Raw genomic sequence first — 72089 nt, 5'->3', positions numbered from 1 at the left:
CAGACCTCATAGTTGTCTTTGATCCAGAGCTGCCTCTCCAGTAAGGTGTCTCTACTACTACTACATTACTACAGACCTCATAGTTGTCTTTGATCCAGAGCTGCCTCTCCAGTAAGGTGTCTCTCTGCTCCGCCTCCAGACTGTCGAACTGAGACTGAGACATCTTCATGTTCCTCCTGATGATGTAGAGCTTCTCCTCGTCTCCGTACTCCTCTCTGCAGATGGTGAACCTGTAGATCCACTTACAGTACCAGATCACATAGGCACACAGGCAGTAAGGGAACAGGACAATCTGACAGAGCAGGATGTCCAAGATTTCAGGCTTCTGGTAGCCTCCCTTGATGTCGATCTTGTTCTTGATGATGTCACGGATTACCTCTTCTTCCTGTTCCCGGATCTCCTCTTTGGACCGGCGGTTCTTGCCCTTCTCTTTTGTCTTGTTCAGGAGACCCAGCTGCTTGGCTATCTCTGTCGCCTGGATACGAAACTTGGGGACCGTTGATAGGTAGTTGATGGCTTCAGTGTAGCTGGCCCACCAACTGTAGTACTGAAGGAAGAAAAGTGTTAGAATGTTTCCCAAATGGCAACCTATTCAGTGCACTTCTTTTGACCAGAGTCCTATGGACATGAAATAGGTTGCCACATGGGGACTATTTGGTTTTAGTGTGGAAACTATTTCCATTGAAATATATAATTGCATTTAAGCAAAAAAGACTTTTGAGAGTATGCGACGATACGACTGTACCTGAAAGATGGATATAGCAACCACGGTGACCAGAATGACAATCCGTACGTCCACTTTGGGTGCCAGTCGTCTCCTGTAGTAGGTGTAGTAGTGGCTGTAGTACTCTTCAGGGTGGTCCAGCATGTAGTCGTAGTCTCTACGGGAGTCCTCATCCTGAGACACAGGAGGAAATGGCTATTATTTTCACCTTCCTTTAACAAACTATTACGACCACTAGACAATAGGCCTAGTAACAAGAATAAAAGAAGATTTAAAAAAATATATATATATATATTAACTTTATTTAACTAGGCAAGTAAGTTAAGAACAAATTCTTATTTTTAATGACAGCCTAGGAACAGTGGGTTAACTGCCTTGTTCAGAATGACAGTTTTTTTTACCTTGTCAGTTCGGGGATTTGATCCAGCAACCTTTCGTTTACTGGCCCAACGCGCTAACCACTAGGCTACCTGCCCCTTATCAGAATGATTTACAGCTTTATGTATATATGAAGCATCTATGAGTAGGAGTGCTTACTTCGTATCAGTTTTTGCCTTTTAGATTACAACAAACAAGAAAATATAGCCATGGGGGCCCTGGTCCTAGATCAGCACCCCGACTTAAAGAAGCAGGAAGGACATACTGCCTCATTGCCTGCATCCGTAATGGGTCAGCGGTCAAACGACCTCCACTCATCACTGTCAAACGCTCCCTGAAACACTTCAGCGAGCAGGCCTTTCTAAATAGACCTGGCCGAGGTATCCTGGAAGGATATTGACCTCATCCCGTCAGTAGAGGATGCCTGGATATTTAAAAAAAAATGCTTTCCGAACATTTACATTACATTTAAGTCATTTAGCAGACCATCTTAAATAAACATGCCCCATTCAAAACATTTAGAACCAGGAACAGATATAGCCCTTGGTTCTCCCCAGACCTGACTGCCCTTAACCAACACAAAAGCATCCTATGGCGTTCTGCATTATAGCATCGAACAGCCCCCGTAATATGCAGCTGTTCAGGGAAGCTAGAAACCATTATACACAGGCAGTTAGAAAAAAAGGCTAGCTTTTTCAAGCAGAAATGTGCTTCCTGCAACACTAACTCAAAAACGTTCTGGGACACTGTAAAGTCCATGGAGAATAAGAACACCTCCTCCCAGCTGCCCACTGCACTGAAGATAGGAAACACTGTCACCACCGATAAATCCACCATAATTGAGAATTTCAATATGCATTTTTCTACGGCTGGCCATGCTTTCCACCTGGCTACTCCTACCCCGGTCAACAGCACTGCACCCCCATATCAACTCGCCCAAGCCTTCCCCATTTATCCTTCTCCCAAATCCGTTCAGCTGATGTTCTGAAAGAGCTGCAAAATCTGGACCCCTACAAATCAGCCGGGCTAGACAATCTGGACCCTTTCTTTCTAAAATTATCTGCTGAAATTGTTGCCACCCCTATTACTAGCCTGTTCAACCTCTCTTTCGTGTCGTCTGAGATTCCCAAAGATTGGAAAGCTGCCGCAGTCATCCCCCTCTTCAAAGGGGGGGACACTCTTGACCCAAACTGCTACAGACCCATATCTATTCTATCCTGCCTTTCTAAGGTCTTTGAAAGCCAAGTCAACAAACCGATTACCGACCATTTTGAATCTCACCATACCTTCTCTGCTATGCAATCCGGTTTTCAGAGCTGGTAATGGGTGCACCTCAGCCACGCTCAAGGTCCTAAACGATATCTTAACCGCCATCGATAAGAAACATTACTGTGCAGCCGTATTCATTGATCTGGCCAAGGCTTTCGACTCTGTCAATCACCACATCCTCATCGGCAGATTCGACAGCCTTGGTTTCTCAAATGATTGCCCTGCCTGGTTCACCAACTACTTCTCAGACAGAGTTCAGTGTGTCAAATCGGAGGACCGGTTGTCCGGGCCTCTGGCAGTCTCTATGGGGGTGCCACAGGGTTCAATTCTTGGACCGACTCTCTTCTCTGTATACATCAATGAGGTCGCTCTTGCTGCTGGTGAGTCTCTGATCCACCTCTACGCAGACGACACCATTCTGTATACTTCTGGTCCTTCTTTGGACACTGTGTTAACAACCCTCCAGGCAAGCTTCAATGCCATACAACTCTCCTTCCGTGGCCTCCAATTGCTCTTAAATACAAGTAAAACTAAATGCATGCTCTTCAACCGATCGCTACTTGCACCTACCAGCCTGTCAAACATGACTACTCTGGATGGCTCAGACTTAGAATACGTGGACAACTACAAATACTTAGGTGTCTGGTTAGACTGTAAACTCTCCTTCCAGACCTATATCAAACATCTCCAACCCAAAGTTAAATCTAGAATTGGCTTCCTATTTCGCAACAAGCACACTTCACTCATGCTGCCAAACATACCCTCGTAAAACTGACCATCGACTTTGGCGATGTAATTTACAAAATAACCTCAAATACCCTACTCAGCAAATTGGATGCAGTCTATCACAGTGCAATCCGTTTTTTCACCAAAGCCCCATATACTACCCACCATTGCGACCTGTACGCTCTCGTTGGCTGACCCTCGCTTCATACTCGTCACCAAACCCACTGGCTCCATGTCATCTACAAGACCCTGCTAGGTAAAGTCCCCCCTTATCTCAGCTCGCTGGTCACCATAGCATCTCCCACCTGTAGCACGCGCTCCAGCAGGTATATCTCTCTAGTCACCCCCAAAACCAATTCTTTCTTTGGCCGCCTCTCCTTCCAGTTCTCTGCTGCCAATGACTGGAACGAACTACAAAAATCTCTGAAACTGGAAACACTTATCTCCCTCACTAGCTTTAAGCACCAACTGTCAGAGCAGCTCACAGATTACTGCACCTGTACATAGCCCACCTATAATTTAGCCCAAACAACTACCTCTTTCCCTACTGTATTTCATTTATTTATTGATTTTGCTCCTTTGCACCCCATTATTTTTATTTCTACTTTGCACATTCTTCCATTGCAAATCTACCATTCCAGTGTTTTACTTGCTATATTATATTTACTTTGCCACCATGGCCCTTTTTGCCTTTACCTCCCTTCTCACCTCATTTGCTCACATCGTATATAGACTTGTTTATACTGTATTATTGACTGTATGTTTGTTGTACTCAACTAGCCTACCTGGTTAAATAAAGGTGAAATAGAACATAATAGAACATAAATAAATACATGCTCTACCTTTCTCAGGATACTACTACCGTAGCTCCGTGAAAAGGGACTATCCTGGTCACTTCACTGTTGAGTATCTTCACGTCTTTTGAGTAAATAGTAATTGACATTATTGGTACATTAGAAGCCAAAAGGATCAAATTGACTGCGGGCCTTTGATTCAGAGGTTAGAGAAAAGTGCCACATTGGCATATACAACATAAGTTGACGTCAGCGAGAACCGACGGAAACCCCAGTTTGGCCAGAGAGCTGGAGAAATGGAGGTCTATGGTACGAATCATCTGCAGGGTTTCTACACTTACCTTCAGAGTTTCATATGCAGTTGCAATGAGCAAAAAATGTTGATGAGCACTTTCACGTGTCTCGCCTGTGAGACTTGAGAATCTATCGGGGTGATACTTTCTGGCTAATTGTCTGTATGCACGACCTATGTCGGATTTAACCGCATCTCTCGGTACTCCGAGTACATCGTAACAAATCTCCGTGCCACAATAAAGTCCCTCGATAAGCGCCGTGGCAGAGGGTATGAGACCCACCCAAAATAACAAAATGCCTATCCATTGACCAAAGTGTCGCCCATTCTTCATGGGCGCAGCCATTTCACTATCGTCACAAGTTCTTCTTCGTGTTGCTTTCCGGTAGACTAGACGCTTTGTTGCGTATTGCCGCCTTTCACAGTTTGGGATGTATATTGCACATTTATTCACAAAAAAAGGGAGGGGGGGTGGAGTAATGGCTCCGCCATCTAACCTAGGGTGACCACATTTCCCGGATTGTGCTGGGACAGTCCCACACTTTGGCCCTTTGTCCCGCAACCAAACAATAATGTCCCCGCATATTATAAACAAATTCAAAAACACCGCAACAGATAAGTCGATTTCTCTCGTATTTCAGGCAGACATTCCGACCTGTGTCTTGCAGTCACGTTGCGTTTATGAACGTTATATATCATAAAGATGTGGCAGAAATGACTTGTTGGAAAGGTGGCATCCTATGACGGTGCCACGTTGAAAGTCACTGAAGTCTTCAGTCAGGCCATTCTACTGCAAATGTTTGTCTATGGAGATTGCATGGCTGTATGCTCGATTTTATACACCTGTCAGCAACAGATGTGGTCATAAAAAGCCAAATCCACTCATTTGAAGGGGTATCCACATACGTTTGCATATACAGTGCATTTGGAATGTATTCAGACCACAGTTAAGTTACAGCCTTGTTCTAAAATGGATTAAATTGTTTTTCCCCCCTCATAAATCTACACACAATACCCCATAATGACATCACAATACCCCATAATGACATCACAATACCCCATAATGACATCACAATACCCCATAATGACAAAGCAAAAACTGTTTTTTTTTTGGTGTGCAAATATATATATATAAATGATATCACATTTACATAAGTATTCAGACCCTTTCCTCAGTACTTTGTTGAAGCACCGTTGGCAGTGATTACAGTCCGACTCTTCTTGGGTATGACGCTACAAGCTTGGCACACCTGTATTTGGAGAGTTTATTCTCTGTAGATCCTCGCAAGCTTTCAGGTTGGATGGGGAGCGTCGCTGCACAGTTTTTTCCCCAGATATGTTTGATCGGGTTCAAGTCCGTGCTCTGGCTGGGCCACTCAAAGACTTTCAGAGAATTGTCCCGAAGCAACTCCTACATTGTCTTGGCTGTGTACTTTGGGTCGTTGCCCAGTTGGAAGGTGAACCTTCGCCCCAGTCTGAGGTCTGAGCGCTCTGGAGCAGGTTTTCATCAATGATCTCTCTGTACTTTGTTCCATTCATCTTTTCCTCGATCCTGACTAGTCTCCCAGTACCTGAAACTGAAAAACATCCCCACAGCATGATGCTGCCACCACCATGCTTCACCGTATGGATGGTGCCAGGTTTCCTCCAGACATGGCGCTTGGCATTCAGGAAAAAAAAAGAGTTCAATCTTGGTTTCATCAGACCAGAGAATCTTGTTTCTCATGGTCTAAGAGTCTTTAGGTGCCTTTTGGCAAACTCCAAGCGGGCTGTCATGTGCCTTTTACTGAGGAGTGGCTTCTGTCTGGCCGCTATACCATAAAGACCTGATTGGTGGAGTGCTGCAGAGATTGTTGTCCTTCTGGAAGGTTCTCCCATCTCCCTAGAATAACTCTGGAATTCTGTCAGAGTGACCATCAGGTTCTTGGTCACCTCCCCGACCAAGGCCCTTCTCCCCTGATTGCTCAGTTTGGCCAGGAGGCTGGCTCTAGGAAGAGTCTTGGTGGTTCCTAACTTTTTACAATGCAGAATGATGGAGGCCACTGTGCTCTTGAGGACCTTTAATAATGCAGACATTTTTAGGTACCCTACCCCAGATCTGAGCCTCGACACAATCATGTCTCAGAGCTCTACAGACAATTCCTTCGACCTCATGACTTGTTTTTTTTTGCTCTGACATGCACTTGTCAACTGTGAGACCTTATATAGACCGGTGTGTGCTTTTCCAAATCATGTCCAATCAATTGAATTTACCACAGAAGGACTCCAATCAAGTTGTAGAAACATCTCAAGGATGATCAATGGAAACAGAATGCACCGGAGCTAAATTTTGAGTCTCATAGCAAAGGGTCTGAATACTTATGTAAAAAGGTATTTGTTTTTTATTTTTACATTTGCAAAATGTTTTTTTTTTTAAACTGTTTTTACTTTGTCGTTATGGGGTATTGTGTGTAGATCGATGAGGGAAAAAATATATAATTTAAGCCATTTTAGAATAAGGCTGTAATGTAATAATATGTGGAAAAGGTGAAGGGGTCTGAATACTTTCTGAATGCCCTGTAAAGTGTACCTGAGCTGATTCCAACTGGACAGCACATATTCCTATAAGACTTCAAGGGGAACCCATCTTTAGCTTTGGTCAGGTCACACATGTTTACACACACAAACTTACAACATGTTTCTGCATCATAGATTAGGGTCTTCCCCAGGCCGTTGTTATTACATGATCATTAACAGATATTGCCACCGAAGGTAATGGTGGATGTGTAGAAGAGGACTGGTCACCCCTCATAGCCTGGTTCCTCTCTATGTTTCTTCCTAAGTTTTGGCCTTTCTAGGGAGTTTTTCACAGCCACTGTGCTTCTACACCTGCATTGCTTGCTGTTTGGGGTTTTAGGTTGGGGGTTTCTGTACAGCACTTTGAGACATCAGCTGATGTAAGAAGGGCTTTATAAATACATTTTATTTGTGTACTGCACTGAGGAGAAGAGCCCAGCATTTAGCATTACACTACAGCATTTAGCATTACACTACAGCATTTAGCATTACACTACAGCATTTAGCATTACACTACAGCATTTAGCATTTCACCTCAGCATTTAGCATTACACTACAGCATTTAGCATTACACTACAGCATTTAGCATTACACTACAGCATTTAGCATTTCACTACAGCATTTAGCATTACACTACAGCATTTAGCATTTCACTACAGCATTTAGCCTACATCATGTGACCAATAAACTTTGATTTGACCACATCTGATGTTCAGTCAGTACAAACCTCTATTTCCTTCTGTCCATCTCCATTGTATCGTCTGTATCTGTGTCGTGTAGCACCAAGTCAGTATGCTGTGATCTGATCTGTGATCTGATCTGTGATCTGGCGACACCATAAGAACATGTTGGGTTCAAGAAGGATGGAAACCAAGAGATCAACAAGAGGACCATTTTCTACAGGAGATACCCAGATACACACATCTATATTGAGGTTAGAAAGACACACACACAGTTCACCGGGTTGACACAGAAAGGTTACAATACTAATGATTTGAGTCACACGTGTTTGTGTGTGTGTGTGAGATTGTATTATTAGACCTAAATACACCATGGTCAGTTTATTAGGTACACCACCCGTTCACAAAAAATGTCTCTCTCCTACAGACAGCGGAGTCATGTGGCTTTTTATATAAAGCAGGCAGACAGGTATCGAGGCTTTTAGTTACTGTTCGATTAAACATCAGACTGGATAAAACTAGTGCCCCAAGTGACTGAGCCTGGTATGATCAGTGCCTGGTGCATCGGTTCCAGTACCTCAGAAACGGCCTCCTGGGCTTTTCACGCACGACAGTGTCTCGGGTTTACTGAGAATGATGCAACGAACCAAAACATCCAGTCAGCAGCAGTCCTGTGGGTGAAAACAGCTGGTTGATGAGAGGTTGAAGATGACTGGGAAGAATCATCCAGTCAGCAGAAGTCCTGTGGGTGAAAACAGCTGGTTGATGAGAGGTTGAAGATGACTGGGAAGAATCATCCAGTCAGCAGCAGTCCTGTGGGTGAAAACAGCTGGTTGATGAGAGGTTGAAGATGACTGGGAAGAATCATCCAGTCAGCAGCAGTCCTGTGGGTGAAAACAGCTGGTTGATGAGAGGTTGAAGATGACTGGGAAGAATCATCCAGTCAGCAGCAGTCCTGTGGGTGAAAACAGCTGGTTGATGAGAGGTTGACAACACCCTGTCGTTCTCAACTAACATCAAGGCGGTGGCCCGTTCCTGTAGGTTCATGCTCTACAACATCCGCAGAGTACGACCCTGCCTCACACAGGAAGCGGAGCAGGTCCTAATCCAGGCACTTGTCATCTCCCGTCTGGATTACTGCAACTCGCTGTTGGCTGGGCTCCCTGCCTGTGCCATTAAACCCCTACAACTCATCCAGAACGCCGCAGCCCATCTGGTGTTCAACCTTCCCAAGTTCTCTCACGTCACCCCGCTCCTCCGCTCTCTCCACTGGCTTCCAGTTGAAGCTCGCATCCGCTACAAGACCATGGTGCTTGCCTACGGAGCTGTGAGGGGAACGGCACCTCAGTACCTCCAGGCTCTGATCAGGCCCTACACCCAAACAAGGGCACTGCGTTCATCCACCTCTGGCCTGCTCGCCTCCCTACCACTGAGGAAGTACAGCTCCCGCTCAGCCCAGTCAAAACTGTTCGCTGCTCTGGCCCCCCAATGGTGGAACAAACTCCCTCACGACGCCAGGACAGTGGAGTCAATCACCACCTTCCGGAGACACCTGAAACCCCACCTCTTTAAGGAATACCTAGGATAGGATAAGTAATTCCTCTGCAGAGAGACCGCTGCTAAGCGCAGAGAGACCGCTTAGAAAGACCGCTGCAGAGAGACCGCTGCAGAGACCGCTGCTAAGCGCAGAGACCGCTGCAGAGACCACTGCTAAGCGCAGAGAGACCGCTGCAGAGACCGCTGCTAAGCGCAGAGAGACCGCTGCAGAGACCGCTGCAGAGACCGCTGCTAAGCGCAGAGAGACCGCTGCAGAAAGACCGCTGCAGAGAGACCGCTGCTAAGCACAGAGACCGCTGCTAAGCGCAGAGAGACCGCTGCAGAGACCGCTGCTAAGCGCAGAGAGACCACTGCAGAGACCACTGCTAAGCGCAGAGACCGCAGAAATTATACATTTACTCTGACACGTCGCTATACATTTACTCTGACACGTCGCGACCCACCATTAACACCCGTACCTGAAGGCTGCTTTAAAAAGGATGAATAAGCGAAATGACGTTTCCACCAGCAGCACCACAAACACTTCTCTCTCACAGTCACACAGAGACGTTGGGAATAGCTCGTCAGTTGGGGAAACCTCGTTAGTTGGGGATACCTAGTCAGTTGGGGATAGCTCGTCAGTTGGGGATAGCTCGTCAGTTGTGGATAGCTCGTCAGTTGGGGATACCTCGTCAGTTGGGGATACCTCGTCAGTTGGGGATAGCTAGTCAGTTGGCTATAGCTCGTCAGTTGGGGATAGCTCGTCAGTTGGGGATAGCTCGTCAGTTGGGGATAGCTCGTCAGTTGGGGATAGCTCGTCAGTTGGGGATAGCTAGTCAGTTGGGGATAGCTCGTCAGTTGGGGATAGCTCGTCAGTTGGGGATAGCTAGTCAGTTGGGGATAGCTCGTCAGTTAGGGATACCTCGTCAGTTGGGGAAACCTAGTCAGTTGGGGATAGCTAGTCAGTTGGGGATAGCTAGTCAGTTGGGGATACCTAGTCAGTTGGGGATAGCTCATCAGTTGGGGATAGCTAGTCAGTTGGGGATAGCTAGTCAGTTGGGGATAGCTAGTCAGTTGGGGATACCTAGTCAGTTGGGGATAGCTCGTCAGTTGGGGATAGCTCGTCAGTTGGGGATAGCTAGTCAGTTGGGGATAGCTAGTCAGTTGGGGATACCTCGTCAGTTGGGGATAGCTAGTCAGTTGGGGATAGCTAGTCAGTTGGGGATAGCTAGTCAGTTGGGGATAGCTCATCAGTTGGGGATAGCTAGTCAGTTGGGGATAGCTAGTCAGTTGGGGATAGCTCGTCAGTTGGGGATAGCTAGTCAGTTGGGGATAGCTCGTCAGTTGCACAACAATGCGTTGAATTGAAATGTCTTCAGCATTTAACCCAACCCTTCTGAATCTGGGAGGTGTGTGGGGGGCGGCTGCCTTAATCCACGACATCGGTACCCGGGGAGCAGTTGTTGTTGGGAGTTAACTGACTTATTCAAAGGCAGAACGGCAGATTTTTAAAATATTTTTACACCTTGTCTAGTCGAGGATTCGAACCAGCAACCTTTCGGTTATTGGCTCAACGCGCTTAACCACTAGGCTTTCTGCAACGGGTCACTTTACACTCTTACAGGTGTCTGTAATAAATTAAAATAGATGTTTTACAATGGTGAGGGGAGTACCAAGATGGAGGTACGGTGGCTTCGAGACAGCGCCCCCCTATCAGTATATATACGAACGACCCAGCGCCCCCCTATCAGTATATATACGAACGACACAGCGCCCCCTATCAGTATATATACGAACGACACAGCGACACAGCCCCTATCAGTATATATATCAGTATATATACGAACACAGCGCCCCCTATCAGTATATATACGAACGACACAATCAGACACAGCGCCCCCTATCAGTATATATACGAACGACACAGCGCCCCCTATCAGTATATATCAGTATAACGACACAGCGCCCCTATCAGTATATAGCGCACCCCTATCAGTATATATACGAACGACACAGCGCCCCCTATCAGTATATATACGAACGACACAGCGCCCCCTATCAGTATATATACGAACGACACAGCGCCCCCTATCAGTATATATACGAACGACACAGCGCCCTATCCTATCAGCGCCCCCTATCATATATACGAACGACACAGCGCCCCCTATCAGTATAAGAACGACACAGCGCCCCCTATCAGTATACGAACGACACAGCGCCCCCTATCAGTATAACGAACGACACAGCGCCCCTATCAGTATATATACGAACGACACAGCGCCCCCTATCAGTATAAGAACGACACAGCGCCCCTATCAGTATATATACGAACGACACAGCGCCCCTATCAGTATATATACGAACACACAGCGCCCCTATCAGTATAAGAACGACACAGCGCCCCCTATCAGTATATATACGAACGACACAATCGACACAGCGCCCCTATCAGTATATATACGAACGACACAGCGCCCCCTATCAGTATATATACGAACGACACAGCGCCCCCTATCAGTATATATACGAACGACACAGCGCCCCCCTATCAGTATATATACGAACGACCCAGCGCCCCCTATCAGTATATATAGGAATCATTGATTATGATGTTCAATGTGATGTAAAGCTTTTTATTATACTTCGACACGCAAAGGTGTTACGACTGGTTTCATAAAGGTGTTACGACTGGTTTCATAAAGGTGTTACGACTGGTTTCATAAAGGTGTTACGACTGGTTTCATAAAGGTGTTACGACTGGTTTCATAAAGGTGTTACGACTGGTTTCATAAAGGTGTTACGACTGGTTTCATAAAGGTGTTACGACTGGTTTCATAAAGGTGTTACGACTGGTTTCATAAAGGTGTTACGACTGGTTTCATAAAGGTGTTACGACTGGTTTCATAAAGGTGTTACGACTGGTTTCATAAAGGTGTTACGACTGGTTTCATAAAGGTGTTACGACTGGTTTCATAAAGGTGTTACGACTGGTTTCATAAAGGTGTTACGACTGGTTTCATAAAGGTGTTACGACTGGTTTCATAAAGGTGTTACGACTGGTTTCGACTGGTTTCATAAAGGTGTTACGACTGGTTTCATAAAGGTGTTACGACTGGTTTCATAAAGGTGTTACGACTGGTTTCATAAAGGTGTTACGACTGGTTTCATAAAGGTGTTACGACTGGTTTCATAAAGGTTTGAATGCCTTAAAAAAATATACTCAGTTCTGAGTAAAAACAGTTTCTATAAAGTGAATCAATCCAGACCAGTCTTTTACTCATCAACTGACGACAGTAGTAAAATACACAGTATTTTTGTTGTACAAAACAGACCTTCAAAACATACTCTTTCTCCCCCCCCCCCCCAAGCAAACATTCTCTCATCGCCTTACAGCACTGATTAGAGTCTGGATTTAAAACTTCAGAAAATCAAAATCTAGACAGACAATATTACTTTTTGCTTCTGGACCGGTTTAAAAAAAAAACACTAGAAAAATAATGCAACGGCTTGAAACTAAAAAGACCAGGAAACAAAAGGGACTTTTTTACTACAACAGATTCAGTACAACTCAATTATACCCCTTTAAGTCTTACATCTTAATGTGAACCAGGTACAATTATGAACAACATAAAAGACAATGTGGCATGAAAAACATTTAAAAAGTCATTACTGTCTGTCTGGGTCTCAGGAAGAAACAAAACAAACTAACATAAACATCTGCAATAGTTTGACACTCCTAACCACTTTCTCCTGGTATTGCCTTGGTTCAGTTACACTGCATTTATGAGCGGATGACTTGACAACATAACGTTAAAAAAAACAAGAGTACAATAATCACTTAAAAAGACACAGCTTATTTTATAAAAAGGAAACGCGGTAAAATAAACTACTGCAGAGGACTTGCTGTTTTATTTTAGTCCCTGATTATCTCCTGTAGTGCCCCCTCTCCTTCTCCTTCTCCCTGTCCCTGTCTCTCTCCCGGTCGCGTCCACGATCTCGGTCCCGGCGGGCATCTCTGGGCCGTTCTCGCTCCCTTTGCCTGTCTCGTTCCCGTGGACGGCTGCGGCGACTGGTCACCACGGCCTGGGTCCGTCTCAGGAAGTCATCCACACGCATATCATAGTCATGCTGCAGAGGGAGAGAGAGAGATGTGGTGTTTCACTAGTTAAACTCCCCCCTCTGGACATTAACACATTGAAGTGAACATTTGATATGTGAATGGGTAATGCACAGTCCTTCTCTTGGGTAGGCTGGGCACTGGACATCTATCAAGTACGAGCTCAGTGAAGCAAACTACTCATAAACAGCTGTATTGTAACTAAATGAAACATTTCCTGTTTCGTCGTATGGCAAAACAAGTGGTCACTACGTAAGACAAGGGAACACGGACACCATCTCGCTCCAAACAAGGTTCATGAGGAGTAAACTGAAGTGACGAGGATATCCAGCCACTCAGTGGAAGTTGATAAAAGCTCTTCTTTATATTGATAACAAAAACTAAAGTAATTAATTCAGCCCTTAAGTTTGTCATTTGTAATTTTCTGTTGCGTTTTTAAAATCAACTTCCACTGCCCTCCATGTCCTCTTAAAACAAGTAATCACATCAGAGCAGACAGAAAGAAGTGTTTACCACACTGGAGCTATAGGAGCGGACAAGTCTCTTCTCTCTGAAGCGGGCTTCGTGTGGTACAGGTTCTCTGAAGCGGGCTTCGTGTGGTACAGGTTCTCTGAAGCGGGCGTCGTGTGGTACAGGTTCTCTGAAGCGGGCTTCGTGTGGTACAGGTTCTCTGAAGCGGGCGTCGTGTGGTACAGGGTGTTGCCCAGCATAGGGTGGGTGTGACTGGGGAGGAGGAGGATGGTGCTGGTAGAACGGGTGGTGAGGTTGCTGCTCCATCCCAGGGTACGGTGCCTACAGACGAAAAGGAGCATCTTATTAGATTTATACAATTAACGGATGAACAGGTCAGTGGAGAAAAGGCCCTCAATGGCAGGTTGATAAAATGGTCAGTGTGATGCAGATTAAAAAAATAATTTTTAAAAAGTGTAGGAGAAAGATCAGCCTATTATATTACAGAAGGTCGCATACGGCAACCTGTTTCGACCAATCAGGTCTTTCGTTTAGCTGCATTTTTCTCTTTTGATCAATCAAACCAGAGATGTAGATATATGAAACTAGATAGAGATGTATCAACACTAATATATAGATAGAGATGAATCAACACTATATATATATATTAATATATAGATAGAGATGAATCAACACATATATATATATAGATAGAGATGAATATATATATATATAAGTGTTGATTGATACATACATACATACATACATACATACATACATACATACATACATACATACATACATACATACATACATACATACATACATACATACATACATACATACATACATACATACATACATACATACATACATACATACATACATACATACATACATACATACATACATACATACAGCAGTATGTGGACACCACTTCAAAAATGAGTGGATTGGACTACTTCAGCCACGCCCATTGCTGACAGGTTTATACAGTACAGACATTTACATTTACATTACATTTAAGTCATTTAGCAGACGCTCTTATCCAGAGCGACTTACAAATTGGTGCATTCACCTTATGACATCCAGTGGGACAGTCACTTAACAATAGTGCATCTAAAATTTAGGGGGGGGGTGAGAGGGATTACTTATCCTATCCTAGGTATTCCTTAAAGAGGTGGGGTTTCAGGTGTCTCCCAGACACTGATCTGAAACAAGCAGCTGAAACACTGCTATGTCCAAGTCTAAAACCAGATTGTTGAATAGAGGAAGTGAAAAAAAAAGAAAAAAGTTCTTAGGTATCAGTTGGCCAGAGATTCTAAAACTTTGGAAAAGGCAAGATAACTACCGTCCAAATTCCAAATAAACAAAGTCAGAAGGATCTCCTCCTTTATGTAGGGTAAAGACAGATCTTAGGAATATCACCAGAAACAATAATCAAGTTAAAAAAAATATATATATATAGCTCAGTGGTTCTCCAGTAACTGGAGCAGAAAGTGAATCAGCTCCTATGGTTTTATACTGCAGTTAGAAGGAATCAATTGGATCAGCTCCTATGGTTTAATTAAGGTCAATCTGTACTGCAGTTAGAAGGAATCAATTGAATCAGCTCCTATGGTTTTATACTGCATTTAGAAGGAATCAAGTGAATCAACTCTTATGGATTTAATTAACATCAATCTGTACCAAAGCACTTAGACATCAAGTGGTTGAAGTGAAAATAAAATGTGAGTCTGTTAGTGCATCATTCTGTACAATCTGTTCTGAGGTGACTAAAGGGCTCCCTCTAGTGGAATGAGATGAATTTTCAGAGACTATCATTTCAAACAGGTGGCCTGCTGAAGCAAAAATGGTTATTAAAAGCACCACAAAATGTCAATTTGTCTGGTATGGGACCAGAGGCGTTGAAACATTTGACCACTTTCCAGAAGTTCGCTGGATTACCCACACTCTCTGATATACAATTCAAGGAATATGTTGATATTGTTTTTAAAATCAGGGATGAACATCTATTTCTCAAATGTCCGAAAGGCTGCCAATCAGATGTAGAATCAGTCCGTCTAGTCTTAGAATGCATTAGAATGACACATTTCCTGAACCAATTCAGTGATATCTGCTAACCAGACCTCTCATTAAGCGATGGTCAGACGATGGTCTTGTATTGCTAAAGAATCCAGATGGTTAGTCATTCATTAAGGGCTGGGTTTCATCCATAGATCCAAGATATATTTAGTTCCTGTAATTTCTCAGGCAAGTCATGCGTAATCCGAGGCTTAAATCAGTCTTTTACCCATGTCTTTTTGTACGGTGCATGTTTATCTGTAGTTAGACGGGGAAATAAAACAATTAAGGGCCTGATCCGAGTGACAGTCGACACATCCAGCCCAGCTCAGACAAAAAAACGTGGCTCATTAACTTCTTGGTGACAGGGGGTAGTATTTTCACATCCGGATGAAATGCATGCCCAAATTCAACTGCTTGCTCCTCATCCCCAGGAGATAAAATATGCGTATTATTAGTAGATTTGGATAGAAAACACTCTGACGGTTCTAAAACTGTTTGAATCATGTCTGTGAGTATAACAGAACTTATTTGGCAGGCCAAACCCCGATGACAAACCATTCAGATTTTGTTTTTTTTGAGGTCACTCTCTTTTCAATGGGTTTTCATGGGGAATCCAGATTTCTAAGGGACTTGCTTGCAGTTCCTACCGCTTCCACTGGATGTCACCGGTCTTTAGAAATTGGTTGAGGTTATTCCTTTGTGTAATGAAGAAGTACGGCCATCTTGAACGAGGGTAACTTGAAGTGCACTGTTAGATAGAGGAGCGTGACCAGAAAGCTACAGCTTGTTTTCCTCCTGTATTGAACACAGATCATCCAGTCTTCAATTTTATCGATTATTTAGGTTAAAAAATACCTAAAGTCAGTACAAAAGTAGTTTGAAATGTTTTGGCAAAGTTTACAGGTAACCTTTGAGATATTTTGTCATCACTTTGCAGATGGACATTTTTACCAAGTCCCACATTTAGGACTAGACATACAAATTGCTTAGGGACAAAGGGCCGATTCAGGCCCAATGACCGATTCTAGAACATTGAGCATCTACTGTAGATTCTAGAACATGTAACATTCTAAATCATTTTTAACATACCATTCCTTGCCAAGGAGTAGGCTGCCCAACGGTGTGGTGGAACTCTCTCATGTAATCATTGTAGGACTGTGGATCAAATGAACCACATCATGTTACTATCAATAGGACTGGGGATCAAATGAACCACATCATGTTACTATCAATAGGACTGTGGATCAAATGAACCCACATCATGTTACTATCAATAGGACTGGGGATCAAATGAACCACATGTTAATATCAATGACAGTTTAATATATAACTGAAATCAATAGCAGGGTGCCCCTGAACTCACCCCATTGAGAAAAACATCTCTCCTCACTCCAGTGGGGAACCGCCTTGGGGAAAAATGGACTGATTATTGGTTGGGGGCGGGTAAGGGGCTGGGAATGATTGGTAGAGAAATGAAGGGCAAGGAAATGATTGGTGGAAAGAAGACTTGGGAATGATTGGTGGAGAGGAACCACCACGCCCTAAAATCGACCACTTGTCACTTGTGGAGCACTAAGAGGACTGGGTTGATGGAAGCAATATGGTACCAGCTTTGTCTTGCCCTGATAGGCCAGGCGAAAGATTTACTGTATTGCTTATACCCTACCCAATCCTCTCCAAGCTACACAAGTGCCTATGGGCTAGGGTTTAGATTTGGGGTCAAAGGTGAGTCTGTTGTGAGGTACTTACCGGTCAACTGGCGGGTTGCGAGGGTCCAGTGTAAAGCCTGTACGAAGAGAGAGAAGCTGATTCACTGACTGGCGAGTATGTCCCGATGTCACACCTCTCTGTCTACATAGATACACTAGCTCTGGTTTCTCTACGTTTGGTCCTGATATAGTTACTATAGTTACTAGTTACTATGTACCCATAGTAACCCATAGTTCTAACAGTAGACATTCAGACAGCAGTCACTTGTACCCATAGTAACCCATAGTTCTAACAGTAGACATTCAGACAGCAGTCACTTGTACCCATAGTAACCCATAGTTGTAACAGTAGACATTCAGGCAGCAGTCACTTGTACCCATAGTAACCCATAGTTGTAACAGTAGACATTCAGACAGCAGTCACTTGTACCCATAGTAACCCATAGTTGTAACAGTAGTTGTAACAGTAGACAATCACCTCAGTACCTCCAGGCTCTGATCAGGCCCTACACCCAAACAAGGGCACTGCGTTCATCCACCTCTGGCCTGCTCGCCTCCCTACCACTGAGGAAGTACAGCTCCCGCTCAGCCCAGTCAAAACTGTTCGCTGCCCTGGCCCCCCAATGGTGGAACAAACTCCCTCACGACGCCAGGACAGCGGAGTCAATCACCACCTTCCGGAGACACCTGAAACCCCACCTCTTTAAGGAATACCTAGGATAGGTTAAGTAATCCCTCTCACCCCACCCCCCCTAAGTTTTAGATGCACTATTGTTAAGTGACTGTCCCACTGGATGTCATAAGGTGAATGCACCAATTTGTAAGTCGCTCTGGATAAGAGCGTCTGCTAAATGACTTAAATGTAAATGTAAATGTAAACAATCGTTCATCTGGATTCAACCTTTTGTCCATATGTTTGCATGAATGGATCCACTGAGCTTTCATTTGAAACTCCAAGTAGTTTTCAAGACCACGTTCTATCGTTCAGATTCTGTTACCAATAAAAGGACAAGACAGACCAACACCAATGTTGGCCATGCGCAGCAGGTGGCCGTCCAATCACCTCTGACCGCAGAACGTCGGCCATCATTTTCTGTTTATTTCCCGTGGCCACATGTATCAAGGTGCGTGCGCACACACAGATACTCCAAACCTTGTGCCAGTTGTCCAAAGGTCGGTATTTATACATTGAGAAGTTGACGGCAAATCACAAAACAGGTGTTTGATCTCAGAGCCTAAACCAAGGCAGGGATTATCTAATAAGGCAGGGAAACATCAATCTATTGATCTCAGAGCCATAGAAACACAATCTATTGATCTCAGAGCCTAAACCAAGGCAGGCCATAGAAACATCAATCTATTGATCTCAGAGCCTAAACCAAGGCAGGCCATAGAAACATCAATCTATTGATCTCAGAGCCTAAACCAAGGCAGGCCATAGAAACATCAATCTAATGGTTTGAACAGAATCATGGAAAAATACACCATTCTGCCCACAGCTCTACAGAAATGTCATCAAAATTTGCCATTGCACTTTCTAAACAATCATGGCCCCCTTCCAACATCTACAAACCATACAGCAAATGAGGCCGTTTTTGTTACCACAGAGGGTGAACGGAGGGTGTTTTTGTTACCGCAGAGGGTGAACGGAGGGTGTTTTTGTTACCGCAGAGGGTGAACGGAGGGTGTTTTTGTTACCGCAGAGGGTGAACGGAGGGTGTTTTTGTTACCGCAGAGGGTGAACGGAGGGTGTTTTTGTTACCGCAGAGGGTGAACGGAGGGTGTTTTTGTTACCGCAGAGGGTGAACGGAGGGTGTTTTTGTTACCGCAGAGGGTGAACGGAGGGTGTTTTTGTTACCGCAGAGGGTGAACGGAGGGTGTTTTTGTTACCGCAGAGGGTGAACGGAGGGTGTTTTTGTTACCACAGAGGGTGAACGGAGGCCGTTTTTGTTACCACAGAGGGTGAACGGAGGGTGTTTTTCAGGCAGGGGTTGTGGTGCTCGTTCACACCCTTACAGATATAATATGGCTCTGAATTATCAATGAAAACATTATTTTATTTATATATATATATGTTGTGTGCGACAGTTAAATCCCAATAATTTACATACGGCATAATTTAGTAATGAATGTAGGAATGTTTGATAAATGATGACTCCACTTTTCAGCACCATGGTTTGTTCCTAACAGATCTACTGCTCATGACTGGCCATCGGGTTGGCATTTCCTGTCCTTATAATAAACAACATACTGTCCCCAATACAATAAGTAGTTACGTGCCCAAATGGTGGGCGGGCGCAGGTCAAAAATAGTGCACTATATAAGGAATAGGGTTCTATATGGCTCTGGTCTAAAGTAGTGCACTATATATAGGGAATAGGGTTCCATAGGGCTCTGGTCTAAAGTAGTGCACTATATATAGGGAATAGGGTTCCATAGGGCTCTGGTCTAAAGTAGTGCACTATATAGGGAATAGGGTTCTGGTCTAAAGTAGTGCACTATATATAGGGAATAGGGTTCCATAGGGCTCTGGTCTAAAGTAGTGCACTATATAGGGAATAGGGTTCCATAGGGCTCTGGTCTAAAGTAGTGCACTATATATAGGGAATAGGGTTCCATAGGGCTCTGGTCTAAAGTAGTGCACTATATAGGGAATAGGGTTCTGGTCTAAAGTAGTGCACTATATATAGGGAATAGGGTTCTATATGGCTCTGGTCTAAAGTAGTGCACTATATAGGGAATAGGGTTCCATAGGGCTCTGGTCTAAAGTAGTGCACTATATAGGGAATAGGGTTCCATAGGGCTCTGGTCTAAAGTAGTGCACTATATAGGGAATAGGGTTCCATAGGGCTCTGGTCTAAAGTAGTGCACTATATAGGGAATAGGGTTCCATAGGGCTCTGGTCTAAAGTAGTGCACTATATAGGGAATAGGGTTCTGGTATAAAATAGTGCACTATATATAGGGAATAGGGTTCCATAGGGCTCTGGTCTAAAGTAGTGCACTATATAGGGAATAGGGTTCTGGTCTAAAATAGTGCACGATATATAGGGAATAGGGTTCTGGTCTAAAATAGTGCACTATATAGGGAATAGGGTTCTGGTCTAAAATAGTGCACTATATAGGGAATAGGGTTCTGGTCTAAAATAGTGCACTATATATACAGGGAATAGGGTTCTGGTCTAAAATAGTGCACTATATATAGGGAATAGGGTCCCATAGGGCTCTGGTCTAAAGTAGTGCACTATATAGGGAATAGGGTTCTGGTCTAAAATAGTGCACTATATAGGGAATAGGGTTCTGGTCTAAAATAGTGCACTATATAGGGAATAGGGCTCTGGTCTAAAGTAGTGCACTATATATGGAATAGGGTTCCATAGGGCTCTGGTCTAAAGTAGTGCACTATATAGGGAATAGGGTTCCATAGGGTTCTGGTCTAAAATAGTGCACTATATAGGGAATAGGGTTCCATAGGGCTCTGGTCTAAAGTAGTGCACTATATAGGGAATAGGGTTCCATAGGGCTCTGGTCTAAAGTAGTGCACTATATAGGGAATAGGGTTCCATAGGGCTCTGGTCTAAAGTAGTGCACTATATAGGGAATAGGGTTCCATAGGGCTCTGGTCTAAAGTAGTGCACTATATAGGGAATAGGGTTCCATAGGGTCTCTGGTCTAAAGTAGTGCACTATATAGGGAATAGGGTTCCATAGGGCTCTGGTCTAAAGTAGTGCACTATATAGGGAATAGGGTTCCATAGGGTCTCTGGTCTAAAGTAGTGCACTATATAGGGAATAGGGTTCCATAGGGTTCTGGTCTAAAGTAGTGCACTATATAGGGAATAGGGTTCCATAGGGTCTCTGGTCTAAAGTAGTGCACTATATAGGGAATAGGGTTCCATAGGGTCTCTGGTCTAAAGTAGTGCACTATATAGGGAATAGGGTTCCATAGGGTTCTGGTCTAAAGTAGTGCACTATATAGGGAATAGGGTTCCATAGGGTCTCTGGTCTAAAGTAGTGCACTATATAGGGAATAGGGTTCCATAGGGTTCTGGTCTAAAGTAGTGCACTATATAGGGAATAGGGTTCCATAGGGTCTCTGGTCTAAAGTAGTGCACTATATAGGGAATAGGGTTCCATAGAGTCTCTGGTCTAAAGTAGTGCACTATATAGGGAATAGGGTTCCATAGGGTCTCTGGTCTAAAGTAGTGCACTATATAGGGAATAGGGTTCCATAGGGTTCTGGTCTAAAGTAGTGCACTATATAGGGAATAGGGTTCCATAGGGTTCTGGTCTAAAGTAGTGCACTATATAGGGAATAGGGTTCCATAGGGCTCTGGTCTAAAGTAGTGCACTATATAGGGAATAGGGTTCCATAGGGTCTCTGGTCTAAAGTAGTGCACTATATAGGGAATAGGGTTCCATAGGGCTCTGGTCTAAAGTAGTGCACTATATATAGGGAATAGGGTTCCATAGGGTCTCTGGTCTAAAGTAGTGCACTATATAGGGAATAGGGTTCCATAGGGTCTCTGGTCTAAAGTAGTGCACTATATAGGGAATAGGGTTCCATAGAGTCTCTGGTCTAAAGTAGTGCACTATATAGGGAATAGGGTTCCATAGGGTCTCTGGTCTAAAGTAGTGCACTATATAGGGAATAGGGTTCCATAGGGCTCTGGTCTAAAGTAGTGCACTATATAGGGAATAGGGTTCCATAGGGTTCTGGTCTAAAGTAGTGCACTATATAGGGAATAGGGTTCCATAGGGCTCTGGGCTAAAGTCGTGCACTATATAGGGAACAGGGTTCCATAGGGTTCTGGTCTAAAGTAGTGCACTATATAGGGAACAGGGTTCCATAGGGCTCTGGTCTAAAGTAGTGCACTATATAGGGAACAGGGTTCCATAGGGCTCTGGTCTAAAGTAGTGCACTATATAGGGAACAGGGTTCCATAGGGCTCTGGTCTAAAGTAGTGCACTATATAGGGAATAGGGTGACATTAGGGACATAGATCATTTTCATACTGTACCAGTTCATATGGTAGTAATAGTAACCTGGTCTCTGTGGAAACTCTGCTGGATAATCAATCCTCTGCCGTTTCCTGTTGTGAATGGCATTTTCCTCTGGCCGACCCCTACATGAATTAGGCAAACAATTGAGACAAGGAAACACAAGATAAAGCACAACATCCCAGTAGCCCTATAACAGATACAGCACAACATCCCAGTAGCCCTATAACAGATACAGCACAACATCCCAGTAGCCCTATAACAGATACAGCACAACATCCCAGTAGCCCTACAACATCATAGATACATCACAACATCCCAGTAGCCCTATAACATCATAGATACAGCACAACATCCCAGTAGCCCTATAACATCATAGATACATCACAACATCCCAGTAGCCCTATAACAGATACAGCACAACATCCCAGTAGCCCTATAACATCACAGTAGCCCTATAACATCATAGATACAGCACAACATCCCAGTAGCCCTACAACATCATAGATACAGCACAACATCCCAGTAGCCCTATAACATCCCAGTAGCCCTATAACATCATAGATACAGCACAACATCCTAGTCGCCCTATAACAGAGAGCACAGCCCTTTAATATCCTAATACAAACATTTCTGAAGCAATCTGAACAGATTATTCCATAACACAATTAACAGATTGAGAAATAAGGTGATTTAGGCTATATCACCTGTCATATCGCCTGTCATATCACCATTGTATCCACCTCCAGAAAAGGGTGGAAACTTTTTTCATGTCCAAAACTGAGGATTTCATTGAATGTTTTGATAGTCGTAGTTTAAAAATACTAAACACGTACAGACAGTTATACTGAGCAGACTATCACCCATTATATTCTCAATGACATTTTACTGTTTATAGACAGCTAATTCACCAGTCAGTTCCATGCAGCTAATTCCCCAGTCAGTTCCATGCAGCTAATTCCCCAGTCCGTTCCATGCAGCCAATTCCCCAGTCCGTTCCATGCAGCCAATTCCCCAGTCCGTTCCATGCAGCCAATTCCCCAGTCCGTTCCATGCAGCCAATTCCCCAGTCCGTTCCATGCAGCCAATTCCCCAGTCCGTTCCATGCAGCTCATTCCCCAGTCCGTTCCATGCAGCTCATTCCCCAGTCCGTTCCATGCAGCTCATTCCCCAGTCCGTTCCATGCAGCTCTCCCCATTCCCCAGTCCGTTCCATGCAGCTCATTCCCCAGTCCGTTCCATGCAGCTCATTCCCCAGTCCGTTCCATGCAGCTCATTCCCCAGTCCGTTCCATGCAGCTCATTCCCCAGTCCGTTCCATGCAGCTCATTCCCCAGTCCGTTCCATGCAGCTCATTCCCCAGTCCGTTCCATGCAGCTCATTCCCCAGTCCGTTCCATGCAGCTCATTCCCCAGTCCGTTCCATGCAGCTCATTCCCCAGTCCGTTCCATGCAGCTCATTCCCCAGTCCGTTCCATGCAGCTCATTCCCCAGTCAGTTCCATGCAGCTCATTCACCAGTCAGTTCCATGCAGCTCATTCACCAGTCAGTTCCATGCAGCTCATTCACCAGTCAGTTCCATGCAGCTCATTCACCAGTCAGTTCCATGCAGCTCATTCACCAGTCAGTTCCATGCAGCTCATTCACCAGTCAGTTCCATGCAGCTCATTCACCAGTCAGTTCCATGCAGCTCATTCACCAGTCAGTTCCATGCAGCTCATTCACCAGTCAGTTCCATGCAGCTCATTCACCAGTTAGTTCCATGCAGCTCATTCACCAGTTAGTTCCATGCAGCTCATTCACCAGTTAGTTCCATGCATCTTAAGCATGATGTTTACAGTAGCTTAACTCTTGAGGTACATCCTAGTGAGAAAGAAAAAAAAAGATGTTTAGGGCATCTGTTATTTACCTCCTTGGCATCCATCTTTGGGAGTTGGCCCATGTTTTTGATAAAATAATTTAAATGTTGAAAGATAATGATTAAATAATTCCACTCTGAAACCTTATAATTGTATGAAATTGATTAGAATCATAAAATTATAATTTGACGATGTGTGTAGTTTTAGTCAGAATTAGGTATCTGTATTAGTGGAAAAACAGACTGAGCAAGGCGTAGTTTAGGATTTGAACTTGTATGTGTGTGCCGAATAAAAAAAACGAGAACAGTTAAACTATGTTGGGTCCGACCTGGCTAGGCCTCTGAGGAACCTATGAGAGCTACGGAGAAGGATAAAACTCACCTACTGTTTGTGTGGGAGCATGTGTGTAGGGTCCCTACTCTTTGTGGGTAGGGTCCCTACTCTTTGTGGGTAGGGTCCCTACTCTTTGTGGGTAGGGTCCCTACTCTTTGTGGGTAGGGTCCCTACTCTTTGTGGGTAGGGTCCCTACTCTTTGTGGGTAGGGTCCCTACTCTTTGTGGGTAGGGTCCCTACTCTTTGTGGGTAGGGTCCCTACTCTTTGTGGGTAGGATCCCTACTCTTTGTGGGTAGGATCCCTACTCTTTGTGGGTAGGATCCCTACTCTTTGTGGGTAGGATCCCTACTCTTTGTGGGTAGGATCCCTACTCTTTGTGGGTAGGGTCCCTACTCTTTGTGGGTAGGATCCCTACTCTTTGTGGGTAGGATCCCTACTCTTTGTGGGTAGGATACCTACTCTTTGTGTCTTTGTGGGTAGGATACCTACTCTTTGTGTCTTTGTGGGTAGGGTACCTACTCTTTGTGGGTAGGGTACCTACTCTTTGTGGGTAGGGTACCTACTCTTTGTGGGTAGGGTACCTACTCTTTGTGGGTAGGGTACCTACTCTTTGTGGGTAGGGTACCTACTCTTTGTGGAGGACACCTACTGTTTGTGTGGAGGACACCTACTCTTTGTGTGGAGGACACCTACTGTTTGTGTGGAGGACACCTACTGTTTGTGTGGAGGACACCTACTGTTTGTGTGGAGGACACCTACTGTTTGTGTGGAGGACACCTACTGTTTGTGTGGAGGACACCTACTGTTTGTGTGGAGGACACCTACTGTTTGTGTGGAGGACACCTACTGTTTGTGTGGAGGACACCTACTGTTTGTGTGGAGGACACCTACTGTTTGTGTGGGGACACCTACTGTTTGTGGGAGGACACCTACTGTTTGTGTGGAGGACACCTACTGTTTGTGGGAGGACACCTACTGTTTGTGTGGAGGACACCTACTGTTTGTGTGGAGGACACCTACTGTTTGTGTGGAGGACACCTACTGTTTTTGGAGGACACCTACTGTTTGTGTGGAGGACACCTACTGTTTGTGTGGAGGACACCTACTGTTTGTGTGGAGGACACCTACTGTTTGTGTGGAGGACACCTACTGTTTGTGTGGAGGACACCTACTGTTTGTGTGGAGGACACCTACTGTTTGTGTGGAGGACACCTACTGTTTGTGTGGAGGACACCTACTGTTTGTGTGGAGGACACCTACTGTTTGTGTGGAGGACACCTACTGTTTGTGTGGAGGACACCTACTGTTTGTGTGGAGGACACCTACTGTTTGTGTGGAGGACACCTACTGTTTGTGTGGAGGACACCTACTGTTTTTGTACCTACTGTTTGGAGGACACCTACTGTTTGTGTGGAGGACACCTACTGTTTGTGTGGAGGTTTGTTTGTGTGGAGGACACCTACTGTTTGTGTGGAGGACACCTACTGTTTGTGTGGAGGATACCTACTGTTTGTGTGGAGGACACCTACTGTTTGTGTGGAGGACACCTACTGTTTGTGTGGAGGACACCTACTGTTTGTGTGGAGGATACCTACTGTTTGTGTGGAGGATACCTACTGTTTGTGTGGAGGATACCTACTGTTTGTGTGGAGGATACCTACTGTTTGTGTGGAGGATACCTACTGTTTGTGGGCAGGTTTGTTTGTGCGAGGATACCTACTGTTTGTGCGTAGGTTTTGTGGAGGATGTGCGTAGGATACCTACTGTTTGTGGGTAGGATACCTACTGTTTGTGGGTAGGATACCTACTGTTTGTGGGTAGGATACCTACTGTTTGTGGGTAGGATACCTACTGTTTGTGTGGAAGTATGTGTGTAGGATACCTACTGTTTGTGTGGAAGTATGTGTATAGGATACCTACTGTTTGTGGGCAGCTATAAAATGGATGTCTTTGTATAATGGACTTTAGAACGTTCTCTGAATAAACTGTACTAATCTTTTGCATAAGCCGAGTCTGCCTGATTATTATGAACATTCTCGTGACAGTGTTAAAGTACATTTCTATGTTATCCAATAACGAGCTAGAAACTGTATTCTCTGCATTAAACCAGTATAGTTATTGCTTCTGACTAGCAATCAATATAACAATTAAACCAATTTATATCATAGCATTGTTGAATACTGCTTTCTGATTGGCTTGCAGGGCATTTTAGAGCGTGCATTATTTCCCTATAACGCACACTATATTTGCATGGTGGAATTCAATGGCTATAGTTCACTTTTACATATTTTGTTTGAGTAGTTTTTTGTAAGTAAAAGTTGAATTGAAAACAGTATTGTTATTGTTGAATTCGATTTCCGTAATAGCAAGCTAGTACTGATGGTTTGGTTAGCTAAACTAGCGAGTGTTTGGTTACCACGGCAACTACTGTAACTAGCTAGTAAACTTGCTAGCTACTTCAGTGGATGTTGGAAGACATTTCTATATAGACATGGTATAGAAGGGATAATTGACTCGGGGCTCTATACGTTCTCTGGAAAATAATGTAAGTCCATAAAGCCCTGAGTTGATTATCCTGTACAGTCACTGCTTCTGACTAGCTATCAACATTAAAAAAAACGTACGCACTGAAAATGCCACACCTTCCATGTTCAATTAAATTAAACAGCTGAGTTACCTGTCACCAGGTAAATTAGTAAGAGCTGGTTAAAATGGTAACATACCGCTTTCTTGTAGTTGTGTTACCGTTGCTCGTTAAGTAATCAAAAGTTCATATAGACAGTCCATCTTATGGTTTAGGGTCTACAGCCACAAATACATGGCAAGGAGGGGCCTGGCTGAGAGGGCAAAGAAGGGGCTGATTGAGTCAGTCCGTTGCAATCAAAAACAAAACAAAAATGGAGGATGAGCTTCACTTTGGCCGTTTTATAAACCAAAAGGTGACCGACCCTCTTTGGCTTAGAATTTCCCTTCCTTGTGGTGTCATTCTCAGTTCATTAAGGCCTTAAAAAGGGAAAGAGGTGGGTATCACTCCTGCCCTTTAGGTCGGGGTATGGAAACACTCCTGCCCTTTAGGTCAGGGTATGGAAACACTCCTGCCCTAGTCCATTAGGTCGGGGTATGGAAACACTCCTGTCCTAGTCCTTTAGGTCAGGGTATGGAAATACTCCTGTCCTTTAGGTCAGGGTATGGAAACACTCCTGTCCTTTAGGTCAGGGTATGGAAACGCTCCTGTCCTTTAGGTCAGGGTATGGAAACGCTCCTGTCCTTTAGGTCAGGGTATGGAAACACTCCTGTCCTTTAGGTCAGGGTATGGAAACGCTCCTGCCCTTTAGGTCAGGGTATGGAAACACTCCTGTCCTTTAGGTCAGGGTATGGAAACACTCCTGCCCTAGTCCTTTAGGTCAGGGTATGGAAACACTCCTGCCCTAGTCCTTTAGGTCAGGGTATGGAAACACTCCTGCCCTAGTCCTTTAGGTCAGGGTATGGAAACACTCCTGCCCTAGTCCTTTAGGTCAGGGTATGGAAACACTCCTGCCCTTTAGGTCAGGGTATGGAAACACTCCTGTCCTTTAGGTCAGGGTATGGAAACACTCCTGTCCTAGTCCATTAGGTCAGGGTATGGAAACACTCCTGTCCTAGGTCCATTACACTCCTGCCCTTTAGGTCAGGGTATGGAAACACTCCTGTCCTAGTCCTTTAGGTCAGGGTATGGAAACACTCCTGTCCTAGTCCTTTAGGTCAGGGTATGGAAACACTCCTGTCCTTTAGGTGTCCATTAGGTCAGGGTATGGAAACACTCCTGTCCTAGGTCCACTCCTGCCCTTTAGGTCAGGGTATGGAAACACTCCTGTCCTTTAGGTCCATTGGAAACACTCCTGCCCTTTAGGTCGGGGTATGGAAACACTCCTGTCCTAGTCCATTAGGTCGGGGTATGGAAACACTCCTGTCCTAGTCCATTAGGTCGGGGTATGGAAACACTCCTGTCCTAGTCCATTAGGTCGGGGTATGGAAACACTCCTGTCCTTTAGGTCCATTAGGTCAGGGTATGGAAACACTCCTGTCCTAGTCCTTTAGGTCAGGGTATGGAAACACTCCTGTCCTAGTCCTTTAGGTCAGGGTATGGAAACACTCCTGCCCTAGTCCTTTAGGTCAGGGTATGGAAACACTCCTGTCCTAGTCCTTTAGGTCAGGGTATGGAAACACTGCCCTAGTCCTTTAGGTCAGGGTATGGAAACACTCCTGTCCTAGTCCTTTAGGTCAGGGTATGGAAACACTCCTGCCCTAGTCCTTTAGGTCAGGGTATGGAAACACTCCTGTCCTAGTCCTTTAGGTCAGGGTATGGAAACACTCCTGTCCTAGTCCTTTAGGTCGGGGTATGGAAACACTGTCCTAGTCCATTAGGTCGGGGTATGGAAACACTCCTGTCCTAGTCCTTTAGGTTTCCCTAACCACCTAACTGCCAACAGATAACATCGATTCCTGAAGAAGTTAAACCTTAACATTAATTTCCTCAGTCCAGTCGTGTGTGTGTGTGGGGGGGATGACCGACTGACCGTTGACCAACTAGGTTCCCAAGTCCCCTCACATGACCGGGTTCCCAAGTCCCCTCACATGACCGGGTTCCCAAGTCCCCTCACATGACCGGGTTCCCAAGTCCCCTCACATGACCGGGTTCCCAAGTCCCCTCACATGACCGGGTTCCCAAGTCCCCTCACATGACCGGGTTCCCAAGTCCCCTTACATGACTAGATTCCCAAGTCCCCTCACATGACCAGGTGCATAAGTCTCATATATGATTAAGTTAATCTCCCCAGGATAGACAGAAAATACTGTGGGAACCAATTTAAAACAACTTACTTAGAGAAATGCATTCAATCAGTGAACCTGTGGACTATTGAAAAGTGTGTATAAACTCAACTAAAACATTGGTGGTTGAATAAGTAGCTAGTGCAGTGGTTCAAATTGAGACTGTATTCATTACAGGGAAAGATCAAGACCCCAAATTAAAACCGGTTTCTTTACACATCACCACCACGTGCAGACAGAAACAAGCCAGACTCAAACTACTAGTACCCTGGTTAGCGCTGGGCCGCAGAGACACAGTGGCTAGCGCTGGGCCGCAGAGACAGTGGTTAGCGCTGGGCCGCAGAGACACAGTGGTTAGCGCTGGGCCGCAGAGACACAGTGGTTAGCGCTGGGCCGCAGAGACACAGTGGTTAGCGCTGGGCCGCAGAGACAGTGGTTAGCGCTGGGCCGCAGAGGCAGTGGCAAGCGCTGGGCCGCAGAGACACCGCGGTTAGCTAGCGCTGGGCCGCAGAGGCAGTGGCTAGCGCTGGGCCGCAGAGACACCGCGGTTAGTTAGCGCTGGGCCGCAGAGACACCGCGGTTGGTTAGCGCTGGGCCGCAGAGACACCGCGGTTAGTTAGCGCTGGGCCGCAGAGACACCGCGGTTAGTTAGCGCTGGGCCGCAGAGACACCGCGGTTAGTTAGCGCTGGGCCGCAGAGACACCGCGGTTAGTTAGCGCTGGGCCGCAGAGACACCGCGGTTAGTTAGCGCTGGGCCGCAGAGACACCCTGGTTAGCGCTGGGCCGCAGAGACACCGCGGTTAGTTAGCGCTGGGCCGCAGAGACACCGCGGTTAGTTAGCGCTGGGCCGCAGAGACACCCTGGTTAGCGCTGGGCCGCAGAGACACCCTGGTTAGCGCTGGGCCGCAGAGACACCCTGGTTAGCGCTGGGCCTCAGAGACACCCTGGTTAGCGCTGGGCCGCAGAGACACCCTGGTTAGCGCTGGGCCGCAGAGACACCGTGGTTAGCGCTGGGCCGCAGAGACACTGTGGTTAGCGCTGGGCCACAGACACATTTACATTTACATTTAAGTCATTTAGCAGACGCTCTTATCCAGAGCGAAGACACTGTGGTTAGCGCTGGGCCACAGAGACACTGTGGTTAGCGCTGGGCCACAGACACATTTACATTTACATTTAAGTCATTTAGCAGACGCTCTTATCCAGAGCGAAGACACTGTGGTTAGCGCTGGGCCACAGAGACACTGTGGTTAGCGCTGGGCCACAGAGACACTGTGGTTAGCGCTGGGCCACAGAGACACTGTGGTTAGCGCTGGGCCACAGAGACACTGTGGTTAGCGCTGGGCCACAGAGACACTGTGGTTAGCGCTGGGCCACAGAGACACTGTGGTTAGCGCTGGGCCACAGAGACACTGTGGTTAGCGCTGGGCCACAGAGACACTGTGGTTAGCGCTGGGCCACAGAGACACCGTGGTTAGCGCTGGGCCACAGATAATCTATCCTCCTCAGAGCTGCTGTAAACAGTCCTAGGCAGCAGCCCAGAGAATTTCAGGTACCCCTCTTCGTGGGGATGTGATGAGAGCAGAGAACTCTGGGAAGGACGGTTAGATGATCATATGAGAACCGCTCCGTCATCACAAGAGCTCACTAGCAGTCTAAATAACAATGTCTAACCTTCCCATGTCGCCTCGGGTGGGCTCTCTGTGCGGCGGGCGTCCTCGAGAGCGCGGCTCCGAAGGCATCCTCCTCTTGTGTCGCATTTTATGAATAACTTGAAACAAGTTAATGCTCTCGTCCTGGGGGAACGTCACACACAGCTGCATCCCACACCCTGGCTCCATTTCCTGCAGGGCCGGAAGGGGGGGGGACACAGATTAGTAGATAAACCCATAGAATCTCTCTGTGAATCTAAGTTCAAATTAGTCTTAACTATTCACTCCAAACGATTAATAGTTAACCGTTAATTGGTTAGCCGCCAGTCATTCTTTAGGGTAATTTGCATGACAGTGAATAGTTAGCGAGACAAGGGATCTTATGAATTAATTTATAAAGCCCTTCTTACATCAGCTGATATCTCAAAGTGCTGTACAGAAACCCAGCCTAAAACCCCAAACAGCAAGCAATGCAGGTGTAGAAGCACGGTGGCTATGAAAAACTCCCTAGAAAAAGACCAAAACCTAGGAAGAAACCTAGAGAGGAACCAGGCTATGTGGGGTGGCCAGTCCTCTTCTGGCTGTGCCGGGTGGAGATTAGAAACCTAGAGAGGAACCAGGCTATGTGGGGTTGGCCTGTCCTCTTCTGGCTGTGCCGGGTGGAGATTAGAAGCCTGGTTCCTCTCTAGGTTATGAGGGGTGGCCAGTCCTCTTCTGGCTGTGCCGGGTGGAGATTAGAAGCCTGGTTCCTCTCTAGGTTATGAGGGGTGGCCAGTCCTCTTCTGGCTGTGCCGGGTGGAGATTAGAAGCCTGGTTCCTCTCTAGGTTATGAGGGGTGGCCAGTCCTCTTCTGGCTGTGCCGGGTGGAGATTAGAAGCCTGGTTCCTCTCTAGGTTATGAGGGGTGGCCAGTCCTCTTCTGGCTGTGCCGGGTGGAGATTAGAAGCCTGGTTCCTCTCTAGGTTATGAGGGGTGGCCAGTCCTCTTCTGGCTGTGCCGGGTGGAGATTAGAAGCCTGGTTCTTCTCCTTTCCCCCTTCTGATGACCAGGTGGCGAATCGCATCTCTGCATGTCTGGCAGACATATCAGTGTGGATGACGGATCACCACCTCAAGCTGAACTTCGGCAAGACGGAGCTGCTCTTCCTCCCGGGGAAGGACTGCCCGTTCCATGATCTCGCCATCACGGTTGACAACTCCATTGTGTCCTCCTCCCAGAGCGCTAAGAACCTTGGCGTGATCCTGGACAACAAACTGTCGTTCTCAACTAACATCAAGGCGGTGGCCCGTTCCTGTAGGTTCATGCTCTACAACATGTACGACCCTGCCTCACACAGGAAGCGGCGCAGGTCCTAATCCAGGCACTTGTCATCTCCCGTCTGGATTACTGCAACTCGCTGTTGGCTGGGCTCCCTGCCTGTGCCATTAAACCCCTACAACTCATCCAGAACGCCGCAGCCCATCTAGTGTTCAACCTTCCCAAGTTCTCTCACGTCACCCCGCTCCTCCGCTCTCTCCACTGGCTTCCAGTTGAAGCTCGCATCCGCTACAAGACCATGGTGCTTGCCTACGGAGCTGTGAGGGGAACGGCACCTCAGTACCTCCAGGCTCTGATCAGGCCCTACACCCAAATAAGGGCACTGCGTTCATCCACCTCTGGCCTGCTCGCCTCCCTACCACTGAGGAAGTACAGTTCCCGCTCAGCTCAGTCAAAACTGTTCGCTGCTCTGGCTCCCCAATGGTGGAACAAACTCCCTCACGACGCCAGGACAGCGGAGTCAATCACCACCTTCCGGAGACACCTGAAACCCCACCTCTTTAAGGAATACCTAGGATAGGATAAAGTAGTCCTTCTCACCCCCCTTAAAATACTTAGATGCACTATTGTAAAGTGGTTGTTCCACTGGATGTCATAAGGTGAATGCACCAATTTGTAAGTCGCTCTGGATAAGAGCGTCTGCTAAATGACTTAAATGTAATGTAATGTAATGGTTCCTCTCTAGGTTATGAGGGGTGGCCAGTCCTCTTCTGGCTGTGCTGGGTGGAGATTATAACAGAACATGGCCAAGATGTTCAAATGTTCATAAAATGACCAGCAGGGTCAGATAATAATAATCAGTGGTTGTCGAGGGTGCAACAGGTCAGCACTTCAGGAGGATGGATAGTAGGTTATCTATATTGGCCAGATGGTGCTTTCAGAAAGTATTCATACCCCTTGACTTATTCCACTCTTTGTCGTGTTATAGACGGAATTCAAAATGGTTTAAATAAAAACATCACATAAACAAACACACGAAGTGAAAACAAGTTTAGACATGAAATACAAAGTATCACACCACGGAGTCAATACATTTTCAATCTACCTTTCAATGCAGTGATATAAGCAGCGAGTCTTTCTGGGTAAATCTCTTAAGAGAGTTGCACTCCTGGATTGGTCAATATTTGCATATCCTTTTTAAATTATTCCAAGTGCTGATCAGTGCTTGACACACATTTTTCAAGTCTTGCCATAGATTCTCAAGGCCAAAAAATCTAGTTAAAATCAAAACTGGTAACGAGGCCATTCAAGGAACATTTAATATCACCTTGGTAACCAACTGCAGTGTATATTTGACCTTGTGTTTAAGGTTATTGTCCTTCTGAAAGGTGAATTTGTCTCCCCAGTGTATATTTGACCTTGTGTTTAAGGTTATTGTCCTGCTGAAAGGTGAATTTGTCTCCCCAGTGTCTATTTCTTTTTAGGGAGTGGCTCCTAATCTGTGAACAGACCTTTTATTTCCGAGGCTCTGTATCCGTGAGTGAGTAAAATCTTGTAGTATCTTGTGGGAATTTGGGACTTGATGAATTTTCTCATGCCGAAACCAGATTAGAATAGACACATACCGGTAGTTAAATCAGAGTTAAAATGACAAAAATAAAATATTTGCAATTTCACTAAAAAACAAACCAAAACATCAACAGCCACTACAATGTCAAAACATGACTTTGTCATGAGTTCAATTCCATTTGCTTAATTTTGCAAACCACACAACCAGATGGGAAGGTGTATCGCTGCAGAATACTGTGGTAGCCATGCTGGTTAAGTGTGCCTTGAATTCTAAATAAATCACAGATAGGGTCACCAGCAAAGCACCCCCACACCTCCTCCTCCATGCTTCACGGTGGGAACCACACATGCAGAGATCATCTGTTAACCTACTCTGTGTCTCACAAGGACACAGGCGACCCCCACTTGGCGACCCCTACTTTGGGAACCGCAGTCTTACGAGGTGGTGTTGACTGGGAGGGCCTGTGACAGGGCGATACAATAGACAGCCAAGTGGTCAATTGCATTTTGTTCTATTTTGTTCTAAAGAGAGAACAAAGCTCTTTGATAATGCACTTTACATCCAAAATGACTACTACTTGTATCTGCTTGGCTGGGTAATTAACATAACACACATTACCGTTGTTGATGAAGCCGTGTGTCATCAGGGCAGTAACTAGGGTCAAGACAAGTCTAAGTCACCACTAGTTACCACAGCCACAAAGTTTTTTTTTTAAACACAAAAAAAAAACAGGCCTATTTCTACCATTTTACTTCAGTGAGTTTGGCCTTTACCTGTTTTTTTTAGATCCATGGACACTGTCTCCATTTATTTATTGTGCAAGAACTACGAGCCAAATGTCAGAGAAATTGTGGACTAATATGCAATGTATTGACAGCTATTCTGTCATATGCTTTATTTTTTTAAACTCAAAGGATTTACATTTACATTACATTTACATTTACATTTAAGTCATTTAGCAGACGCTCTTATCCAGAGCGACTTACAAATTGGTGCATTCACCTTATGACATCCAGTGGAACAGTCACTTTACAATAGTGCATCTAAATCTTAAAGGGGGGGGTGAGAAGGATTACTTATCCTATCCTAGGTATTCCTTAAAGAGGTGGGGTTTCAGGTGTCTCCGGAAGGTGGTGATTGACTCCGCTGTCCTAAATGGAGATGTCGTCAGGGCAGTAACTAACTACTTTACAACATGCTAGCTCATAGCCATGTGAACCGACTGTTAGTAACTACAGACAATTGCATGAGAACTGCATCTGTGTATGTGCCAGTGTTGTTGCGTCCCATGGGACAGTCCATCCTCGTTTTAATGTTGACACAACACCAGAGTCGGTCGACCATCTTTGACTGGTCCTGCCATGCAAACAAGAGTTTATAACACCTAACAGGGTATATAACATATCGAGATTCATTTTCAAATTTGTTAAATACTTTTATGGTGCTTTTGTTGTTTTCACATTTACTGATAATTTCAAAATAATATTTAAAATCTAATTGAAAATTAGTTTGTTCTCTGCCCACTTCATTTTATGGATAAAAACAAATCTATGGAAGAGGGGCAGCAGGGTAGCCTAGTCGTTAGAGCGTTGGTCTAGTAACTGGAAGGTTGCAAGTTCAAACCCCCGAGCTGACAAGGTAAAACAAATCTGTCGTTCTGCCCCTGAACAGGCAGTTAACCCACTGTTCCTAGGCAGTCATTGAAAATAAGAATTTGTTCTTAATTAACTGACTTGCCTATTTAAAAAGTAACTTTCATTTGTTTAAGTCGGGTTCCATATAATTTGGATCAAAATAAAACATAATTAGCAACTAGCTAGCCCATCAAACAGTATTTTCTGCACAAATTAAATCCCGTAAATCTCAAATGGACCTCATCAAGCTAGCCACGTAGCCAGCAGGGTTGCGTCGGTTTCCATTGGACTATATTAGAGCATTGCTAGCCAACACTTGCATTGCTAGCATGCCAACGTTAGTTAGCTAGCTAGCTAATGACAATACACCATAGTCACGGGTCTTTCAAATCAAGCAAATGGTACTGAACATGACAAAAATCATGTTTTGACATTGTAGTTGCTTGTCTTTTGCTTGGTGACATTGAGAATATTATGTTGTTTTTAATCGCCATGTATCTAATCTGGTTTCGGCATGAGAAAATGAGTGAAGTCCAAAATTCCTGCGAGAAACAGAATTTGCACACTCACTGATACGGAGCCTCAGAATTAAAAGATTTGGTCAAGAATCCGATGTTAAGTGCCTTATTGCAAACAGGATGCATGTTTCGGAATATTTTCTAATCTGTACAGGTTAATTTCACTCTGTAATTTAGGTTAGTATTGTGCGTAACTACAACGTTGTTGATACAGCATCAGTTTTGTCTCTTATCACAGCCATAAAACTCTGTAACTGTTTTAAAGTCACCATTGGCCTCATGGCGAAAACCCTGAGCGATTTCCTTCCTCTCCAGCAACTGAGTTAGGAAGGACGCCTGTATCTTTGCAGGGACTGGGTGTATTGATACACCATCCAAAGTGTAATTCACCATGCTCAAAGGGATATTCAATATCTGCTTTAAAAAAAATATATATATTTTTTTTTTTATCTACCAATAGGGGCCCTTCTTTGCAAGGCATTGCAAAATCTACCAATAGGGGCCCTTCTTTGCAAGGCATTGCAAAATCTACCAATAGGGGCCCTTCTTTGCAAGGCATTGCAAAATCTACCTGGTCTTTGTGGTTGAATCCGTTTGAAATGCACTGCTTGACTAAGGGACCTTACAGACTAATTGTATATGTGTGGGGTACAGAGATGAGGTAGTCATTCAAAACTCATATTAAAACACTATTATGGCACACAGAGTGAGTCCATGCAACTTATTATGTCCATGTTTACTCCTGAACTTATTTAGGCTTGTCATAATAAAGGGGTTGAATACTTATTCAACTTTTCATTTGTAATACATTTTCTAAATAACAATTAGACATTATGGGGTATTGTGTGTAGGTCAGTTATTACATTGACATTTTGGGTCTTTTATAAATTCAGGCTTTAACACATTAAAAAGTGGAAAAAGTCCAGGGGTGTGAATACATCGTGAAGGCTCTGTATAAAGAGGTGAATTAGACGAGACCGATAGATACAGATATATTTCAACTTCAAATTAACGGATTCGGCCATTTCAGCCACAACCGTTGCTGACAAGTGGTAGGCCACACAAGCTCACAGAACGGGACCGCAGAGTGCTGAGGAACACTCACCACTGAGTTCCAAACTGCCTCTGGAAGTAACTTTTGCACAAGAACTGTTCGTCTGGAGCTTCATGAAACGGGTTTCCATGGCGGAGCAGCACCACACAAGCCTAAGATCACCATGCGCAATGCCAAGCGTCGTGTGGAGTGGTGTAAAGCTCGCCGCCTTTGTGCTCTGGAGCAGTGGAAACGCGTTCTCTGGAGTGATGAATCACACTTCACCATCTGGCAGTCCGACGGACGAATCTGGGTTTGGCGGGTGCCAGGAGAACACTAACTGCCCGAATGCCAACTGTAAAGTTTGGTGGAGGGGGAATAATGGTCTGAGGCCGTTTATGGTTTGGCCTAGGCCCCAGTGGAGGGAAAGCTTAACGCTACAGCATACAATGACATTCTGTATTTCCAACTTTGTGGCAACAGTTTGAGGAAGGCCCTTTCCCGTTTCAGCGTGACAATGCCCCATTGCACAAAGCGAGGTCCATACAGAAATGTTTTGTTAAGATCGGTGTGGAAGAACTTGACTGGCCTGCACAGAGCCCTGAACTCAACCCCATCAAACATCTTTGGATAAATTTGAACTGACTACGAGCCAGGCCTAATCGCCGACCTCACGAATGCTTGTGGCCGAATGGAGACCTACAGAATTGTTTTTATTTAACTAAGAACAAACTCTTATTTGCCATAACAGCAGGATGGGCTAATTGGGCCATAAAAGGCCCTATGGGACTCCCAACCACGGTCGGATGTGATACAGCCTGGATTTGAACCAGGGACTGTATTGACGCCTCTTGCACTGAGATGCGGTGCCATAGACCGCTGAGCCACTCGGGAGCAACGTTCCAACATCTAGTGGAAAAACTTCCCAGAAGAGTTGGAGGCTGTTATAGCAGCAATGTTCCAACATCTAGTGGAAAGCCTTCCCAGAAGGAGGCTGTTATAGCAGCAATGTCCCAACATCTAGTGGAAAGCCTTCCCAGAAGAGTGGAGGCTGTTATAGCAGCAGCAAAGAGGAGGGGGACCAACTCCATATTAATGCCCATGATTTTGGAATGAGATGTTCGCCAGAGCAGGTGTCCACATATACTTTTGGTCACATAGTGTAATATAATATATTTATAATATAATAGGAGGTGAATTAGAGGCTTTGAGGGGTTAGAGGCCATGCCAGGGGTCCAATGCGCAGTCCGGAGCACACAGCACTGCGACTGGGCCCCGACTCTGATATAAATTATTAATCAATAATGTTTACCTGTCCGTCTCGTCCGATCTTTACAGGCTTGTGTTCGTTCCACGAGTTGGAGAGGTGAGCCGTTTTAGTGAACGGCAACTCCCGTCTGAAAACAAAAAATGGTTTGGAGCAGAAGTCTTAAAAACAGATCTGGGATGACAAAACAACAAGGGGCGGTTAAAAGCTCTTTAGGGGCGGCAGGGTGGCCTAGTGGTTAGAGTGTAGAGGTGGCAGGGTGGCCTAGTAGTTAGAGTGTAGAGGCGGCAGGGTAGCCTAGTGGTTAGAGTGTAGAGGCGGCAGGTAGCCTAGTGGTTAAAGCAAAAGAGGTGGCAGGGTAGCAGAAGTGGTTAGAGAGTAGAGGGCAGGGTAGCCTAGTGGTTAGAGTGTAGAGGGGGCAGGGTAGCCTAGTGGTTAGAGTGTAGAGGGGGCAGGGTAGCCTAGTGGTTAGAGTGTAGAGGTGGCAGGTAGCCTAGTGGTTAGAGTGTAGAGGTGGCAGGTAGCCTAGTGGTTAGAGTGTAGAGGTGGCAGGGTAGCCTAGTGGTTAGAGTGTAGAGGAGGCAGGTAGCCTAGTGGTTAGAGTGTAGAGGAGGCAGGTAGCCTAGTGGTTAGAGTGTAGGGGAGGCAGGTAGCCTAGTGGTTAGAGTGTAGGGGCGGCAGGTAGCCTAGTGGTTAGAGTGTAGAGGCGGCAGGTAGCCTAGTGGTTAGAGTGTAGGGGCGGCAGGTAGCCTAGTGGTTAGAGTGTAGGGGCGGCAGGTCGCCTAGTGGTTAGAGTGTAGAGGCGGCAGGGTAGCCTAGTGGTTAGAGTGTAGAGGTGGCAGGTAGCCTAGTGGTTAGAGCATAGGGGCAATTATCCAGAGTTCTTTCAGTCTAGGAAATCGTCCTGTAATTAATTTGTCTGAAGTTACATTTGAATTCTAGCTACCACATTATAAAAAAGGCATGGTTTAGGCCTTACCTGCAGATCCAGTCGATCTTGAACACCCCACCCAGCATCTTGGCGTTCATCCCAGCAGGCAGGACCCAGTGGATGGGAGACCCTCCATGATGAGACTCAGAGGACAGCCTGGCAAAACCTGCACACACAGGAGGACACATTCAGTTCACGAGACTTTGTCTCGCTGCTTTCTGGAGACAAAAACGCGATCAACATTTACACAACATGGGGAAAACTCCAGTCCTGGGGGAGCCTCGACACTTCTGCTGGATGAATGAAACGCATACATGGGGAAAACTCCAGTCCTGGGGGAGCCTCGAAACTTCTGCTGGATGAATGAAAGGCATACATACATATTAACCATATGAACTTCACCTTGGAACTTGCCACTCTCCTTGACGGAGAAGACCAGGATGACACTGCGATCGGAACGGAAGGCGGCGTTCAGCTTCTTCTCATTAACAGGCAAAGTGGACCACACACCCTGGAAACAACAAAGTCAAAATCCAACTGTTTTGCTTGTATTCAACATGGTCAAACATTTTCATACCAACTTTTACTCGGTACATTTTCTGCAGTTCAAAAGGCATTTGACAGTGTTTTGTACAGTCTTCCTAAGAGACTATGGTTATGTCACCGACGCCACCCGACCTCCCCATGACGCCATCCGACCTCCCCATGACGCCACCCGACCTCCCCATGACTCCACCCGACCTCCCCATGACGCCACCCGACCTCCCCATGACGCCACCCGACCTCCCCATGACGCCACCCGACCTCCCCATGACGCCACCCGACCTCCCCATGACTCCACCCGACCTCCCCGAAGCCACCCGACCTCCCCATGACGCCACCGACCTCCCCATGACGCCACCCGACCTCCCCATGACGCCACCCGACCTCCCCCCCATGACGCCACCCGACCTCCCCATGACTCCACCCGACCTCCCCATGACGCCACCCGACCTCCCCATGACGCCACCCGACCTCCCCATGACTCCACCCGACCTCCCCGAAGCCACCCGACCTCCCCATGACGCCACCCGACCTCCCCATGACTCCCTCCCCCCGACCTGACGCCACCCGACCTCCCCATGACGCCACCCGACCTCCCCATGACGCCACCCGACACCCGACCTCCCCATGACGCCACCCGACCTCCCCATGACCCACCCGACACCACCCGCCACCCGACCTCCCCATGACGCCACCCGACCTCCCCATGACGCCACCCGACCTCCCCATGACGCCACCCGACCTCCCCATGACGCCACCCGACCTCCCGAAGCCACCCGACCTCCCCATGACGCCACCCGACCTCCCCATGACGCCACCCGACACCACCCGAAGCCACCCGACCTCCCCCTCCCCATGACGCCACCCGACACCACCCGCCACCCGACCTCCCCATGACGCCACCCGACCTCCCCATGACGACCCGACCTCCCCACCCGACCTCCCCATGACGCCACCCGACCTCCCCATGACGCCACCCGACCTCCCCATGACGCCACCCGACCTCCCCATGACGCCACCCGACCTCCCCATGACGCCACCCGACCTCCCCATGACGCCACCCGACCTCCCCATGACGCCACCCGACCTCCCCGAAGCCACCCGACCTCCCCGAAGCCACCCTACCTCCCCGAAGCCACCGTATTCACTATATGATGCACTACTTTTAACCACGGCAATACCTTCGGTCACAAGCAGGGCACTACGTAGGGAGTAGGGTGCCATTGGTACGTAGCTTCTGAGTTAAAGGGATACTGTGAAATCCTGGCATACCAAGGGGACCCTGTTCTACTTATAGCATTCTATAGTGCACGCACAGACACACAAAGTCCGTAGTAATTTCACGAGCCAATGCTAACTAGCGCTAGCGCAACGACTGGAAGTCTACAGATACGGTAACGTCGCTAACTTCTTTTATACTGCACACAAGAGACATGGAAATGGTATCCACAAGTCCATCTGACTCCGGGGAAGTAGAACACTGGTATATGTGTGCCAGAATTTCCCAGCATCCCTTTAAGATACCTTCGCCTTGGCCAGGGACACGTTCTCGTGGTTGTTGCTCTTGATCATGAAGAAGCGGGCGTCTCGTATGACGTACTTCAGCTTGCTGTTCTGGTTCTTGCGGACGGCGCGGACAGACGACGACAGTTTCTCATGCGTTTTCTCAGAACCTGGAGAACACCACACAGTTTACAAATAACTTACTCATAGCACATGGCATAGCAACAAAAAAAAAACACTCAGAACAAGAGAAAGATCGATACATTGATTCTTCAGCAATGAAAGACAAAATGGACAGTGTGCTTTAAGGATATAACAACTCACAGATAAACATTAGTCCCCGATTCTAATGTTTAAGGCGCTAGTGCATCAGTCCGCGGCAGCCCAGACCGATCCAAAAGGTTGCATCGCTAATAAAACCGATTCCAAGGTTATGCATCACCAGTTGACTAATGATTTTCAGCCTTATTCCTCTCATCTGCTGTGACTGAATTAATGAGTCCTCTCCTTCATCCTTATCAAACTTGTCTGCATGTAACTGAGTCTCCTTCATCCTTCTCAAACTTGTCTGCATGTAACTGAGTCTCCTTCATCCTTCTCAAACTTGTCTGCATGTAACTGAGTCTCCTTCATCCTTCTCAAACTTGTCTGCATGTAACTGAGTCTCCTTCATCCACTTGTCTGCATGTAACTGAGTCTCCTTCATCCTTCTCAAACTTGTCTGCATGTAACAGAGTCTCCTTCATCCTTCTCAAACTTGTCTGCATGTAACTGAGTCTCCTTCATCCTTATCAAACTTGTCTGCATGTAACAGAGTCTCCTTCATCCTTCTCAAACTTGTCTGCATGTAACAGATTCTCCTTCATCCTTCTCAAACTTGTCTGCATGTAACTGAGTCTCCTTCATCCACTTGTCTGCATGTAACTGAGTCTCCTTCATCCTTCTCAAACTTGTCTGCATGTAACAGAGTCTCCTTCATCCTTCTCAAACTTGTCTGCATGTAACTGAGTCTCCTTCATCCTTATCAAACTTGTCTGCATGTAACAGAGTCTCCTTCATCCGTCTCAAACTTGTCTGCATGTAACAGATTCTCCTTCATCCTTCTCAAACTTGTCTGCATGTAACTGAGTCTCCTTCATCCACTTGTCTGCATGTAACTGAGTCTCCTTCATCCTTCTCAAACTTGTCTGCATGTAACAGAGTCTCCTTAATCCTTCTCAAACTTGTCTGCATGTAACTGAGTCTCCTTCATCCACTTGTCTGCATGTAACTGAGTCTCCTTCATCCTTCTCAAACTTGTCTGCATGTAACTGAGTCTCCTTAATCCTTCTCAAACTTGTCTGCATGTAACAGAGTCTCCTTCATCCACTTGTCTGCATGTAACGGAGTCTCCTTCATCCTTATCAAACTTGTCTGCATGTAACAGAGTCTCCTTCATCCTTATCAAACTTGTCTGCATGTAACTGAGTCTGACACGGACCTATAAGTCATACAACTGTCATACCAGTGCGGGAGACGGAGCTGCCGAGGCCAACGAGAGGTAGACCTACCCTATTCCCTGTTCTAATATCGGTAGGCTACATCTGCATGGGAAATGATAGGCATTATTCATTGAGGGACAACCAGTATCATTTGCTGGAAATGTAAGAGTTTTTCTTTAACAGGCAGAGCGGTGTAGGTTACCAGAGTGGACAACACATCCAACTGCTGACCGGGGCTGTTCCGTTAACAGGTTCACCATACTAAGTATGTTTTTGGTGGTTAGTTCTGGTTTAAAAAAGTCAGGACATTGGATCATTTTTACATCAGAAGTGTAAAAAGTGTTATTTCGAAATTTTCATAAAGCCTAAGTGAGTGTCCCAATAATCTCTTCTTCCTGAAATGTACACTTGTTCACAACTTCATACAGATGTATCAACCATTGAATTGGTGTAAGTAAATAGACTAGAGGGGAGTTCCCACCACTTTCTTATTCCAGTCATTTCCTTCTTAATCCATGAAGGGAAGTGAACAAGTGCACACTTGGGAAGAGGGACAGATAAAATTGGGACATAGCCCACGTGAATGTTGAGCAGGTGTGTTTTACCTGAAGCCTCCGAGGCAGAGCCGGAGAGAACAGACTCCCCCTCAGAGAAGGACACAGACTCAGACTGGGAGTCACTGACTTCACTGCGAATGTCGTAATCATTTGGAGCATTCTTGGCTCTCTGATCCACTTCCTGCACCTCATATTCTTCCTCCTCGCCCTCCTCTTCATCTTCTTCTCCCTCCTCATCCACGTTGGATCGGTGTCCCTCGGAGGACTCGGCCGTGCTGCCCGTCTCCTGGTCTGATGCCCCCTCTTCTTCTGTCTCTTCCTTAGAGGGGCTGACCTTGCGCTCCTCGCTGGGAGGACTCTGCTTCTAGACAACAGGACAGATGGACATCAGTATCCTAACCCTCAGTCTCTACAGGACAGATGGCCATCAGTAACCTAACCCTCAGTCTCTACAGAACAGATGGCCATCAGTAACCTAACCCTCAGTCTCTACAGGACAGATGGACATCAGTAACCTAACCCTCAGTCTCTACAGGACAGATGGACTAGTGTTGCATGGTATTACCAAAGCTTTTCTTTCTTCTCGATACTAGAACATTAAAAACGGTTCGGTACGCAACTTTTTGCTTTTTGTACTCATGTCAAAATGTGTCTCACGTCGACTCCTCTCTCAATCTGACTCGAGCCTGTCCCGAGGAACCACCGGGAGCCTGTCCCGAGGAACCACCGGGAGCCTGTCCCGAGGAACCACCGGGAGCCTGTCCCGAGGAACCACCGGGAGCCTGTCCCGAGGAACCACCGGGAGCCTGTCCCGAGGAACCACCGGGAGCCTGTCCCGAGGAACCACCGGGAGCCTGTCCCGAGGAACCACCGGGAGCCTGTCCCGAGGAACCACCGGGAGCCTGTCCCGAGGAACCACCGGGAGCCTGGACTGTATCATGTTAGCGCCACTCATGTTATGAAGTTAACACATTTGAATAACGCAACACGGCATGTAGAAATGTTGAATCTGTTAAATTACTGTTCGCAAAACAATGTTAATTACAGACTAAAACACTTTGAAATGTGAGAAGATGCCGGTAGCGTCCAACTTTCCTATAGGCCTAAAATATGTGACAATGTTACATACAAGGACATAATATTTCAAATGATTAATTTAATGCCCATCTTAATATTTTATTTTTATTGGCCAGTCTGAAATATGGCTCTTTCTTTGCAACTCTGCCTAGAAGGCCATCGTCCCCGAGCTCTGCCTAGAAGGCCATCGTCCCCGAGCTCTGCCTAGAAGGCCATCGTCCCCGAGCTCTGCCTAGAAGGCCATCGTCCCCGAGCTCTGCCTAGAAGGCCATCGTCCCCGAGCTCTGCCTAGAAGGCCATCGTCCCCGAGCTCTGCCTAGAAGGCCATCGTCCCCGAGCTCTGCCTAGAAGGCCATCGTCCCCGAGCTCTGCCTAGAAGGCCATCGTCCCCGAGCTCTGCCTAGAAGGCCATCGTCCCCGAGCTCTGCCTAGAAGGCCATCGTCCCCGAGCATCTTGCTTTTTCACTGTAAGCTCATATAACTTCCGTGGTCACCGGATGAGAATGAAGCCATTTCTACTTGATTTTGGGACAGAAACAATGTGTGGCTTGGATTAAGTTAAATACTATGCGCTGTTCAATGGCTACCCTGGAAGGTTTTCACTTGGACAGTAGGTGAGTGCCAATATCTACCAGGTAGAAACAATTCATGCCCACCAGGTTCAGAATTGAACAGCCCTGCAGCTATGCTAAAGTAATTTCCCCCATAATCCTTAGTAAAGCAGCTCCTACCTCGGTGGTGAGCTCAGGCATGATCCTGTGTCTGTCTGGCTCTCTCCTGCGGCCCAGGGGCTTGTCAGGGTGGGCTGCTTTGGGAGGCTCCCCTCTCTGCGCCCCACCATCTCTCATAGGATGGGTCTTCCTGCGGCCCAGGGGCTTGTCAAGGTGGGCTGCTTTGGGAGGCTCCCCTCTCTGCGCCCCACCATCTCTTATAGGATGGGTCTTCCTGTCCTCATAGTAACTATCAGTATCGTACTCGGAGGGGTGCCGTCCCCTCCTGGAGTCGACTGGCTTCTTCCCGCTGGCCCCAGCCAAGGGGGCCGATCTCTTAGTAGCCTGTCTGGTGTGAGCCGTGGGTCGCAGACGCTTCAGAACGTGGTTATCCCCTCGGTTGTTCTTCCTCTTAGACCCTGGAGGGCGGGAAAAGTTATTAATCTTCAAATATTAAAAAGGTCAACATCTAACCTGGTCTGTTTAGTGCTCTTGGGTCCATTTGGGATTCGATACTGAATTCAATAAAAGCTAAAAGTAGTAAGAAGCATCAGGTTTTTTATTTTACGTTTGCACCCTCATTCAACCATCCGTTTGTGCTCTTGCCAGCACCATTACAAACCGGAATCATTACTATGAGTGGATTTAGCATTGACGGCACAAACAGACTCGGGCCCAATAACCAATATAGGCTTTTTAAATCTGCCAATTCTCAGAACTGTGTTGTAAAAAAAAAAAAAAGTACCTTTTTTCTGGTTGACGTGCTGTTCACTCTCAGGGTTATAGAGCTCGTCATCCTGGTCAGGGGCCTCGGTGAGGATGTCATCCAGCACGTTGAGCTCTCCCTCTGGGACGACAGATTCAATCACACTATGTTTAACAGAAAATCTACTACATTTGATCAAGGCCCATAGAGCTCTGGTCAGAACTAGTGCACTATGTAGAGCAGGGCTGCCCATTCCAGGTCCTGTAGGGCCGAAACACTTCTGGTTTTCATCCTCGCTTTCTAAAACCAGGGACTAATTCAGATCTGGGGCACCAGGTGAGTGCAATTAACTACTAGTAGAAAGAAAGAAAAAAACAGGAGGACCTAGATTGGGCAGCCCAGATTACGGGAACAGCATGCTATTTGAGACGTAGCATTAGTGGTTTATAATTAGTAGTATTAGTGTGTGCACAACAGAGTTAAGCACCTATGGCCTAGTGAGCTGATGTTTGGACTGGCCTTCTTGCCTGCGTACAGGGCTAATCAATGGTTTTTAGATATTATTATTATTATCATCAAACTAGATAGCGCCACAGGAGACAAGTCATCCAAGCCTCTGGTCTCAGCTAGAGCTAGGGGGTGCACAATCGAGTTGCACAGTTCTGCTTGATCTCGTTAAGCTAACTTTAGCTAGCTAATGAGACGCGATTGGTTCTGTTAACCATCTCTGTAGCGAAGTTAGTTAGCTAACTAATAACTGAATAGCTAGCTATGGCCAGAGGGTAAAAACAAAATATATATATATATAACCAAATTGGGATGCACGATATATCGGTGAACATATCGTATCGGCCGATATTAGCTAAAAATACCAACATCACCGATGTCTAGTTTAACGCCCGATGTACAAAACCGATGCCAAAGCAGACGTGCAGACCTATATAACGAAGGTACATGTCGTAATGGCGCCACGTAAAATGTAGCGCTACACGTGCAAACACAGCATTCCTAACCTCGCCCACAATGTCTGCTGTGTGGATCGAGCAGACAACAAGTTCGGCAGTCATTTGAAAGGGTAAGAAACATTTCAGCAAGATAACTCAAAAGGCGAAATCCATTAACGCCAAGAAAATGGAATTCATTGCCCTTGACAATCAACCGTTCTCTGTCGAGGGTGATGTTGGCTTTCGCCGACTGGTCGCGGACCGGTACACACTACCAAGTGCGCTATTTTTCAGATGTTGCCCTACCGGAGTTACACAGTAACATAAAAAAAAAATCTAACCCCTATACTATGTAGTGAGCGTGGAGACTCTCTCCCTCCCAACAGAAATGCCAAAGCACAAGACGCCTGTTATCCCTTTCATTTCTAGTGCAGCCTTTACCCAGCAGGTCCCTATAGGCTGGATGTATAATAAACTGTTATAAAGTCTTATAGCATGTCATATCTCTCTATGTAGCCTCACCCAGAGCGTCACTGCTATTAGCTTCACGACATACATACTATGGAAACTCCGTTTGGATCTTTGCATGTCAAAAAAGATACAGTAGCGCTGTTAAAGCTGTACAAAAAAAGTCTGCAAACACCGGCCCCGAACGATAGTTTTTACAATACCGCGTTGGTAATAAAGCATAAATCGTTCGACCGTAAACTTCTGGGGTAGCTAGCTTTAGCTTGGTACCCAACCAGCCTGAAAACTGTAGTCCTTTTCATTAGCAATGATTTAGGAATCCTTGTAAGTATGAGCTAGGTTGCCACTTGTTGTTTGACTATTGAAATTGTACTTCAGTTCATGAAAATAAATAGCTAGCCAGCTACTTAACCCCGTTGCCCAAAGTTAACGTTATAAGCAGCCAGCTAGCTTCATCTGGCTAGTGAGGCTCGACCGGACCGGGGTCGTAAAGCTAGCCACAATAAGAATTAGTCACAAGTGGAATTTGCAGTTTGCCTTCAAAATAAAAGAATGTCATTGACAGTGACGCAAAAGAATAAATTGTAGAATTATGTCATACTTTTATTTTGAAGGCTAACTGCAAAGTCCACTTGTGGGTAATCCTTATTGTGGCTAGCTTCACAGGTGGGTAATCCTTATTGTGGCTAGCGTCACAGATGGGTCCGACCACCGTTAATCAAATAAGAACTGTCTTAAAACTAGGCAAGTCAGTTAAAGAACAAATTCTTATTTACAATGATGGCCCGGATGATGCTGGGCCAATTGTGCGCTGCCCTATGGGACTCCCAATCCCGACCGGATGTAATACAGCCTGGATTCGAACCAGGGGCTGTAGTGACGCCTCTTGAACTGAGATGCAGTGCATTAGACCGCTGCGTCCATGTGTGTGTGTTAACTATTTAACTGTCCTATAATGTTTAAAAGGCTGCTAAAATGTTTAATATCTTTTTTGCTGTTTTTGTGGCAAGGAAAATATTGGATATCGGTATCGGCCAAAACTCTGATATTGGTGCATCACTAATAACTAACCCAGACAGTTCATTGACATTGTTTTCAATGTCTTCTCTGTGCACATTAACTCAAATAGCCCCTGCACTCTTTATAAAAACACTTTAGCTTTTAAACTTTAGCTAAGGGTCACGTTCACAAAACAGCGGGTTAACTGCCTTGTTCAGGGGCAGAACGACAGATTTGTACCTTGTCGGCTCGGGGATTTGACCTTGCAACCTTCCGGTTACTAGTCCAACGCTCTAACCACTAGGCTACCTGCCGTTGAATTGCGACTCCACTGTCTTTGTACTGACATTTTGGCTGTTTGATTGCTTTACAAAAATGTTAGTTATTTCCTGTGTATTCGATCATATCCCCAGTCACCTTGGTTAAATGCAGTGGTTTACGCTTTCAGTTTTGCGCGACAGCTGCCATCTATCCACGGTTTCAAATGATTTGTATGAATTTTTCCATTTAAAATGTAACCTTTATTTACCTAGACGTGTCAGGGAAGAAGTTGTTCTTATTTACAATGAAGGCCTACACCGGCCAAACCCGGACGACCCCAGGCCAATTGGTAACGTTTTCCTCAAATTTGCTTTGTTAAAACCTCCAGCTACAATAAATGCAGCCTCATGCTGTAATTTCTAAACCTTAAACCCCGACCTGGTCTAGAAGGGTGAAATTGCGGCCTGCATTTCTAGGGCGTTCCTGCATGTGGGCAACAGTAGGAGCTGGGGCGACAACAGTAGCTAGCTGGCTGTGCACCGGTAGACAGTGTCCTTCATCCCCACCTGTCTGGTACTTGCTTTCCCACAGTTATGTTAATGACAGCAAGGGCAGGTGGGAGCTTAGGACACTGTGTGCTAGCTTAGCCAGCTAGTCCGGTCCACAGAGCAGGCAAGACCAAATCTGTGTCGACACTGTTAGCTAACAAGCATGTTAGCTAACATAGGGTGTCCTTAACTAGCAAGCTAGCAGCTAACACACAGTGTTGTGCTAGTGGGAGGCGGGGGTGACCGGCAGACAGTGTCCTTCGCCCCCGCCCGTCAGGCAACGTTTTCCCATAGCTCTGTTGACAGGGGTGATGGGGGGGGGGGTTTGTTCATGCAGGAACCAATGGGGTGCTTGAGGGGAGGAAGTTCACACATTTTAGTAATTTAGCGAACGCTCTCATCAAGAGCAACTTACAGTAGTGAGTGCATACATTTTCGCATTCGAACCAATGGGATAGGCGAGGGGGTGTTACTGAAGGAACCAATGGGATAGGCGAGGGGGTGTTAATGAAGGAACCAATGGGATAGGCGAGGGGGTGTTAATGAAGGAACCAATGGGATAGGCGAGGTGGGTGTTAATGAAGGAACCAATGGGATAGGCGAGGTGGGTGTTAATGAAGGAACTAATGGGATAGGCGAGGGGGTGTTAATGAAGGAACCAATGGGATAGGCGAGGGGGTGTTAATGAAGGAACCAATGGGATAGTCGAGGGGGTGTTAATGAAGGAACCAATGGGACAGTGGGATAGGGGGTGTTAATGAAGGAACCAATGGGATAGTCGAGGGGGTGTTAATGAAGGAACTAATGGGACAGTCGAGGGGGTGTTAATGAAGGAACCAATGGGACAGTCGAGGGGGTGTTAATGAAGGAACCAATGGGACAGTCGAGGGGGTGTTAATGAAGGAACTAATGGGACAGTCGAGGGGGTGTTAATGAAGGAACCAATGGGACAGTCGAGGGGGTGTTAATGAAGGAACCAATGGGACAGTCGAGGGGGTGTTAATGAAGGAACCAATGGGACAGTCGAGGGGGTGTTAATGAAGGAACCAATGGGACAGTCGAGGGGGTGTTAATGAAGGAACCAATGGGACAGTCGAGGGGGTGTTAATGAAGGAACCAATGGGACAGGCGAGGGGGTGTTAATGAAGGAACCAATGGGACAGGCGAGGGGGTGTTAATGAAGGAACCAATGGGATAGGCGAGGGGGTGTTAATGAAGGAACCAATGGGATAGGCAAGGGGGTGTTAATGAAGGAACCAATGGGATAGGCGAAGGGGGTGTTACTGAAGGAACTAATGGGATAGGAGGGGGTGTTACTGAAGGAACTAATGGGATAGGCGAGGGGGTGTTAATGAAGGAACCAATGGGATAGGAGAGGGGGTGTTACTGAAGGAACCAATGGGATAGGAGAGGGGGTGTTACTGAAGGAACCAATGGGATAGGAGAGGGGGTGTTAATGAAGGAACCAATGGGATAGGCGAGGGGGTGTTAATGAAGGAACCAATGGGAAAGGCGAGGGGGTGTTAATGAAGGAACCAATGGGATAGGCGAGGGGGTGTTAATGAAGGAACCAATGGGATAGGCGAGGGGGTGTTACTTAAGGAACCAATGGGATAGGCGAGGTGGGTGTTAATGAAGGAACCAATGGGATAGGCGAGGGGGTGTTAATGAAGGAACTAATGGGATAGGCGAGGGGGTGTTAATGAAGGAACCAATGGGATAGGCGAGGGGGTGTTACTTAAGGAACCAATGGGATAGGCGAGGTGGGTGTTAATGAAGGAACCAATGGGATAGGCGAGGGGGTGTTAATGAAGGAACTAATGGGATAGGCGAGGGGGTGTTACTTAAGGAACCAATGGGATAGGTGAGGGGGTGTTACTGAAGGAAACAAATGGGATAGGAGAGGGGGTGTTAATGAAGGAACCAATGGGATAGGAGAGGGGGGTGTTACTGAAGGAACCAATGGGATAGGAGAGGGGGGTGTTAATGAAGGAACCAATGGGATAGGCGAGGGGGGTGTTAATGAAGGAACCAATGGGATAGGAGAGGGGGGTGTTAATGAAGGAACCAATGGGATAGTCGAAGGGTCCCAGAATTGCACATTGCCTGCCAAGGTCTGTTTTGGCCAGCGTTCCCGGTAGTCTCGCACATCTGGTTTTTAGAAACTGTGGTGCTGTTTTCTTTGCTAATTAGCTATAACAGTAAGACTAGTATCGGGTAACCAAATGAGTATTATAACTCGTTAACTTGCTATCGAAACGTGGTAACGTGAACCTGGCTTTGTGTAAATTAATATTAGCATATTTAAATGAACTCACTGACTGGCCATTCCAAAAAGCCAGTTGGGAGAAACTCGCAAAAACTTCATTCATTACTGACTTCATTGTCCCCAATGGGGGAATGTTGTTGCAGTATCATGTACACATTTAAAGTGGCGTTTAAATAACAAAACAAAAATGGACAATAAAACTTCTATAACAGTTAAACACACACATGTATATATATATTGTTTTAAAGACGAGCCTGCTGGCCTTACTGAGTTTATAGGAAGATTATCCCGAGCTATTTAGGAGGGATATCACACCTGGCACAAAGGATGGTTAGAAACACAGCCAGAGAGATGGATATGAAGAGGCTCGGGTCTCCGCCCTAACAATGGGAGTCATCCTAGAGTCGGGAAGGCTTGGGGACAAGTGTAGGTCCAAAACAATAAGCCCATAGAAAATAATAAACCCATAAACTACTGCGATTAACGTTTACGTACCTTTCTCATCTCGTTTGTCGACCGCCATCTTCCGCCCCCTTTTCCCTGCTTTCCGCAAACCTTTAGAGGACTCGTTTTTACCTTCGCTGACGGGTGACCCGATAGCTCAATAAATACTTATTTAGCAAAAAAAATGTGTTAAAATGATGCCCCCCCCCCTCCTCTTCAATGTTTACTAGAAGTGGGTTTCATCGTAGCTACTGAAATGGCGGATCCCTCCTTTATCTTCGTGTTCATTTCCTGCTGACTCGACCCCGTGTTGCGTATTGCTGCCTTTCGCAGGTCGGAGTGCAGATTGCACTTTTCTAACAAAAAAAAGGGGGAGGCATTTAAATTGCACCACGATCTAACCTTACACCCATCCCACTACTTTGGCCCTCTAGATGATACTACACCAGGCCGTTGGATTGGAAAGGTGGACCCCCTTCTCTCAAAACTCCCTGTAGATCTCCTGAACTAATTTATCCCACCTTTATTTAACCAGGTAGGCTAGTTGAGAACAAGTTTTCATTTGCAACTGCGACTTTTTTCAACTTGCACGCACCCTGTGAAGGTGAAATAAACACCTGCGGCGCTCTGCGCGTGAATCTACACCTTTCAGTGTCCGAGGACGGGAGGAAACGTTTTTGGCGACTTGCGGTAAAATTCTCTGTGGTTCTAAATCAAGTTGTTTTGAAGTCTGAAAAATGTCAGAAACATTACATTTCTTGACCCCTGCAGCAGGTCATGTAGCTGTTTGTTTCATGCAATATTTGCTTTGTGGACGTCATCAGACAGATGTTGTTCTCTGGTTTTGTAATGAAACAAAGGTGTGGTTGAATTTATTCTACTACTGTGTCTTCTTCTTGTCTCAGCCTTCATGCCTTTATATCACGGTGGCATATGGACTAACAGGTTATAGAACAAACAACGCAATTATCACAACACATCGGTTGTAATATGACTTTAAAATATATATATATATATATATTTCACCTTTATTTAACCAGGTAGGCTAGTTGAGAACAAGTTCTCATTTACAACTGCCACCTGGCCAAGATAAAGCAAAGCAGTGCGACACAAACAACAACAACAGAGTTACACACGGAATAAACAAACATACAGTCAATAATACAGTATACTTGGCTTCCCCACTGATTTTACTCACGCACCGCTACAGCATTCAACACAAATCAAATTGTATTTGTCAAATGCTTCATTAACAGGTGTAGACTAACAGTGACATACTTACTTACAGGCCCTTCCCAACAACGCAGAGAGAAAAATAGAAAAATAATAACAAGAGGAATAAATACACTAAGTAACAATAACTATAAACACACGGTGTACAAGTACTGAGTCTATGTGCAGGGGTACCAGGTAATAACATGGCTATATACAGGGAGTACCAGGTAATAACATGGCTATATACAGGGAGTACCAGGTAATAACATGGCTATATACAGGGAGTACCAGGTAATAACATGGCTATATACAGGGAGTACCTGGTAATAACATGGCTATATACAGGAGTACCAGGTAATAACATGGCTATATACAGGAGTACCAGGTAATAACATGGCTATATACAGGGAGTACCAGGTAATAACATGGCTATATACAGGGAGTACCAGGTAATAACATGGCTATATACAGGGAGTACCAGGTAATAACATGGCTATATACAGGGAGTACCAGGTAATAACATGGCTATATACAGGAAGTACCAGGTAATAACATGGCTATATACAGGAGTACCAGGTAATAACATGGCTATATACAGGAAGTACCAGGTAATAACATGGCTATATACAGGGAGTACCAGGTAATAACATGGCTATATACAGGAGTACCAGGTAATAACATGGCTATATACAGGAGTACCAGGTAATAACATGGCTATATACAGGGAGTACCAGGTAATAACATGGCTATATACAGGGAGTACCAGGTAATAACATGGCTATATACAGGAAGTACCAGGTAATAACATGGCTATATACAGGGAGTACCAGGTAATAACATGGCTATATACAGGGAGTACCAGGTAATAACATGGCTATATACAGGAAGTACCAGGTAATAACATGGCTATATATAGGGAGTACCAGGTAATAACATGGCTATATATAGGGAGTACCAGGTAATAACATGGCTATATATAGGGAGTACCAGGTAATAACATGGCTATATACAGGGAGTACCAGGTAATAACATGGCTATATACAGGGAGTACCAGGTAATAACATGGCTATATACAAGGAGTACCAGGTAATGACATGACTATAAACACATGGTGCACCAGTACTGAGTCTATATACAGGGAGTACCAGATAATAACATGGCTATAAACACACAGTGTACCAGTACTGAGTCTATATACAGGGAGTACCAGGTAATAACATGGCTATAAACACATGGTGCACCAGTACTGAGTCAATGTGCAGGGGTACCAGGTAATAACATGGCTATAAACACATGGTGTACCAGTACTGAGTCAATGTGGCGTAGCAGTCAGACGTCTTTTTGTCCTCGTTGTGTCCGTGTATATATATTTTTATATCTTCTATCTTCGAATATCTTTTTAATATTTTTCCTAAACCTCAACTTCAATATACTCCCCTGCAACTAGCTTCACCCAATGTGGTGTGGATCTGCTATTTTCTAAATTATTTTTCTTTACGGAATCCCCCAACAGAAGCTAGCCAGCTTACTAGCTACTAGCTAGTAGTCAGCTAACCACTGCTAGCGGTCATCAGCTAACCACTTGCTCAGAGAATCTCTTGCCAGTTTGCATAACGCCATTCAAACCAGAACACACCGGACTTATTTGCTCTTCATATCCCCAGATTCCTCCCGCAAGCTCTGAACCTCTTCACCTGGATCATCGCAGCTAGCTAGCTGCTATCCGACTGGCTACTCCTGGCTAACGTCTCTGTCCTGAAGCAAGCACCAATTAGCCTGGAGCTAGCCCGTGCTAGGCCCATCTCCCGGCTGGCTGAAGAGGTCCATCAGCCACTCCTTGGGCTTCAATACCTATTTTGCCAATTGGCCTGGACCCCTTTTACTACACGGAGCCCTGCTAATCCATCACGACTGGACTACCGATGTAATCTGCCCGAGGGTTCTTTTTCCAACAGGCCCCTCCGTCGCGACGTCCCCTGAATGCCCATCTGCTAGCCTGCTATCCGCGGCCCGCTAGCGGTCTAGAGCATATCAGACTGTTAGCTGAATAGGTCCATCGGCCAATTTCTTGGGCCACTATACCTATTTTGCCAATTGGACTGGGCACCTTTACTACACGGAGCCCTACTAATCCATCACGGCTGGTCTGCCGACGGAACTGCACGAGAAGGCTATGTGTAACGGATGTGAAACGGCTAGTTTAGTTAGTGGTGCGCGCTAAATAGTGTCTCAATCGGTGACGTCACTTGCTCTGAGACCTTGAAGTAGTGGTTCCCCTTGCTCTGCTTGCTCGGCTTTTGTGGAGCGATGGGTAACGATGCTTCGAGGGGTGACTGTTGTTGATGTGTGCAGAGGGTCCCTGGTTCGTGCCCGGGTATGGGCGAGGGGACTGTCTAAAGTTACGTTACGTACGCACGAGGAGGCTACAACAGACTTCTTCCGTTACGACGTCCCTCTAAGGCCCTTCAGCTAGCTTGCTAGCCCCGGCCCGCTAGCTGTCTGAATCACCGTGTCTCCAGCCAGCTTAACTACTCACTGGACCCCTATGATCACTCGGCTACGCATGCCTCTCCCTAATGTCAATATGCCTTGTCCATTGCTGTTCTAGTTAGTGATTATTGTTTTATTTCACTGTAGGGCCCCTAGCCCTGCTCAATATGCCTTAGCTAACCCTTCAGTTCCACCTCCCACACATGCGTTGACATCACCTGGTTTCAATGATGTTTCTAGAGACAATATCTCTCTCATCGTCACTTTATGCCTAGGTTTACCTCCACTGTATTCACATCCTACCATACCTTTGTCTGTACATTATGCCTTGAATCTATTCTATCGGGCCCAGAAACCTGCTCCTATTACTCTCTGTTTCCGAACGTACTAGACGACCAGTTCTTATAGCCTTTAGCCGTACCCTTATCCTACTCCTCCTCTGTTCCTCTGGTGGTGTAGCGGTCAATCCAGGCCTTGCAGTGCCTAGCTCCACTCCCATTCCCCAGGTGCTCTCATTTGTTGACTTCTGTAACCATATAAAAGCCTGTTTTGAGCCTCACCTGTTTACCTAAAACGTTTTTTTTTTGAATAAAGTACCAATCAATTTGGACACACCTACTCATTCAAAACTTTTGCCTGGTACTGTATCAGTTTGCAAACAATGGAATTGTATTTTTTATTTTTTATAAAGCCACATACAAACATGGTCTCCTTCTTGAGTAAGGCAGCTCCAAAATGCAGGTGTTTCAGCCTTGCTCAGTGCTTTCTGTGGTTGAGGGGCAGCCAGCGGACTATACAGAGCGTTGCCGTTGGTAATCATCTCTCGTTGCGCTGTGATTGGCTCAGTGTTCTGTCACTCATGGAGACACTACGTCACTGGAGAATCTACAGGGAGAGCTAGACAGTTGAAGCCGTCTTGGGTGCTGTCATAGATTTACATTATAAGTGCCCATCCAAGAAGGTTCAAGGTCATTGGCCACAGATAAAATGACCTCAAATCACGTTATAGCAACCGTAGCTTTTGTTTGGACTGATCATGCTACTTTCAAAATCTTAGCTAGCAAGCTAGACAAATAGTCGTCATCATGAACCACGTCCACAATCTACTGGCAAATCCTTTTCAATCCTATGAAGATAAATTATAGATACAAGGTATCGGTTCTCATCGGACATTGGACATAAACATTGGACAAGTTGGAAATCGCAAATTGTACAATGAGTGGTTTGGAACGAATCAGTGGCTAACTGCAAGCGTTTCAAAGCAATCACTATTTTGCTTCCTCTGCCTGCTATACGGTGGAGAGGGTTTGTGGTCCAAATCTGGATTTAAAGCTTTAAAACATCTCTCTTAAATAGTCTCTTTTCCAAGCTTAAAAAGGATCAACATTCACTAGCAAAACCATAGGCCAGAAAAGGTTAAATGCATTGACCATGCTGTCAATCCAGCATGACTTCTGCAGCGTTCAAGACAACTGGGAACTCGGTAAAAAAAAGGAGCTCCGACTGGGAAAATATGTTTTGAACGGTCATCCGATTTGGAATTCCAAGCTGTGAACTCGGGGCTCTTTCTTCCGACCTGATGATCATTTACGCCACGATTTGACCTTGTTTTTTTCTGAGTTCCCAGTGGTCTTGAAAGCATGATGTTTTATCTCACCTTTATTTAACCAGGCAAGTCAGTTAAGAATACATTCTTATTTTCAATGACGGCCTGGGAACAGTGGGTTAACTGGTCTAGGAACAGTGGGTTAACTGGTCTAGGAACAGTGGGTTAACTGCCTTGTTCAGGGGCAGAACGACAGATTTGTACCTTGTCAGCTCGGGGGTTTGAACTCGCAACCTTCCGGTTACTAGTCCAACGCTCTAACCACTAGGCTACCCTGCCACGCAACCTTTCTGTTCAATTGAGCACAGTACAACCATCGTGATAGGCTTAACGCTTCTTTCTCGCTCTCTCTCTCTCTGTATGTGGTAACTTAAAGAGTAAAGTTAAGGCAACATTTTGCTGAATTTATCTGAACTAACATCTACCTGAAATTCTGTCGCTGTCCATTTTGAAAGTGCTGAATGAAGGCCTTCCTCATCGCAGCTCGTTTGCTTGAACTTGTTTATACTAAGAACAAACAATGATGAATTTACCGAACATGAATGTAATGGTTCTAAAGTCTAAACTCATGTCGGCGTTCGTTATTATTGAAGGACAATGCTGTTCTTATCGAGTTTACACAAATCAAGGAGTCAGTAGCCACATTTGTTTAATCAAGTCAGCCATATCAGCTATGGTTTTAAAAAGTCAGTAAAGGAGGCTGAATGAATTGTATCGTTGCCAGACGAGGGTCCACTGATAGCCAGGTGTAGCGGTGGTAAGGATTCACTCCATGGTGCTGAAAAGAAAACTGCGCTGTTGGGACAGCTTTGTGTAGTTCCTAACAGTTCGTGGGCACCGTTTGTCACCGTTACAGTGCAATTCATGTATTGTTTAGTGTTCTGTACTGGCTTTGCTGGCATGCGTCTAAAAATGGGTGAGTTTGCCCCATCAAGATTTATATGCTAAAATCGCCACTGCAAAAGATGATGGAACATCAAATTCGCTAGGGATGTGGGTCCGGGCACAACTGTCTTCACTTGCGTAACGAACGAGACACCAACATATTCTGGACACACCTTTTTGTCCCAGCTCTTGGTCTACCTATCACAACAGCCATTCACCACTTGACTGTAATTCGGAAAAGTCCTTCCTTGGATCAGATGATGACGTGTGAAAATATCACGGAGTAACTAATCAGCTGGACACCAAATGCACATGCAACAAGTGCATAATTATTGAAGAACCAAGTTAATGTCATTATCAATTTAGGTTGTAAGTATCAAGGTAAGGTGACTTTTTAGGTCAGAAGCATTTGATTTTGCAATTCCACATATCATTTAGAATGTGTGTCTGTTGAGGTTTCGTTCCTCACGTCCATGTCAATCATTGGTTCATTGGTGAAATTAGCATTATGACGTCTTTAATTAAATCATTCAAAAACCTTTATTAATGCAATTGCAGACAGAAGTTGACAAACGGGAACATGGCACGCATGTTTCTGAGTAAGTTCTGCCTCATACTAAAGGTCACAAGTTGTTTTATTAAACCGAAGTCCCGCCTTCGTGATGTCACTGCCTACGCCATTACCTTTTTACTCCGGAGACCAAAACCCTGCATCCATGGCGATACAAACATAGAGTTTCAGTGTTTATCTAAAAGCTAGGCAATAAATGTCCCCCTCCCCAAAGTTGATTTATTGTGGAATATCTGAGTACTCTCTTATCTCCCACACTCCCCTGCAGAGTTCTGTCTCTGTCACACATTGAGTGAGTGAATGAGAAAACAACTGTGGAACCATTCTAAACCTCTATAATGAATATATATATTGTTAATCTGTAGTCTAGGACCCTATTAATATAACATAAGCACAATCAATTATTCTAATACATCAAAAATTTGTACAGCCCCAAATCATGACCACTAGGTGAATCCTGACATGACCATAAAAACTGTTTTCGCCCCATAACATAAGGAGACGTCCATAAAAACTGTTTTCGCCCCATGACATAAGGAGACGTCCATAAAAACTGTTTTCGCCCCATGACATAAGGAGACGTCCATAAAAACTGTTTTCGCCCCATGACATAAGGAGACGTCCATAAAAACTGTTTTCGCCCCATGACATAAGGAGACGTCCATAAAAACTGTTTTCGCCCCATGACATAAGGAGACGTCCATAAAAACTGTTTTCGCCCCATGACATAAGGAGACGTCCATAAAAACTGTTTTCGTCCATAAAAACCCCATGACATAAGGAGACGTCCATAAAAACTGTTTTCGCCCCATGACATAAGGAGACGTCCATAAAAACTGTTTTCGCCCCATGACATAAGGAGACGTCCATAAAAACTGTTTTCGCCCCATAACATAAGGAGACGTCCATAAAAACTGTTTTTTCGTCCCCCATGACATAAGGAGACGTCCATAAAAACTGTTTTCGCCCCATTTTCGCCCCATGACATAAGGAGACGTCCATAAAAACTGTTTTCGCCCCATGACATAAGGAGACGTCCATAAAAACTGTTTTCGCCCCATGACATAAGGAGACGTCCATAAAAACTGTTTTCGCCCCATGACATAAGGAGATACGAAATGTTATGTAAAAACTGATTTCTGAAATCCCCATGACATAAAAACTGATACGAAATGATTAAGTTCAATGTCTAATTTAACTGATTAATGCCCTATATAAAAAACTTACACAACTAGATAAAGTTCAATGTCTAATTTAACTGATTAATGCTTTTTATGTGTTATAATGACAACTTACACTGCTATAAAGACAAGGACAGAAAGGTAATGGTTTCTATATGTTATAATGACAACTTACACTGCTATAAAGGCAAGGACAGAAAGGTAATGGTTTCTATATGTTATAATGACAACTTACAATGCTATAAAGGCAAGGACAGAAAGGTAATGGTTTCTATATGTTATAATGACAACTTACACTGCTATAAAGGCAAGGACAGAAAGGTAATGGTTTCTATATGTTATAATGACAACTTACACTGCTATAAAGGCAAGGACAGAAATGTAATGCTTTTTATATGTTATAATGACAACTTACACTGCTATAAAGGCAAGGACAGAAATGTAATGGTTTCTATATGTTATAATGACAACTTACACTGCTATAAATGCAAGGACAGAAAGGTAATGCTTTATGGCACATGATTTTGGACAAATCAATCAAGACACCAACCATTATAAAGGGTTAAACATAGGTGTTAAATCACCAAGTACATTTTATTGACTACAGTTAAACCCCCCCCCCTTATATCTTAATGTAATGACATGAAAACAAAATGGCTGATTATTATACATGACTTATCAGCAGCTTTAACATGCTGTCCAGTGTAGGAAATCTTCATGGGTACCCTAGTTCATGAAGACCCTTTCACACTATGATAATGTCACCCATGGCGATAATGCTCACTACGATAATGTCGCCCACGGCGATAATGCACACTACGATAATGTCACACACGACGATAATGCCAACCACGATAATGTCGTCCATGATGATAATGCTCACTGCGATAATGTCGTCCACGATGATAATGCACACTACGATAATGTCACCCACGACAATAATGCCCAATATGATGTCGGCCACGGTGATAATGACCACCACGATAATGCAGCACACGGCGATAATGTCAACCACAACGATAATGCCCACTACGATAACGTCGGCCATGATGATAACGCCCACTACGATAATGTCAACCACAACGATAATGCCCAATACGATAATGTCGACCCATGGCGATAACGCCCACTACGATAATGTCTCACCGTGATTGTTTCATTACATGACATTATTACCAGACCAAGGTAGTCACTCTGTCTTCGGTCTTGCTTTAGTTTTCCTGAAGCAGAAAGTACATGTTTTAACTGAGACTATAATGAAGAGTGCCGTTACGGAGAGCAGGGCAGCGATCACGTCCAGACAGTGGTACTGGTACCAGCTCAGGTTATGGGACTCCACCCTCAGGTGCTTGGCACCCTTGTTGCGCATCACAAACTCAATCCAGAACACTGCTGTATCCAATGGCTTCATTGGCTGGTCGTGGTGGAGACTGGAAAGCCTCATCACGTTTTCTTTGTACCTGGTGAAAGAGAAAGGGATAGTAGTTATTTTCGTCTTATAGTATCCCGTCTGTTTATGCCATCACACCAAACTCTTTGTCACTCATTGTCATATTAAACTCGATCTGGGATCAGGTTTAGTGTCTAAAGCACTCAATACATTACGGTAATCATTGTTGAAATCGGGGAGTGGACTTTGAATCTGTCTCCGTCTGTTCGTAACGTACGTACATCAGACAGAAATTTGGGTGAATGATGTGTCTTGACATAGAGATCCGGCATTTACAAAATTACCCTGATAGGCCTCAGGGGGGCGCTATAGTAATATCTCTGCTGATCCTACAGCTATTGTATGCAGTAATCATATGCCTATGAACCAGATTTATACTGTTATCACTGAGGCGGTGTGCCCTAGGAGGAAGTCCACTGTGTGCAGCTCACCCTGCACTAACATAAATAACATGAGCATATCTACTTCTGATAAGCTTCCCAGTAAAGCAATGAAAACAAGTAAGCAACCCAGAAGAAGAAAAGTGCTCAAAACAGCCCATGTCAACATAAGAAACAAGGTTCATCAAATCAATCATTTGCTATTAACAGATACATCCCTGAAACTCACTTAGATAATACCCTTTGATGATATAAGTGGTAGTAATAAAAGGTTATAACATCTACAGAAGAGACAGAAATGCCAAAGGTGGAGGTGCTGTTTATATTCAGAACAACATTCCTGTAAAGATTAGAGAGGATCTCATGTTAAATACTGTTGAAGTAATGTGGCTACAGGTTCATCTGCCTCACCTAAAGCCCATTCTGGTGGCAAGCTGCTATAGACCACCAAGTGCTAACAGTCAGTATCTGGATAATATTAAATACTGTTGTAGTAATATGACTACAGGTTCATCTGCTTCACCTAAAGCCCATTCTGGTGGGAAGCTGCTATAGACCACCAATTGCTAACAATCAGTATGCTTGATAGTGTATGTGATATCAACAGAGAGGTATATTTTCTGGGGTGATTTAAATATTGATTGGCTTTCATCAAGCTGCCCACTCAAGATAAAGCTTCAAACTGTAACCAGTGCCTGCAACCTGGTTCAGGTTATCAGTCAACCTACCAGGGTCGTTACAAACAGAACAGGAATGACATCATCAACATGTATTGATCACATCTTTTATTAATGCTGCAGAAATTAGCTTGAAAAGCATCACATCCAGATCCATAGGAGGCAGTGAACACAACATAGTAGGCTTGTCTATGAAACGTTGCAGAGGTCATGGGGCCTAATATAGTGTATCAGAGGTCATGGGGCCTAATATAGTGTATCAGAGGTCATGGGGCCTAATATAGTGTATCAGAGGTCATGGGGCCTAATATAGTGTATCAGAGGTCATGGGGCCTAATATAGTGTATCAGAGGTCATGGGGCCAATATAGTGTATCAGAGGTCATGGGGCCTAATATAGTGTATCAGAGGTCATGGGGCCTAATATAGTGTATCAGAGGTCATGGGGCCTAATATAGTGTATCAGAGGTCATGGGGCCTAATATAGTGTATCAGAGGTCATGGGGCCTAATATAGTGTATCAGAGGTCATGGGGCCTAATATAGTGTATCAGAGGTCATAGGGCCTAATATAGTGTATCAGAGGTCATGGGGCCTAATATAGTGTATCAGAGGTCATGGGGCCTAATATAGTGTATCAGAGGTCATGGGGCCTAATATAGTGTATCAGAGGTCATGGGGCCTAATATAGTGTATCAGAGGTCATGGGGCCTAACATAGTGTATCAGAGGTCATAGGGCCTAATATAGTGTATCAGAGGTCATGGGGCCTAATATAGTGTATCAGAGGTCATAGGGCCTAATATAGTGTATCAGAGGTCATGGGGCCAATATAGTGTATCAGAGGTCATGGGGCCTAATATAGTGTATCAGAGGTCATGGGGCCTAATATAGTGTATCAGAGGTCATAGGGCCTAATATAGTGTATCAGAGGTCATGGGGCCTAACATAGTGTATCAGAGGTCATAGGGCCTAATATAGTGTATCAGAGGTCATGGGGCCTAATATAGTGTATCAGAGGTCATGGGGCCTAACATAGTGTATCAGAGGTCATGGGGCCTAATATAGTGTATCAGAGGTCATGGGGCCTAACATAGTGTATTAGAGGTCATGGGGCCTAATATAGTGTATCAGAGGTCACGGGGCCTAATATAGTGTATCAGAGGTCATGGGGCCTAATATAGTGTATCAGAGGTCATGGGGCCTAATATAGTGTATCAGAGGTCATTACAATCCGTTTTGTAGTGATTCCTATGTTGTTGATGTAAATAATATTTGTTGGTCTGTGGTGTGTAATGAGAAGCAACCAGACGCTGTTGGTCTGTGGTGTGTGGAACAACTCCAGACACTGCTGGTCTGTGAGTGTGTAATGAGGAGACACCAGACGCTGCTGGTCTGTGGTGTGTAATGAGGAGCAAACAGACGCTGCTGGTCTGTGGTGTTTAAGATTTAGATGCACAGACGCTGCTGTTCCACTGTGTGTAATGAGGAGCAACCAGACGCTGCTGGTCTGTGGTGTGTAATGAGGAGCAAACAGACGCTGCTGGTCTGTGGTGTGTAATGAGGAGCAACCAGACGCTGCTGGTCTGTGGTGTATAATGAGGAGCAACCAGACGCTGTTGGTCTGTGGTGTATAATGAGGTATCAGAGGCTGCTGGTCTGTAGTGTGTCAGAGGTGAGGAGCAACCAGACGCTGCTGGTCTGTGGTGTGTAATGAGGAGCAACCAGACGCTGCTGGTCTGTTGTAAATGAGGAGCAACCAGACACTGCTGGTCCGTGGTGTGTAATGAGGAGCAACCAGACGCTGCTGGTCTGTGCTGTGTAATGAGGAGCAACTAGAGCCATGCTGCTGGTCTGTTGTACTACATAGAGCAACCAGACTACTGGTCTATTGTGTAATGAGCCATGGGGCAACCAGACGCTGCTGGTCTGTTGTGTAATGAGGAGCCAACTACAGAACTGCTGGTCTGTGGTGTGTAATGAGGAGCAAACAGACACTGCTGGTCTGTGGTGTGTAATGAGGAGCAAACAGACACTGCTGGTCTGTGGTGGGTAATGAGGAGCAACCAGACGCTGCTGGTCTGTGGTGGGTAATGAGGAGAAACCAGACGCTGCACTTGACACATTTATGAAATTACTTATTCCAGTTACTAATAAGCACGAACCCATTAAGAAAATAACTTTTAAAAACGGTTCCATCACTGTGGATTAATGAGGAATTGAAAAATGGTATGGTTGAGAGGGACGAGGCAAAAAGAATAGCAAATAAGTCTGGCAGCACAACCGATTGGCCAACAAATTCCGCAAATTGAGAAATCATGTGACTAAACTGAATAAAAAGAAGAAGAAACGACACTATGAAACGAAGATAAATGACATAAAGAATGACAGTCAAAAAGCTTTGGCGCACCTTCAATCACATCTGCATCATCCATTGAATCAGATGGTTCATTCATCACAATGACATTGATAACTACTTTTTCATTGGCAAGATTAGAAACCTTAAGACATGACATGCCAGCAGCAAATGATGACACAACACATCCAAGACATATCTGACCAAATGATAAAAGACAAGATTTGTTCTTTTGAATTCCGTAAAGTCAGTGTGGAAAAGGTTTTAAAAAATATGGTCGTCTATCAACAATGACAAGCCACCGGGGTCCGACAACCTGGATGGAAATTTACTGAGGATAATAGCGGGCGATATTTTGACACTCATATTTGCCATACTTTCAACAGGCCTTAGTTTTGTCACACCTGGACTACTGTTCAGTCGTGTGGTCAGGTTCCACAAAAAAGGACTTAGGAAAATTGCAATTGTCTCAGAACAGGACAGCGCGGCTGGCCCTTGGATGGACACAGAGAGTTAACATTAATCATATCCATGTCAATCTCTCCTGGCTCAAAGTGGAGCAGAGTTTGACTTCATCACAACTTGTATTTATGAGAGGTATTGACATGTTGAATGCATCAAGCTGTCTGTTTAAACTACTGGCACACAGCTCGGACACCCATGCATACCCCACATCAACAAGACGTCTCTTCACAATCCAGAACAGACTATGGGAGGCACACACTACTACATAGAGCCATGACTACATGGAACTCTATTCCATAGTACTACATAGAGCCATGACTACATGGAACTATATTCCACAGTACTACATAGAGCCATGACTACATGGAATTTCTATTCCACAGTACTACATAGAGTCATGACTACATGGAACAGTCTATTCCACAGTACTACATAGAGCCATGACTACATGGAACTCTATTCCACAGTACTACATAGAGCCATGACTACATGGAACTCTATTCCACAGTACTACATAGAGTCATGACTACATGGAACTCTATTCCACAGTACTACATAGAGTCATGACTACATGGAACTCTATTCCATAGTACTACATAGAGCCATGACTACATGGAACTCTATTCCACAGTACTACATAAAGCCATGACTACATGGAACTCTATTCCACAGTACTACATAGAGCCATGACTACATGGAACTCTATTCCACAGTACTACATAGAGCCATGACTACATGGAACTCTATTCCACAGCACTACATAGAGCCATTACTACATGGAACTCTATTCCACAGTACTACATAGAGACATGACTACATGAAACTCTATTCCACAGTACTACATAGAGCCATGACTACATGGAACTCTATTCCACAGTACTACATAGAGCCATGACTACATGGAACTCTATTCCACAGTACTACATAGAGCCATGACTACATGGAACTCTATTCCACAGTACTACATAGAGCCATGACTACACGGAACTCTATTCCACATCAGGTAACTGATGCAAACAGTAAAATGAGATTAAAAATGTGATAAAAATAGACCTCATGGAATAGTGGGGATGTGAATTGTGTAACATTGAACAACACACAAACACACAACACACACTGTGAAGTCACACACAGATTACATTGAAACACACACAAAAGGAATGTTTATTTACACACACACACACACACACACACACACACACACACACACACACACACACGATAACATATGCACTAAACACACACATACAAATGGAATTTGTATTGTAGGTACAGAATGTGGTAGTGGTGGAGTAGGGGCCTGAGGGCCCCCCTTTACAGATTTGATGTTGTAAGGTGACTGTTCTGGGGGAGGGTCCTGAGGGCACACAGTGTTTGTAGGTATGTGGTGGGGGAGGGGCCTGAGGGAACACAGTGTGTTGTAGATATGTGGTGGAGTAGGGGCCTGAGGGCACACAGTGTGTTGTAGGTATGTGGTAGTGGTGGAGTAGGGGCCTGAGGGCACACAGTGTGTTGTAGGTATGTGGTAGTGGTGGAGTAGGGGCCTGAGGGCACACAGTGTGTTGTATATATGTGGTGGAGTAGGGGCCTGAGGGCACACAGTGTGTTGTATATATGTGGTGGAGTAGGGGCCTGAGGGCACACAGTGTGTTGTGAATGTATTCTAATGTTTTTTTAAAATTGTATAAACTTCCTTCGTTTTGCTGGACCTCAGGCAGAGTAGGGTATCCATAATAAATACAAATAGAAATCAACTGCAATGTCCCAAAGGGGGGAGGGGGCTGCATCATCCGTGGGGGACGACATGTTCACTGTTGCTTTGTTTTATAGGAGAAGTGAGGCATTACAGAACAACTCAAACGTGATCCTTTCCTCCCGGACCTTTTTAATACAGTAATGTCAAAAAATACCTGACACAGGTTGTTGGCTTTAAAATAAGCCAATCAGCAAGTGAGGAAACCAATCGTAAGCAAATATTTTTTTTGTTGTTGTTTAGTTTGGTAACATCTGCAAAAGGACTTACGATGGATCATTGATCACAGAGTTGAGTCCTTCTGTCAGATCTTTGGATGTCATCTTGTTGAAGTCCATGACGACAGCCGCTCCTTTGTTCTTCATGTGCATGACGTTGACTGACTGGTCAGCGAACAGAGGGATACCCACCATAGGAACTCCATGGTAGATGGCTTCATAGAGTCCGTTGGTTCCACCGTGAGTGATGAAGGCTTTGGTCTTCGGATGCCCTTTTGGGATATACAACACAACGACAATGTCACGCCCTGACCATAGAGAGCTGTTTATTCTCTATGTTGGTTGGGTCGGGGTGTGACTAGGTGTGGGTCATCTAGGTGTTTGTATGTCTATGGTGGCCTGATATGGTTCCCAATCAGAGGCAGCTGCTTATCGTTGTCTCTGATTGGGGATCATATTTAGGTAGCCATTTCCCCATTGTTGTTTGTGGGATCTTGTCTACATTGAGTTGCCTGAGTGCACACCAGTAGCTTCACATTTAGTTTGTTCTTCATTGTTTTGTTTTGGTGAGTTTCTTTTTATTAAAAATATGTGGAACCCTATTCACGCTGCGCCTTGGTCTCATCATTACGACGAACGTAACAGACAGAGAGAGAACAGGGTTGTAGGATCCCATTGATTCCTAGGTTGAAGATACCCAGGTTAGGACAAGTCTCGGGACCAAGCCCTAGGTTGAAGATACCCAGGTTAGGACAAGTCTCGGGACCAAGCCCTAGGTTGAAGATACCCAGGTTAGGACAAGTCTCGGGACCAAGCCCTAGGTTGAACATACCCAGGTTAGGACAAGTCTCGGGACCAATCCCTAGGTTGAAGATACGCAGGTTAGGACAAGTCTCGGGACCAATCCCTAGGTTGAAGATACCCTGGTTAGGACAAGTCTAGGGACCAATCCCCTAGGTTGAAGATACGCAGGTTAGGACAAGTCTCGGGACCAGTGCTGCTGTTAGATCATTTCTGGTCCAGTTGTTTAGAATTTTTCATCAGTTATAGATTTTTACATTTCAGTCATGAAAACCTGTTAGGGATGATGCGAATTTTCACAGCTTTTCGTTAAAAATCGCGCAACATTTCAAAGTCCTGCTACTCATGCCAGGAATATAGTATATGCATATGATAAGTATGTGTGTATAGAAAACACTCTGAAGTCTATAAAACTGGTTAAATTGTGTCTGTGGCTATAACAGAACGTGTTTAGGAGTAAAAATCCCTGGGAAAACTGTTCACCAAAAACACAAAAAAAATATTCATCCACCAGTCAATGTATTGTCTAAGTCGACAGAAAATATAGGTTCCCCTGTCAACGCCTACAGCTTCCACACGATGTCGCCAGTACTTCCATTTCATGGCTGCTTTATCCTTGTGGTCCTTCTGTAGCTCAGTTGGTAGAGCATGGCGCTTGTAACGCCAGGGTAGTGGGTTCGATCCCCGGGACCAACCATACATAGAATGTATGCACACATGACTGTAAGTCGCTTTGGATAAAAGCGTCTGCTAAATGGCATATATTTATTTATATTTTGGTTAGATGATGTATAGGCACTTCCTGTCTTGGGGCGCACCACAGGATGTTATGAAAGTGAAAACATGGACGATGATTTCAAGACTTGCTGCTATCGAATAGAGATCGCCCCGTGATCAATTGTATAGATTATTAACGTTTATTAATACCTAAAGTTGGTTTAGAAAAGTAGTTTGAAGTGATTTGTAAAAGTTTATAGGCAACTTTTGTAATTTTAAAAAGTGACGCTGCGTCTTGTAAAGGGGAATTTTCCTGGATCAGACCGGCCTTCAGAAAATGACATTTTGGGTATACAATAACGGATTTAATCGGGAAAAAGACCCAATTGTGATGTTTATGGGACATATAGGAGTGCCAACAAAGAAGCTTGTCAAAGGTAATGAATGTTTTATATTTTATTTCTGCGTTTTGTGTAGCGCCGGCTACCGCAAAATCTGTTGTTTAGGTGACGTTCTGGTATTTTGGGGGGTGCATGCTATCAGATAATAGCTTCTCATGCTTTCGCCGAAAAGCATTTTACAAATCTGACTTGGTGGCTAGATTCACAATGAGTGTAGCTTTAATTCAGTAACTTGCATGTGTGTTTTAATGAAAGTTTGAGTTTTATAAAAAACTATAGGTGGCGCTCTAAAATTTCCGCTGATTTGGTTCCTGCACCGGAACACCCATCCATAAGAAGTTTTAAGGCAGATGCTCCAATCCAGACGCGATTTACAATTAGTGCATTCGTCTTACGATAGCTAAATGAGGCAACAACACATCCCAGTTGTATGAAAATAGCTACGGGCTATTAGAATGGTAGTCTTATTAACCTTTGTTATCTTCAACCTGATCCTAGATCAGCACTAACTCGCAGGCCAAGACTTACCTAGTAAGTCATTCTGTGGAATCCACTCATAAAGTCTTGTGTTGGGAGCCAGGGTCTCTGGTTTCTCCCCACTGTATCTCCACAGCACCTGGCGAGAAAACAGGAATAAGAATCTGCAACGAAACGGTACTCATAACCAGAAGCTATGGTTTTCTGAAGGGGGCCCCGATGGTCAAATTCATCAACACCTCTGAATGAATTCTGTGTAAAAAAAAAACGAAGAAGACAAAAACAGTAGGCCAGAGCCCTAAGTAGTGCTCTAAATAGGGCATAGTGTACATAAATAGGGCCATTTTGGAACGAAGCCTGAAACCAACAGAACCAGACTCACCTTCTGTGGTATCTGTCCCAATGCAGTGGCTACGGTGTTTCCTCTCTCTGTAGTCAGGTTCTTGACCATGGAGCCCAGTGAAAACACTACGATGCCGTCATCTCCTGAACTCTGCACAAACTCCTCCATGGCCTGATAACCAACAATGACACAGTCCTAGTGTCTCAATGGTACCAAATATGATACTTTATTGGGATTCAATGATAATCAGCCTTCATGCCTGACTGTTACAGTTATCTTATTGACACTTGACGGATGGTCTATGTCTGTAATGGTACCTTTTAGTGTACTAGACTTTAGGTGACGTTTCGGACATCGGCAATCAGCAAAATAGCGTTTAAAAGCAAAAGCCTGACCTCTGAAAGTGGCTTTGCAGGTTTGCAGTGAAGTCCTCCCACAAATTTGAAGTTTGGCAGGAAAGGTCGAGGATACTCAATGTCCCAGTATGTTCGTATCAACCAGATGTCAGCCTTCCCCATCATCTCACAGAACCTAGTCGGACTTCCTGATGCGTGTAGAGAATAGAATCAGAACCTTCATTCACCAAGGAGACTATACAGTGGGGCAAAAAAGTATTTAGTCAGCCACCAATTGTGCAAGTTCTCCCACTTAAAAAGATGAGAGAGGCCTGTAATTTTCATCATAGGTACACTTCAACTATAACAGACAAAATGAGAAGAAAAAAATCCAGAAAATCACATTGTAGGATTTTTAAATTAATCTATTTGCAAATTATGGTGGAAAATAAGTATTATTAAGTAGGTAAAATAAAATAAAATAAAATTCCCTACATAGTGCACGGTCTGGTCTAAAGTAGTGCACTATATGGGAATAGGGTACCATTTGGGACGTAGACAGAATTCTGATCAACTTACCCTTTATCTCACTGTACAAAGTGTCCATGGTCGTTAGTAAGTGTACATTCATAAAGATATCAAAAAAAGTATACGTAATAAAATTGTGGACCCGCTCAAAGAAACTCATTTTGTCCGTGTACGGCAATTCCGGGGAAGGGACGTAAGAGGAGGGTGCTGGCATCTGTGCACATTGCCTCTCTAACACCATGCCAAATGAGAACCTCAAGGAGAAAATCAGAGGCAAGTCAAGAGCATCCGCGATTAAGTCACTGCACGGGAACATCGGATCAGAAAGGAGCGCGTCAAACTTGGACTGTTTCAGTGACTCCAGAAGCTCTTTGTTATCGAACATAGACTTACACATGTTGACCGTCAGAACATTCATTTTCTGCATGAAGTCTCGGATCCACTGTCCCAGCTGCAGCATGGACGTGTTGTGAGACTCGTTCATCCACCACTTTATGAAGTCATCATTGAGAGCCTGCCAGTCTTGTTTTTCATGGGGTACATCGTAAACCTTGAAGCCGAACTTCTCTGGCCTGGAGAAGTCGACGGACGGAGAGGCGGTTGACACCAGCACGGTAACACTATGGTTCCTATCCACTAGCTCCTCCAGGATCACTCGCATGTTGAGCCAGTGACTGTACTCTCCGGGAAAGACCAGCACGTTGCCACCCTGTGTGCCCAGACACCCGCAGAGCAGGAGGGCCACAGAGAGCAGCAGCATCCTCACAGAAACCATCCTGGGGAGTAGATTAGACAGTAGCCTCTGACACCCAGACTTCCGAGTCAATGAGATGAGGTTTGGAAGGATGTCTCTCCAGACTAAGTAGATAGAGACCGGAGGTTGATGAGTTCAAGGCGACCACACACAACCAAGAGAGGAATAATCGAAAAAGCCTTAAAAAAAAACCCAGCAGGTTTATGACTCTAATACGTCACAGCACTGTAAAATAGGGAGTATTCAGTGCAGTTTCAAAGCCTATTGGTCAGAGGGTATTATGATAATTAACGGTTGTGTAACTCCTGAACTTGAGCCAACTCTTTTTCAATGAGGTAAAAGTACACGCGAACAAAACAAACACATACCCTACTGTGAGAAGAGCTTGAATTTCACAGTATTTCCACAAAAGGTAGAGCCACTTCTGTTCCGTTTCAGATCTTGGCCCCAAAAGCTGAAAGTTCATCATTAGAACCTTCATAGAAACATCATTAAATCCCCCCCCCCACAAAAAAAACATAGTTAGTAATAATCAATCCTCTACATAATAATAGAACTGGATTTCAAGTTATTTCCCACTGCCTCAGACCACTTGTAAAAACAGCTAAGAGCATCGTTAGATGTTGTTTTTGTTGCCCTTCCGCATCACTTTTTACGCAGAAGATCTCTGCTAAACATATAATCAAGATGTTGATCTTGTCTGTCTATGACCTCTGACCTCAGATAACTTGTGAAATGAAGTTCACAAAAAAAAAAGTTGTCTTTGAACAAGTAAGGGAAGGATAAGAACGAATGGCAGTAGGCCGACATATTTAAATC

General features: G+C 45.1%; 3 protein-coding genes across 7 annotated transcripts in view; all 3 read right to left on the bottom strand.

The window, feature by feature from the left end:
- The window catches only part of LOC124000737 (dnaJ homolog subfamily C member 25-like), a 9570-nt gene extending 4964 nt beyond the window's left edge, over window positions 1-4606 (bottom strand). Inside the window, exons 1-3 of the mRNA XM_046307318.1 lie at window positions 4233-4606; window positions 746-898; window positions 77-547 (exon numbers count right to left, since the gene is read on the bottom strand). Coding sequence (XP_046163274.1) covers window positions 77-547; window positions 746-898; window positions 4233-4529 — 921 coding nt within the window. The 5' untranslated portion in view covers window positions 4530-4606. The remainder of the gene's footprint in view (window positions 1-76; window positions 548-745; window positions 899-4232) is intronic.
- A 7828-nt stretch (window positions 4607-12434) lies between these two features.
- On the bottom strand, window positions 12435-52089 carry LOC123999716 (YTH domain-containing protein 1-like). 5 transcript variants are annotated; one of them, XM_046305730.1, is made up of 15 exons: window positions 51722-52089; window positions 45777-45878; window positions 45053-45450; window positions 43293-43602; window positions 41228-41376; window positions 39563-39671; window positions 39209-39326; window positions 38275-38359; window positions 30974-31143; window positions 22346-22443; window positions 17342-17378; window positions 16956-16998; window positions 16682-16747; window positions 13589-13867; window positions 12435-13086 (listed from the first exon to the last, which is right to left on the bottom strand). In XM_046305730.1, exons 1-15 carry the CDS (start codon window positions 51747-51749, stop codon window positions 12883-12885), a joined length of 2196 nt encoding a protein of 731 aa, XP_046161686.1. In that variant the 5' UTR covers window positions 51750-52089; the 3' UTR covers window positions 12435-12882. The 5 variants fall into 5 exon arrangements, with proteins under 5 accessions (XP_046161686.1, XP_046161685.1, XP_046161688.1 ...); XM_046305729.1 differs by having other exon boundaries at window positions 43293-43605; window positions 51722-52088; XM_046305732.1 differs by having other exon boundaries at window positions 22346-22425; window positions 43293-43605; window positions 51722-52084.
- Window positions 52090-60797: 8708 nt separating this feature from the next.
- LOC123999467 (UDP-glucuronosyltransferase 2A1-like) lies at window positions 60798-71456 on the bottom strand. Its single transcript, XM_046305301.1, has 6 exons — window positions 70568-71456; window positions 70049-70197; window positions 69693-69824; window positions 69362-69449; window positions 66967-67186; window positions 60798-61078 (listed from the first exon to the last, which is right to left on the bottom strand). The coding sequence occupies exons 1-6, from the start codon at window positions 71289-71291 to the stop codon at window positions 60808-60810; spliced, it is 1584 nt and encodes a 527-aa protein (XP_046161257.1). The 5' UTR covers window positions 71292-71456; the 3' UTR covers window positions 60798-60807.
- Between the last annotated feature and the right edge of the window lie 633 nt (window positions 71457-72089).

Source organism: Oncorhynchus gorbuscha, linkage group LG16, assembly GCF_021184085.1.
Source record: "Oncorhynchus gorbuscha isolate QuinsamMale2020 ecotype Even-year linkage group LG16, OgorEven_v1.0, whole genome shotgun sequence".
NCBI lineage: Eukaryota > Metazoa > Chordata > Actinopteri > Salmoniformes > Salmonidae > Oncorhynchus > Oncorhynchus gorbuscha.
This window is presented reverse-complemented; position numbering and strand designations above follow the sequence as displayed.

Bases quoted from the DNA above. Each gene is read 5' to 3' on its own strand.
- LOC123999716 (XM_046305728.1), bottom strand. From the start codon at position 51,749: ATGGCGGTCGACAAACGAGATGAGAAAG. The intron at 45,451-45,776 runs GTACTTTTTTTT...CCCGCCCTCCAG, and splicing joins GCACGTCAACCAGAAAAAAG to GGTCTAAGAGGAAGAACAAC. The intron at 39,672-41,227 runs GTATCTTAAAGG...TGTTGTTTCCAG, and splicing joins TGTCCCTGGCCAAGGCGAAG to GGTGTGTGGTCCACTTTGCC.
- LOC123999467 (XM_046305301.1), bottom strand. From the start codon at position 71,291: ATGGTTTCTGTGAGGATGCTGCTGCTCTCTGTGGCCCTCCTGCTCTGC. The intron at 69,450-69,692 runs GTGAGTCTGGTT...TTTTCTCGCCAG, and splicing joins TGGGACAGATACCACAGAAG to GTGCTGTGGAGATACAGTGG. The intron at 67,187-69,361 runs GTAAGTCTTGGC...ATATCCCAAAAG, and splicing joins TCCACAGAATGACTTACTAG to GGCATCCGAAGACCAAAGCC.